At 41.9% G+C, this 72,089-nt stretch overlaps 1 long non-coding RNA gene across 1 annotated transcript; it reads right to left on the reverse strand.

Moving 5' to 3' along the window:
• Positions 1-19,568: 19,568 nt before the first annotated feature.
• On the reverse strand, positions 19,569-57,359 carry LOC119854930. The gene is made up of 3 exons (XR_005292687.2): positions 57,243-57,359; positions 23,025-23,109; positions 19,569-21,735 (listed from the first exon to the last, which is right to left on the reverse strand). It is a non-coding gene; the product is annotated as an uncharacterized LOC119854930 (long non-coding RNA).
• Between the last annotated feature and the right edge of the window lie 14,730 nt (positions 57,360-72,089).

Here is a 72,089-nt window from a genome sequence, read left to right on the forward strand (position 1 = left end):
GCTTAGTGTCCTTTTTCTTTTGTAGAGAATCAAAGTGTGTTTTGTAAATGGCTTGTCTAGTTTTTGTAAAGTCCAGCCACGAGGAAGTTTGTGTGGAAGGTTGGTTCTTTATGAGAGTATCCAGTTTTGAGAGCTCATTCTTAATCTTTCCCTGTTTGCTGTAGAGGATGTTGATCAGGTGGTTCCGCAGTTTCCTTGAGAGTGTGTGGCACAAGCTGTCAGCATAGTCTGTGTGGTATGTAGATTGTAATGGATTTTTTACCTTCAGTCCTTTCGGTATGATGTCCATCTGTTTGCATTTGGAGAGGAAGATGATGTCTGTCTGTATCTGTGCGAGTTTTTTCATGAAGTTGACAGATTTCCACTCTATACGGCTAAATTCAGTGCCTTGCATAATCACAGGTTTCAGAGTAGCAGCCGTGTTAGTCTGTATTCGCAAAAAGAAAAGGAGTACTTGTGGCACCTTAGAGACTAACAAATTTATTAGAGCATAAGCTTTCGTAAGCTATCTAAACTACTATATGCCACAAGGGGCCACAACAATGGTTCCCGTAACCCACCCAGCAATATTGTTAATCTATCCAACTATACTCTTAGCCCAGCGGAAGAATCTGTCCTATCTCGGGGCCTCTCCTTTTGCCCCTCCACCCCCACGAACATGATACAGTTCTGTGCTGACCTAGAATCCTATTTTCGACGTCTCAGACTCAAGGAATATTTCCAACACACCTCTGACCAACATATTAACCCACAGAGACCTTCCTGCCAACACTACAAAAAGAAGGATTCTAGGTGGACTCCTCCTGAAGGTCGAAACAGCAGCCTGGATTTCTACATAGACTGCTTCCGCCGACGTGCACGAGCTGAAATTGTGGAAAAGCAGCATCGCTTACCCCATAACCTCAGCCATGCAGAACACAGTGCCATCCACAGCCTCAGAAACAACTCTGACATCATAATCAAAAAGGCTGACAAAGGAGGTGCTGTCGTCATCATGAATAGGTCGGAGTATGAACAAGAGGCTACTAGGCAGCTCTCCAACACCACTTTCTACAAGCCATTACCCTCTGATCCCACTGAGAGTTACCAAAAGAAACTACAGCATTTGCTCAAGAAACTCCCTGAAAAAGCACAAGAACAAATCCGCACAGACACACCCCTGGAGCCAGGACCTGGGGTATTCTATCTGCTACCCAAGATCCATAAACCTGGAAATCCTGGACGCCCCATCATCTCAGGCATTGGCACCCTGACAGCAGGATTGTCTGGCTATGTAGATTCCCTCCTCAGGCCCTTCGTTACCAGCACTCCCAGCTATCTTCGAGACACCACCGATTTCCTGAGGAAACTACAGTCCATTGGTGATCTTCCTAAAAACACCATCCTAGCCACTATGGATGTAGAAGCCCTCTACACCAACATTCCACACAAAGATGGACTACAAGCCGTCAGGAACAGTATCCCCGATACTGTCACGGCTAACCTGGTGGCAGAACTTTGTGACTTTGTCCTGACCCATAACTATTTCACATTTGGTGACAATGTATACCTTCAAATCAGCGGCACTGCGATGGGTACCCGCATGGCCCCACAGTATGCCAACATTTTTATGGCTGACTTAGAACAACGCTTCCTCAGCTCTCGTTCCCTAATGCCCCTACTCTACTTGCGCTACATTGATGACATCTTCATCATCTGGACCCATGGAAAAGAAGCTCTTGAGGAATTCCACCATGATTTCAACAATTTCCATCCCACCATCAACCTCAGCCTGGACCAGTCCACACAAGAGATCCACTTCCTGGACACTACGGTGCTAATAAGCGATGGTCACATAAACACCACCCTATATCGGAAACCTACTGACCGCTATTCCTACCTACATGCCTCTAGCTTTCATCCAGATCATACCACTCGATCCATTGTCTACAGCCAAGCGCTACGATATAACCGCATTTGCTCCAACCCCTCAGACAGAGACAAACACCTACAAGATCTCTATCATGCATTCCTACAACTACAGTACCCACCTGCTGAAGTGAAGAAACAGATTGACAGAGCCAGAAGAGTACCCAGAAGTCACCTACTACAGGACAGGCCCAACAAAGAAAACAACAGAACGCCACTAGCCATCACCTTCAGCCCCCAACTAAAACCCCTCCAACGCATCATCAAGGATCTACAACCTATCCTGAAGGACGAGCCATCGCTCTCTCAGATCTTGGGAGACAGACCAGTCCTTGCTTACAGACAGCCCCCCAATCTGAAGCAAATACTCACCAGCAACCACACACCACACAACAGAACCACTAACCCAGGAACCTATCCTTGCAACAAAGCCCGTTGCCAACTCTGTCCACATATCTATTCAGGGGATACCATCATAGGGCCTAATCACATCAGCCACACTATCAGAGGCTCGTTCACCTGTGCATCTTCCAATGTGATATATGCCATCATGTGCCAGCAATGCCCCTCTGCCATGTACATTGGCCAAACTGGACAGTCTCTACGTAAAAGAATGAATGGACACAAATCAGACGTCAAGAATTATAACATTCAAAAACCAGTTGGAGAACACTTCAATCTCTCTGGTCACTCGATCACAGACCTAAGAGTGGCTATACTTCAACAAAAAAGCTTCAAAAACAGACTCCAACGAGAGACTGCTGAATTGGAATTAATTTGCAAACTGGATACAATTAACTTAGGCTTGAATAGAGACTGGGAATGGATGAGTCATTACACAAAGTAAAACTATTTCCCCATGGTATTTCTCCCTCCCACCCCACCCCCCACTGTTCCTCTGATATTCTTGTTAACTGCTGGAATTAGCCTACCTGCTTGTCACCATGAAAGGTTTTCCTCCTTCCCCCCCCTGCTGTTGGTGATGGCTTATCTTAAGTGATCACTCTCCTTACAGTGTGTATGATAAACCCATTGTTTCATGTTCTCTGTGTGTGTATATATAAATCTCTCCTCTGTTTTTTCCACCAAATGCATCCGATGAAGTGAGCTGTAGCTCACGAAAGCTTATGCTCTAATAAATTTGTTAGTCTCTAAGGTGCCACAAGTACTCCTTTTCTTTTTACTTTGTATTTGATAGTCAAAGTTTAGGAATGGGGCTTTGTTTTAATCTGTAAACTGCAAACTGCTCCCTTCTAAGGTGGGAGATAGTTGCATCTTTTCAAGTTTAGTGGTTTAAAAGAAGTCTAAATGGAATTAAGTTTGAACACTCTGCCTGTGTGTTCATTATAGCTCAGGGGAATGCAGTGGGAGTCTTGTCAGCTCATTAGGGGCGATTATAAAACCAGAGTAATTCAAAGAGGAAGTAACAGCTGTTTGAAAATGCTAGTTGAGAAATTAGAGCAGAAATGCACATAAAATATGGGCACTCTGAAAATAATAGTAGCTACATAAAATAGATGCAGTTTAAACATTATTTAAAAATATCCCGTAAACCACTTAAAACCCCTGAACACTTAATTCACTAATGAGTGATGCAAAATATGTACCATGCTAAAGAAATTATTCATAAAAACAGCTTTCCTATACATTCAGATGGAAGCTCCTCACCCTCATCCTAGTTATTGGGATCCACATCCTGAATGAAATCTTTCCTGAACCTCCTCTTCCAACCTTTTCCACCCCCCAAACTCTCCTAGCTCATCAGAAGCAAACTCCCCACAGACCAGCACACACCAACTGAAACTGGAACCAAATGCTGCCAGAAGAAGAGATGCAAAACCTTGCAGACATACCACCACAGCTACAATAATCAACACCCCCCAAAATACTTCTTTCAAGATCCCTGGGTCCTACACATTCCAACAGGACATCATGTCACATACCTCATCCAGTGCATTAACTACCCCTACCACTAACTGCCTTCTGCTGCCAGGGAGCTTGCTGGTGCCTTGAGGAGGAAGGAAGAGACCTCTGTTGCTAGGAGAGCATGCGGGAACCCTGCAGGACACCATGCAGAAGGCCTCCTGAAGGACTGAGCAACTTTCCAACTTTGCTCTTGTGGAGGGAGTGTTGACTGTTGCTGTGGGGAGACAGGGGGTGTGGCAGGGAGCCTGCCCCCTAGTCCATCTGTCTTCTCTACCCCCCCATGACTGCCCCCTCCACCGCCCCCACTTACCATCTGACTCTACTCTTTACTCTAGGACTCAGCTGCTTGCCTCAGCCCTCTTTCCACCACTTGTGCCTGTAGCCGCAGCCCGCAGAGACCTGCGTTTGCAAGCACACATGGGCGCATGTGCCTCCTCCCTCCCCGTGGACTAGCCCTTACCTCTCCTGCTGCTTTCGGCTGGTGGACTTTCCCATCTGCCTTGCCCACCAGTCTCCCTGCAGCAGCTTCCCCTTCCCACCTGCCCCGCCCACCTCTTGCTGCCCATTCCCCCCACCCCCTTTTGCCGTGGCCCCTGGTGGCTTCAGTTTGTTTGTCTGCTCTGCCCCTTGCCCTTCGGAGTTTTGCTTGTTTGCCTGCCCCACCCCAGCCCCTGGAGCTAGTCCTTTTCCTCTGCTTGCCCTGCCTCCAGCCTATTTGCTTCCCCCCTTTCCCGCCAGAGTACCCCTGCCCCGGCTAGCCCCCTTGCTCCTTGAGCCCATATCCCCCTCCTACATGCTTGTACCCCCCATTTTATGTTGAACTGGAAGCTCACCAGCTGCAAGTTGTGCAGCCAGCTCATGATGAATGGGTGGAACAGCTGGGGGGCCTCACAGGGCAGGGGCCCAATGAAAAGGTCTGGAGGGCCCGGGTGCAGGGTAGGTGGGGAGAACCCTCTCGCAGGACCCGGCCAAGGTAAACCCGAGAAGTGGGTAGTAAGGCAGCCCTCACCTCCTGAAGTACATGCCGGGGAATACAAAGGATAGAGAGCCCCATGCGCTGAGCGAGCATAAGGGGATCCATCCAGTCTCCCCTGTCATAATCCAGGTGATCTCCTATTCTGGTGATTTCTGCCAGGACCAACCTCTGGTGCACCAGGGGAGACTCTGCCACCTGCACACAAAATTGGGAACCGCAGAGCCCCTGCTACACAAGGAAGTCTGCCCCCTCGGTGGCCACCATGAAACCAACCGCCAGGTCCAGAGGAGGTCCTGTTAGGAGACCGGCAGGCCAGAGAGGTCTCATGGAAGACCTCTTGGATGGAGATAAAGGTGCTGCCAGTCATATCAGAGCCCTCGGAAGTGGCACAGGAAGGCGTGCGCCACCATGCTCCACGCTGGACTACCTGCACCGAAAAGAAGTCTCTGCAGGGGCTGGAGGCGAAGACATGGACCTGACTTCCCTTATCTTAAAAATCAGTTATTTTCTCAAACTAGGAAATCCTATCAGTCTGGCACTGTCTGTCTTTAGTAAACCCATGTTTATAGCTTTACATGGGGAGATTCACCTGTGGGTGGGTGAGATGGCAGCATGGCTTGATGGGTGATTGAGGGAAAAGTGAAGAACTAAGGCTGACATTAGTGGAAGAACACTGGTGAGTTGTTGACAATTTGATAAGTGAGTAAAGTACTTTTGGCGAGTAAAAACAGCAGTTCAGGCTCTAATCCACTGAAAATGAGAGCTGAATGGTAAAATTAAGACATTTCTAAAAATAATAATAAAAAAAATTTAAAAAATATGGCTTTGATGGTGCAAATGCCTCCTATTAAGTTATGTTAATAGCCCTGTATGCACCATAAAACAGATGGAAAAATGTTTTTAAAAGAACCCAGATGAAAGAAGTTAAAACAGTTTTTAATATTTTATACATGGTCATAGGCTTTATTAGAAAAGATAAATATTCTGAAAACGAGTTACTGGCTGTGGGATTATTGTGTTGCTCCATATAAGTGTACTGTTCAATATTTCACTCCTTAATTGCATGCATATTTTATGGAGGGTTCATTTCTGAATAATAGTTTTCTTTCTATTATGCATAGGTTTCCTGTTAAGGGAGATTATTCACTTTCAGCAAATATGTCCAGGCCTAAATTGGGGACATGTTGCATTAAAAAAATAAGGGCTTCCTGACATTCTGCAAGACAGCTTGCAATAGCCTAAGGATCTGCCTGCATATGCTATGCCAAATCTTTCTCATCTATCATGTCAGCCTGTGGGACAAGGCATAGAGCCTAGAATGGGAAGATCCTCAGGCTATTGCGGAGTTGCTCATACAGTGTCAGGAGAGTAAAGTTTTCATGGCTAAGCACTTGCCTTCGATCACAGAATGCTTATGATGTTTTTGTCCCAAAGGTCAAACACAGGCTGCTGCTTGTGGGGTGAAATGCTAAGTAACAATGATCCAGGATTCGTGACCTTGCTGCTCAAACTCTTCATACGCAAGTTCCTGCACTGGCAGTGTACTGACTGACAGCATAAGCAATGTCAATGTTTTGTTCTTCTAGGTCCTGATTCCAAGCCCATTGACTCTTCCCATTGATTTCAGTGGACTTTGGAGCACGTGCCACATTTTTGTTTTAATCCCAGGGCTTGCTTTCTTTTTTTAAAAGAATGTATTTTACAAGCATTTTTATTATGTTTTAAATGCTGTTCATTGAAACAGTTAACGTTAGCCTGGTTAATGGTAGCATAGGTCTTGTGCTAATTGTTAACAGCACAATCACTTCACAAACAAATATACATATTTACCATCAAGGGTTAACTTGAGTTCGCCTACAAAATCTGCTACAATTGAAGATGAAAGAACCAAGTGGTGTTTTGTTTTCATGAAGGTCTTGATCTGACACCCCCTGAATCTTCCAATTTTGTGGCCACTGGATCAAATGTAGCAGGTTTAGAACTATGTGTGTTACATTTTGGCCTTGCAAGTTACTCTCCAGTAGGTTTTCTGGGGGGAAGAGGGATGGGGGCAGGGGAGATTGGCAGAAATTGCACCAGCATGCTTTAGTGGGAGGTTTTGCAGTTTGTGTGCGCGGTCCCAGAAACATAATTTGTCCTTCCTCTGGGTACACTTTTTGCTGCCTGCACAGCCCACTTTGAGATTTTTCTCACTAGTTTGGGGCTTGAATCATAGGGTTAACAATGACCAGCTGACAGTGTAAAATACAACAGTCCTTGTTGACCCTGAGGGACAGATATGTAGATGTCTAAAGATGCAGATAGCTCTCTGGTAGTACTTTCAAAAGCACCTAATTAGGTAAGCACTTAAGCCCCATCTAATTCATTGGTTTCATAGTAGCAGCCATGTTAGTCTGTATTCGCAAAAAGAAAAGGAGTACTTGTGGCACCTTAGAGACTAACAAATTTATTAGAGCATAAGCTTTTGTGAGCTACAGCTCACTTCATCGATGACGTGTAGCTCACGAAAGCTTATGCTCAAATACATTTGTTAGTCTCTAAGGTGCCACAAGTACTCCTTTTCTTTTTGTAAAATCATGTAATTTGCTAGGGGAGACAACTTTTGACAACTCCCATTCCTTTCCACCTTTTGCACATACTTCTTCTGAAGCTAAAATAGAAGAGTCTGCAGCACCATGTGAGCTCAGTTAGTTCTATTATCGATGCATTTATTGAAGTGAGGAAGGCACATACTTGCCCTAAAAACAAAACACACTGTGGAAAAATCAACAAACATAACTCGGGGGTAACACAGTGCTGCTTTTCTCATTTAAAAATGTGAAATTAAGTAAAATGTGAAAGTAATCTGCTCTCATCAGGGATGCAAACTATTGTTCTGTACCTGGATTAAATACATCTTTATTGAGATTGCAAGTGTATGTTCCCATTTATTTTTTCCCTCCCGAGAGGCATACTGTAATATTTTCACAAATGGCAACAAATTAAAAGAGGGAAGAACTACAGTCCCAGCAAGCAAAGCACCATGAAGCTCTTATCTCACATTTCTAGGAACCAAACAAAACAATTGTATGGAACACAAGCAGGCTTTTCCTTCACTGTTTACAGACCAGATAATTCTGAAAGGTTTGGAATAGTTATCTTGAGCAGTTCAGTTTCTCTTGTAATAAAATTCTAAAACCAAACACTACACACATTATTCAATTTAATATCCTCAATACAAAAGCTTCCCTCCCCACGCTTCTTTATTTCTAAATCATATTATTGCGTTAAATTGACAGAACGCACACCCTTTGAAAAACTTATCAGATTTTGTTTGAATGGCTTTGGGTCTGCAATGAGATGCTTAGAAAATGCATCTGTTTTCTTGGACACCTACATACTTTGACTGAATGACCATTTGCAAAAGAGCAGAGTGGCTTTTGTGGAGCCCTAAGTCACTTAAAATATTTTTGGCTGAATGTTTGAGGGCAAATTTCCTAACTGGAGATACACTGTATTTCGTATTATTTCATTGAAACCTATCTGGGGAAGAAAGAGATGTGACTACTAATGGTAACTGACTTTTTTTCTTTTTACAAGAAAAAAGTTCCAGTCTTTGACCCCAAGTGGAACCTAGCCTAGGATATAATGTAGCTAAAATGGGATGGCTCACAGATAAAATGAAACATAACTTTGATTCCTTTTATTTCCAAGGCCAGGCACTGTGATCCAGTGTATTAAGCATTGGTCTGGGATTCACAATATGTTCTATTTGTAGCTCTGCCACTGATCTGCTCCATAACCTCAGGCAAAGTCATTTCACCTTTCTGTGCCTCAGTTTCTCCAACTGCAAAATGAGGATGATGATACTTAACTCTTTGTAAAGTGATTTGAGCTCTATGGAGGAAAGACTAGCATCTTCATCTCAGGGACAGAATCATGCCAAGCAGAGTGCAAAAGATTTGAGATTATCCAGTCTACCCCTCTTCTAGTTAGAGTTTTATTCCCTCCATGCAGAATATGTATCATATCTTAAATCATTACTACACATGGGCTAAGATTAGTAGCCACTGCATATAAAATCTGCTATAGTTATACATTGCATCTCTATGGGCTTGTCTTTACTACCAAGAAGATCAATGCTGCAATCAATGCAGTGGGTGTTGATTTAGCGGGTCCAGTGAATGCTAAATTGACAGAAGAGCATTCTCTGGTTGAATCTGGTACTCCAGCTCCCCAAGAGGAGTAAGGTAAGTTGATAGGAGAGAGAGCGTCTCCGTCGATGCAGCGCAGTGAAGACACAGGGATAAGTTGACATAAGCTACATTATTCACATAGCTGGAATAACGGAACTTAGGTCCACTTACCCTGGTAGTGAAGATAAGCCTTGTGTGTGCTAATGGTTAGAGCATGAAAGAATTCTGGACTCCTGGGCTCCATTCTTAGTTCTACTGTTGACCCATAATGGGATAACTTATCTAAGCTTCCCTCTACCCTTCTGCTAAAAGGGGTACAGTGATCTGTAGCTAGGTAACTCACAGGCATATTGTTATTTGGTGTATTTTTATAAAGTGCTTTGAAGACTTTGAATGAAAGGAGAAGTCTGAGGGCAAAAGCATTATATGTTGAAAAACGAGGCTTACCTCACACTATGTAAAATGTAATTTTCAATGTGGTTGAACTGCTAATTTAAGTTTAAAAGATTTTTTAAATAAATGAATAAATGCACCCAAACTTAATCACAATCTTAAACCGTTGAACCATTATAGAGTTATTACCTTCCCCTAAGACAAAATCATTAATTGTAGGTTTTGGAGTGGAAGAGCTGGGAAAGCCGGTACAGTCCTGTCCAGCATGGCATACCATACCATACCAGATTACTTTCACCTCTGGTTAAACCCCCGACACTTTGACCAAGATGGCAGCTGACATACTGTCACATTATGATGCCTGGTCAAGAGTTAATTTTCACAACATATAGTCTTAATTTGAATTGATTTCTTTATGTGGTACAGTGAGTGCACTTATTTCTCTCATGGAAGAGCACACAATCAGGGCTCCATTATGCCTGGTGCTGGACACAGCTATAATGAAAACACAGTTTGTGCCCCAAGGAGTAAATAAAGTATATCTGAGATGAGAAACAGGTGGATTCAACACATACCCAGGACCAGTAGAAAATTGTGTTTGCTCCCATACTTCCAAGCTTCAGTCTTGTGCTGGAAAGTGCTGTTACTCTTTATGAATGTAGGTAATGTGGGAAGGTTATGGTCCTTCACTATAGATATATCTAACCAAGTGCTCCAGTCCCCCAGTCTCTGTAAAAGGTTCTTTTTAAAAATAGTCTCTCTCTCTCTCTCTCGCTTTCTGTGACCAGAACTCATACCCTGAGAACAATTTTCTAATATGGTCTACAGAATGGGACATCAAAACACCATCACATTTGGTTGCTCATGTAACCCAATGTCAATCTGGACATCAATTTAAGGCCTGGTTGACACTTAAAACTTAGGTTGACATAGCTATGGCATTCAGGAGTATGAAAAATCCACACCCCATAGTGACAGTTATGCCAGCCTAACCCTTGATGGAGATGCAGCTAAATTGAAGGAAGAACCTGGCGACCACTGATTGATATGCATACCATGTAATACTGAGGCCATGTCTATATGATGCTGCTACAGTGCCAGAGCTATGCCGCCATACCACTGTATTATAGAGACAGACTACAATGATGGAAGGTTTTTTTCCCCTATTGCTGTAGGAACTCCATTTTCCCAATTAATGGTCACCAGGTTGACAGAAGCATTCTTCCTTCAACTTATCTGCATCTTCACATCCCTTAGCATGAATCCATTCCTGTAGCTTTGGCTCTGGTCTGATCCAGGGACCTGTTTCTAGTTCTGGTTCAAAAGTGGCCAACATAAGAACAGACGTTCCTGAAAGATTTCTACTCATGATGATCGATGTATTCCAGGCATGGCTGATTTGTGAAACTTGCTGCCGTCAAATTTGAACCTAAACCCTAGCCCTGATTCAGCCTTGAACTCAAAGCCACCTGACCAGCATCAGAAAACAGCTCCCCACACCCATCTCCGATAAAACCATAAATAAATTAAAAATATGTAATAGGTGCGCACCTTTGGGTTTGCTCTCTTCCCTTGATGAATGTTTGTTGGAAGCTCAGATCAGGTACTTTTTTTCCAGAATCATTTCCCCATACATAAAATAAAAGCCAGTAGTAAGTTGAGTTGCTCCCCTGGCATTTCCCTCTTCATTAACACTCTTCCCTGTGCTCCACTGGATTTTCAAGTTCTCCTTGGGGGTGGGGGAGGGAAGGGGCAAACAAACAAAACACATAGCCCTACTTTGTTTTTGCCCATAGTAGTTTAATTTTAAAATGAGCCTGAAACATGCTATGAAACTTTACAAGCTTTCATATTACAGTTAGTTTAAATCCAAGCCACTCTTCCCTGCAAAGATGGTTGGAAGGAGCCTGTTTCAGATTAGCAGCTACTCAGTTAAGCAGCTTTTCTTGGGAATGAAGCCTTAATCAGAATGAAGAAGTCTCACAAGGAAATTATTAGGCGAGTAGGAACAAGTCAGTTGTGTTATGATGTTCCTAGAGCATGTCCACTAGAGTTCCCATTCATCTCTTCCTCTCCAGTGACCGTATAACGAAGGTATTTATATTGCACTACTGCCTAGAGGCCTCAGCCAGAATAGGGCCCCCATATGCTAGGCACAGGACAACTACATAAGACCAGTCAGTCCCTGCCCCAAAGAGCTCACCATTCAAAAGGGAAAAAACAAGTGGTTGGGAGGAGTAGGGTATATTAGGGTAACAAAATAATAGGTTGTTTTAGCAGAACTTTTATGTGATATAAAATGACCACCCCTATCATTTTCCATTCTATTGGCACATACAGTCTAGCTTCAGTTTTTCTTATATTGTTGGAGGATGGCTTTCAGTGATCGAGAAAAGGTGTTTAATGTAATTTAAATTGCATTTTTGCAAATGAAATGTAAATTTACCTTTAATTCAGTTTCAATGAATTTAACAGACGCCAGGCAACATAATACTGCTTTGGATAACAAGGAGTTTGGGATCGTAATGCAAATGTGTCTGGCTTCTCTTTCTGCACAAGCCATGCACCTAGACCTCGATAAGACCTCTACCTCTGGCTCAGCTGAACTATATTTTGAAATGTATGGATTAATGTTTTAAATGCTCAGTTGTTTCTCTATTTTCCCACTGCCAACTGATATTATTTTCTGGCTATTACCTTAAGGATTGGTATCCATAGCTAGGTCTGCAATTAATTTTACTGAAGAGTTCATGTATGATCCCTCCAGATCTCTGCAGATCCATTTTGCATTGTAGAGTGGCCATTTTAGCTATTGCTTTTTATTAGGACCCAGCATGAACTCCCACTCCAGTCTAGATAAGTTTCACTAGAGAAAGGAAAATAGCTAAAAATGACAAATATAAACTCAGCATAAGAAAGAAAGCCAGTGAGACGGCCACCATCTTGGCGGATGCACTGGGAATTGAATTGGCGATCTCCAGAGCTAAAAGCATGAGCTGCTACAGCTTGAAATCAATGGGGAAGAAGTCTGACACAACCACACAGAGAGCCTATCTTCTGCGGGTGGGCGGGGAGAAGCATGCAACACCCATCTTCCAGTGGGTTATATGGACATTCTGTCACATTCTGCATCTCAGCAAACACAAAATGGCAGCTGCTTCTGCAGATTCCTAGACATTTAAAAGGTACTGTACACAGATGAGAAACATTACCTAGCTACTTCCAACACACTTCCACCCCCGCCCCTAAGATTAGCAATTAATCAGTGTGTCTTCAATAGTGTTAACTTACGTAAAGCTTTTCAAAGTTCCTAGCCCAAATTAACACAACACATTGGGAAGCAGTGTGGGCTAGTAGATGGAGCACTGGCCTGAGACTAAAACCATCTGGGTTCTGTTGCCAGCTCTGCCAGTGATCTTGGGCAAGTCACCTCACTTCTCTGTGCCACTGTTTCCCCCATCTATAAAACAGGGGTGACAATACTAACCTCCTTGCTAAGGTCTTTGAGATGCACTGCTGAAGAGAAAAAAGAAAAGGAGTACTTGTGGCACCTTAGAGACTAACATTTATTTGAGCATAAGCTTTCGTGAGCTACAGCTCACTTCATTGGATGCATGCACTGGAAAATACAGTGGGGAGATTTATATATACAGAGAGCATGAAACAATGGGTGTTACCATACACACTGTAACAAGAGTGATCAGGTAAGGTGAGCTATTATCAGCAGGAGAGTGGGAGGGAAAAAACCTTTTGTAGCGATAATCAAGGTGGGCCATTTCCAGCAGTTGACAAGAACGGGTGAGGAACAGTGGTGGGGGGGATTAAATCTCCCCACTGTATTTTCCATTGCATGCATCTGATGAAGTGAGCTGTAGCTCACGAAAGCTTATGCTCAAATAAATTTGTTAGTTTAAGGTGCCACAATTCCTCCTTTTCTTTTTGTGGATATAGACTAACACGGCTGCTACTCTGATGACTGCTGAAGAGGGCAGTCTTTAACCCTCATACTAATGCAAGTGGTAAGCCTCCGAGCATGCTCACTATGACATGGATACATCCAGAAACCTGAGCAAGCTCAGATTGAGCTGGGTACTCTCACAGGTGGTACAGTAGAACCCTGGAATTACAAACACCAGAGTTACAAACTGACCAGTCAACCACACACCTCGTTTGGAACTGGAAGTACCCAATCAGGCAAAAAGAAAAACAAGTACAGAACGATCCTTTGTTAAACGTAAATTACTAAAAAAATTAAGGGAAAGCAGCATTTTTGTTCTGCATAGTATAGTTTCAAAGCTGTATTAAGTCAATGTCCAGTAGTAAATTTTGAAGCAACCAGCATGATGTTTTAGTCAGAGTTATGAACAGCTTCTATTCCTGAGGCGTTCATAATCCCGAGATTCTACTGTAAAAGTAAAATGCCTCCTCTGTGACCAACTTGGATCCTGGGAGCTTATTAGACATTACAGGATGCATGTCTACGGAACTGAAAAAGTAAAAGAGCGGAGGGGAGAGCCTCTTAATATTTTAATTTTAGAGCGTGTGCGCGTGTAGAGGTAACCAGGGCCAGCTCCAGGCACCAGCGAACCAAGCAGGTGACTGGAGCTGCAAATGTAAAGGGGTGGCAGGACATTGGGTTCTGGGGCGGCAAACCACCCTTGATGGTGGTGGGAATTTGGCAGCTGCTCCGTCACAGTGCGTTTCACGCTCGGCGGGAATTTGGCGGCTGCACCAGCACTCCACCTCCATGTTCGGCGGGCAGGATTCCCCGTCTCTGTTTGGCAGATTTTTTTTTTTTTTGGCCGCTTGGGGCAGCAAAAGGTCTGGAGCCGGCCCTGGAGGTAACAAAGTACAGCAGATGCACTTTAAAAGTTCATTCTATTTCTAGGGATATTACCAGTTCTAGAGGTATTCCCTACTTTAAGTATAGGAACATTGCTGGAGCACAGGATTGCCAACCCCAAGCATCCAAAAAATCCATGAGTCAGGCCACAAAATCATAAGATTATGAGGGTAATAAATGTTGGGATCCTTTTAGTGGCCTCCTGTTTTTCGAGGTTTCATGATTATAAGCTTTACCATGCAGTCACAAGGGCTAGAAGCTTACTTTAAAAAAAAAAAATTAAAGATGAGATTGTCACAAAATAACATGACTCCAGGATGAGGCTTTCAGAAACAAGTTCAAATATCAGGAGGCTCATTATAAAGGGGGTAACGCTGGGAACAGGTAATATCCCTAATATTGGAACCAACTTTCAAAATTAATTTTCCCATCTCTGTCTCTCAGTCTATTCAGAATGACGATGAATTAGTTTCTTGACTTCCTCCTTGGCTGAACCACTCCCCTCCTTAGCATCCCACCTTGGATCCTCATTTTTCACTATGTCATTCATAAACTATTTCACTCTAAGGTTCTTCACGACCTAGCCCCATTCTGTCTCTCATCTCTTAGATGCTATCAAGATATTGACAGCTGCCTTCTCTCCACCAATGATGCCGACCTCTCTTACCTACTTTTCAAACATCTTTGCACTTTCTTTTATGCCACGCCTTATACATGGCAGAAACTGACTGTAATAATCTGCAAGGCCACTATATTACCTTCTTTCCAGTCTCTCCTTAAAACTCAGTTCTTCTGTGATGCCTACAAACTTATTGACAATGGCTAAGCAGCTGGTGTGCTATGACCAAAGCTGGTTACACTCAGCATGGGATTTACTTCTGCAAGAGATCTGAATGACTGAATATCATCCCCTTTAGAATGAGTGGCAAAATTCACCTTTTCCCATGCAGGGACAAGCTCAGAATGCAGTGAGGTACAGATATTACAGTTACAACTAGAATCTTTAAGGCCTTTGGATAACATGATGATGAGTGAGTGCAATATAAAATATACAAACAGATGTGACTACACAGACAGATCAACAATGGGAATTGAAAACATTGAGCTGCTTTACAGGAGTGAAGAGACAAAAGCCATTGGGCAAAGATTCTTTTATATGAGAATAGTATTAGTAGTTAAACTGAGCTAGAGCTGTATAAGTGTCTTCTCCCTACTCAGTTTACCCTGAACTAGAAGATAATCCACAGAGCATAAGGCTTGCAATATGCATTACATAGATGCATAGATAATTATAAGCCTAGCAAGAAAATAGAGGATCCTAGTTGTGTACCACATGTCCTGAATTCTTCACAAAAGCAAGAGAGTTCATGAACCAGTTCTGGTTCTACTGAATAGGTCTAAAATTGTGTGTGAAATTCATACTGATGATTTAAGACTTTGATGTTAAAAACTTTCTAGAGATTTAATAGGAAATAGGTATACCAATCCCTTAGCTGGCTTTGCCAACACCTGAGCCCTTAGTGTAAACACGTAGCTATGGCATGTGTGATAGCCACCATGTTAGCCAATACACCAGGGATTAAATCAGGGACCTCCAGAGCTAAAAATGCACAAGCTGCTATAACTTGAGAGAGAATCAAATTTGTGTAGGTGGGACTGTTATCAGTTCATAACCTCTGTGGATTGGGTTACACACTAGTAAGTTACACATGCAGACATCAACCTGCCAAAAAATGGACAATCTGATAACTTTGCATAAATTATGGCATATTTAGGAACTTTAGGAAAGAAGGAAAAATTGCAAGACTAATTATACTTCCTCCTTGTTACAAGAAAGTAGGGACTATACGAGTGATTTAATACATTTCATTCTGAGTAGGGGAACTGAAAGGACATATTAAGACACAGAGTTCCAGGTCTTCCTTCTTTCACCTCATATGTTGGAAGTGACATTTCCTTTGCTCCCTAGGGAGTCCATTCTTCCAACTGCTGAGGCTATAAGCTCAAACAGTACCTGTTCAGAGTCTCCTCTGATATTTCTCTGTCCATTACCACAGCTCAGGAGGCATTTCACTTTTCTCTGCTAACCTGGTCTTCAAATTTAGCATGCAGTACAGGCACACAGAGAACTGTAATCTAATTCTAGCCCTATATTGAAGATCTTAGTACTAAATTATTGAACAGTGTTTGTTCAGTCTCCAGCTAATTTTTTTTTTCCTCATGTCAAGTTTGAGTGAATCAAACAGATCATGGGCTAGCTTCTAAAATACGTCATTTCAATGTGCATTTGCACAAGGGTTGAGACGTGTTTATTATTATTCTCTTCTAATAGGCAAAATTTCAGAAGCTTCTCCATTCTCATCTTTATAAAGTCTTCTCAACTAGAAAACAAAATTCTTCTACTGCATTTGCTACTGAGGGATAATGGACCCAGTTTGGATTTAGTTGGAACAGCCTGGTAGGCTCAACAGTTGTATGTTTAAATTATGCTCAGTGCCCTCTTATTGGCCTATATTCTCAAAAGCAGCTGTTGCCTGTGGGGGTGGGGAGTGTACAAAGGTTTGGTTCCTGCTTCTACTATGGTTCCAACCCATATTACAGAAGACCTAGAGCTGTTCAAAAATATGCTGGCTGCTATGGCACCAGAGAACCCCCTATGTCAGCAGAGAGTAGGCAGAATGTAATAATAATCTAGGTCAGTGGTCCCCAAACTTGTCAGGGTCATACCCCCTTTACCCCCATCTACCAACCCCTTCCCCCCAGGGCTGGGAATGGGGCCACAGCTCGGGGTGGAGGGTCAGCAACCGGGGCCAGGAGCAGAGCTGGGTGGCGCTCCTTTCCTGCCCCCATGGGGGTTGTCCTGGGCTCCAGTCATGTTCACCCCCAAACATTCTTCCATGCCCCCCAGTGGGCGTGCCCCACAGTTTGGGGATCTCTGACCTAGCTACACTTCCGTCTGCCCTGACACTAATGCTCAGCCAGAGTCTGACAGAAATTAATAGCATGATTATTTGGATTACTGTTGCATCTAGAAGCCTTAGTCATTTACCAGGACCCCCATTACGTAAAGGCACTGTAGAAATGCCAGAGCTATCTATGCTTTCTCAGTGACAGCTGTGGACTTCCCCACACTGGAGAAAGTCCCCAGCTTTGGACATCTGGAAATGTTGCATCTCCTGTTCTGGAGTGGCACAAGAGGGCCAGGTCACAGACATAAATTTGGTTCAATATCAGTAGGAGTCCCTTTCTCTCTTGTACAGGAGCTGGAGGCCTTTCTGGTTCCTACATACTAATAGCTGCAGAAAAAAAAAAAAGATTTTTCCTCCATGAGCAGTAAAAGAAATTTTAAGAAGGTGCCACAAGAAAACCACCAAATAGACACACTAAAATGTTAGGGCTGAATTTTTTTAAAGGTACTTTAGGTATTTCCCCAGCCTAAATATTTATGGATTTTAAGATGAGAAGGGACCACTGTGACCATCTAACCCGACCTGCTGCATAACATTGGCCATAGAACCTCACCCAGTGTTTTCTGCATCCTGCTCACTGACCCCCCCACTTGGTAAGGCAACTCCCATCTTTTCATGTGCTGTAGTTATATTTTGTGTATATATATATATAAAAATACACACACACACACAAAGACAAACACACACAGAGCCTACTGTTTTTTTCACTCCATGCATCTGATGAAGTTGGTTTTAGTCCACAAAGGCTTATGCCCAAATAAATTTGTTAGTCTCCAAGGAGCCACAAGGACTCCTCGTTGTTTTTGCTGATACTGACTAACACAGCTACCACTCTGAAACCTGCCCATAGCTTGTGGTTGAACTAGAGCAGATCATTTAAAACAAATTGGACAACTTTCTAAAGAATTCAAGTGATGCAGAACAGAAAGTCACAATAAAGCACTAAAAGAAAACAGAGAAATGGAGGAGGAGGAGGAAGAGACTAAAGAGCTAGAGGAGGATATGAGAGAACTCATGCTTGTATCTATACAGCGTAAAAGATTTTACTTTAGGGCGATCATTGTCAATGGACTCCTATGTCTATTATTGTCAGCTCTTGAACCAAGAGCGTGCTGTTATCGCTGAATTTTTATACGAGAATGAAATTTCTATACCCTACGGTTCACTTTTAACCAGCATGTCCTCACTACCTTCAGACAGGGAAGGTGCTCTAATACCATCCGGCAGAGTGGTTGTTAGAGTCCAAGATTCTGTAAGCATGGACTGGACTTTTATTCATGTCTTAGAGTCATAAAATTTTAGGCCAGAAGGGACCACAAGATCATCAAGTCTGTCCTCCGGTATATCATTGGCCACCAACAGCATCCACACAAAAACCCCAACAACTAAGATTAGACTAAGGTATGCAACTCTTGCAAAAAGCAAAGGCTGATTACAGGATATCAAAATCAAATTAACATAAAAAGAATTTCTTAGGCACTAAAGATTTCTAAAAGTGACTAGCAAGGTTGGGTGTCTCCAACTTTTGGGTGCCCAACTTGAGACACATTGGGCCCAATTTTCAGAAAGTTCTGAGAATTCACCTTCTGTAAATCAGGTCCCTAGAAGAGTTCTCCTATTGGGTCCTCAAGAACGGAGGCTCTCAACAATCTCTAGTCACAGGTGACAGTGCCATGAAGATGCTACAGTGATGGTAAGATTATTGATGGGATTTGAGCTCTTAAGACACTCAGACTTTCAAAAGTGTCTTACTCATGATGGATTGTTATCCGAAGACTGGCCTTCATCTATTTAAAGACGGCTTTTTCCCTTTTAGTAAAGGGAACATTTGCATACATCTCCTAGGATATTTTTTCTATTTAAAAAACAAAAGGAAAATCAATCATTCATTATGTGCCACTTGTATACATCTCAATAAAGATTCAGTTAATAATGCAAATCCATCCATTCATTCTCTGGATATGCTTGCCCATTCTGAGATCTCGTGTATAAATGCAAAACAAAAGACCTTTAACAATGAGTCTAATTCAAAGCCCATTGAAGTGAATGGGAGTATTTCCATTGGTTTCAATGGACTTTGTGTAAAGTCCTATTTGAGGTATTATTTCTTCTGCTCATGTATACGTGGGGTGGGGGGAGGGGAAGAAAAAGACATTTTTACCTTTACTCTAATCTGGAGATTTTCTTTCTTGGTCAGTGTGATGCAGAGAGAGACAGATAGAGATCAGTTACAGCATAATTTGGGGGTAGAGAACCAAATCTATACAATAATCTAGATGAGTATGTTTTGACTACTTATCTTGTTTCCCTTTTGTAAACTCAGTAAATGGGATTTGCAATCTCTTTGGTAATATACAATATTTTGGGGGCAGGAAATAAGCAACAATAGAAGACTGAGACATTGATCACAAAATTGTGTGAGCTATCAAGAGGTATTTGACTTGAACCAGATTTACTGTATGACACCACCCCCAATTAATTGTCCTCTCCCAGCCTATTTTTGGTCCAAATCCAGTGCTGTTTGTAATGGCCTTGCTTGCTTTAGCATTTCCCATTTGGGTATATGATAGACAAGTGTTGGCATGTTTTCAAAACCACTTAGTTTTGATCTGTTTCCAATGAATTGAAGGGTAAAACTCCCATTGACTTCAATCGGAGCAGAGTTAGGCTTATGCTAAGTTATTTTTTTAAAAAATAATCCAGTCCTAGAAATGTATAACTAAAGAGAGAGGTTGGAAGAAAACACTCTTCTGTGCTAATTTATGGTGCTTGCCTTTAGTTAATGGTAAAGAGAAGTGGACAGGTCACATTTAAAACAAGCAAATATGCAAACATAAGTAGCACTGATAAGGCTTATTAGCTGAACAGCAATTCTAATGATTAGCATGTGGGGTATTTATCAGTTTGTCAGTATTAAGTGTTGTTTTAATAGTCTGCTTTTCCCATTTAGTTGCTTCTGTTCAACACTAGCAAAAGGATGAGGCATAATTTAAAAATATGGTATCACTTTAAAATGAGCCAGTAATATATAATTAAGCTTAAATGAGAAGGTGGTTACAAGAACCCTAGGAAGCAAGGTCTGTTTAAATTTCATAAGGAATCATACATCATCTTGAGATTTGGTACATATGAGGAGTACACACTGAGGCCTGGTCTATATTACAAAGTTAGATGGACATAAATGGCCTGTGTGTCGATCTGGTGGTGCATCTGTCTACACTTAAGATGTCTCTCCCACTGATTTAAGTGGCACATTACAGTAATGCAGTACCACCACCTTCCCAAGCGGCATTGAGCCATGGTCAATGTACAGAGGTTAACACAGTGCAAATGAAGATGCTGCATTATTTATGTCGATTGTAATAGTCCTCCAGCAGCTGTCCCACTATGCCAGACCCTGACCGCTCTGGTAACAATTGTAAACTCCACTGCCCAAGGGTCCCAGAGACCAAAAGGCCCCTTCCTCTTTGAAGCTCCCCCCAAATTTTTGGAGTGCCTTTCCCTGATAGTCCAGCTTGGTGAACACAGCTAGCAGTTCTCCATTGTTGTATGTAACTGCCCTTACTGGCTAAATGCTCCGGTTTGGAGTAATCAGGAGATATTGGATCTCCTGGGCCTGTGAGGAGTACAGACTGTTCAAGCACAGCTATGGAGCAGCCATAGAAATGCGGACATCTACAAGCAGATTACACAGGGGATACAGGAGAAGGAGTAAGATAGGGACTAGCAACAATGTGCACGCAAAAGTGAAGGAACTGCATTTGGCATACCAAGAGGCCAGGGAGGCCAACAGTCAATCCAGTGCCAAGCCACAGACCTGCATGCCATACTTAGGAGAGACCCAACTACTACCCCCCACACCACCATGGATACTTATGAGAAGCCTGAGACACAGAACAGTGTGAGTGTGTGAGAACAGTGAGGTTGAGGAGAATATAGAGGAGGAGAAGGAGAAAGTGGGACACGCAACTGGTTGGGGGGCAGCTATTCCACAAGCCAGGACCTGTTTGAGACCCCACCACAGTCCAGTCAGTCCTAGCAGTCAAGCACAGGGGAGCCCAAAGCAGGGGAAGGAATCTCAGGTACTTTTGTGAATGTATTTTCCATTAAAATGATGTACTGTCCCCAGCTTAGCAGGTCACAGCTATTGACTTTTAATTAATTTACTCATACTGGAAGAGGTAGCAGTATAAGAAAGAGAAATAGCATTATCTGCTTTTCATTCTCCGGTGGAATTAGGGGGCATGTGGAACAATTTATGAACACAGGGATGTCCCTTGAATCCTCTGGAGAGATCTCGGTGAAACATTCATGGAGGTACTCTGAAATCCTTTCCCGAAGGTTTCTAGGATGGCAGCCTTCTTTCTTCCTCCCCAGTAGATCACTTCCCCACAGTCAGCCAGCAGTAACTACAGCAATAAACATTGCAGTAAACAGGCTAGCAGCATACAGAGCTGGATGGCTTTGGGACACTAGTAGCAGCTGTGCTTTCAGTGCCTTTGTTATCTTCAGGAATGAGATACGAGCAAAAAAAATCACCATCTCCTGTGGAAAATGAAAATAATGCCGGTGTTCAGTACCATTGTCCTTTACTCATAGTTTCAGGCAACTGACCAATACCTTTTCTCATTTCCCTAACCCCTGGTGAGCCATACTCACCATGGCTGCTGCTGAGAGGCACTATGTACAAGTGCTCTGAAGCAGAAGAGTCAACAAGCATGTCTCATTTATAACATTTTTGGGGATAGGGTAGGACAAAGGAAGGGAAGAGAAGAATGAGGGGGGATTTGATAGCTACTTTCAACTACCTGAAAGGGGGTTCCAAAGAGGATGGATCTAGACTGTTCTCAGTAGTAGCAGATGACAGAACGAGGAGTAATGGTCTCAAGTTGCAGTGGGGGAGGTTTAGGTTGGATATTAGGAAAAACTTTTTCACTAGGAGGGTAGTGAAACACTGGAATGTGTTACCTAGGGAGGTGGTGGAACCTCCTTCCATAAAAGTTTAAAGGTCAGGCTTGACAAAGCCCTGGCTGGGATGATTTAGTTGGGGATTGGTCCTGCTTTGAGCAGGGGGTTGGACTAGATGACCTCCTGAGGTTCCTTCCAACCCTGATATTCTATGATTTTAAGTGCAGATGATTACACATCGTGCAAAGCATTGTGGAATTACACCAACTCTTGCATAGACAACAAATTCTTAGCAGTCTGGGTTGGTGGTTGGACCAGAATATAGAATTTGTGGACCAAATTTAAGCAGGCAAATTTTCTGCCAAAGCAAATGGTAGTTGCACCAATTTATGCCCAGGATTTGTCCTGGCCTTTAGGCTGTGCCAAAAATAAGCAATCTGTAATTAAGTTAAAGGAATTGGATGCTTTCTCCCCAGCCCTACCCAACTCCTTCTCCTACTAGGTTTAAGATAGCAAAGACCAAGGTAACAGAAGGACTATTAAACATGATCATAAAGTGTGGCAGATGTTCTCTTCTAAGATGAGTATATCCTATAACTTATATGACTGAAAACAGCTATAACTATTTATGTAAAAACGTAACAGTGAAATAATATGCACTCTAGCTAATAAAATTCTGAAGGAAGTTGAGACTATTTACTACCAACAGAAGTGGTAGTAACATTAATATGATTGTTATTGCAACAGACAAGTGAGGTGCACACCTCATAGGATTTGCCTGTTCAGTTTTAGATCACTTCAAAAAGTTGAGTTATTGAAGCATCTCCAAACTGTTACAAAAACATTTTACAGTGCAAAATTTTGAGAGCAGGCCTTCTCTCAATACAGTAAAACTCTGTTTATCTACCCTCCATTATCCAGCTCACCTCACAGGACAAACAACCAGCACCCACACAGGAATATGGGAAATTGATGTCACTTCCGCTCCTGAAATAGTCTAATCTTTTCATCCTTGTAAAATAAATGAACAAGACATTGTTTGCAAGAATTAGCATTTGGTATATTCTGTTAAGTATATAAGAAGGGGAGTATGTTTTTTTGCTTTTCCGGAATGGGATCAGCTAGTTTAAAAGCAACTCTGTCTGTTATTTTAAGATGCAAAGCCCTTCACACATTCGCTTGACTATTCAAATTTTTGATTATCTGATCTGGCCCCGGTTCCAATTAGATTTGATAAATGGGGTTCTACTGCATGTAAGGTTACCCAAAACTACTTGAAAATAGTAAGGTTGCAAAATCAAGGACTCAATTTAAAAAAAAAAAAATCCAGTATTTAGGTTGTCTGGGTAACCTTAATTCCCTCCCCTCCACCCCCCAGCATATGAATTATGATCGTATTTTTTCTACAGTTCCCCCTGCCTCATTCAGTACACAGAATGGACAGTGATCACTGAATGAGCAGCTATTCTATGTTGTTTTCTCTTCATTGTTCAAAGTGTTTCCTAAACCTTATTTCCTGCACACTATTCAAACCTGCTCTGGAGACAAAATTATTAATTTCCTCACAGATCTTTCTGTGGTGCTCATAGTATCTTAGGGCTTTTCAAATATTAAAGCATTTATCTTCACAAACACCCCTTTGAAATGAGGGAGTATTATTATCCCCATTTTACAGGTGGGGAGCTCAGACACAGATTAAGCTCAAACATATCTATTAATTTTGGGTGCCCAATTTTATATGACTAGGACCCGATTTTTTAGACCCCTTAGCATTCTATAGCAGTTTACATATTCAAAGCACAGCTCCCATTGACTTCACTTACACTGATGAATACTCAGCTCTTCTGCAAATAAGCCCCAAGGGAAAAAAATCAGGCACCCAGAAACTATGGGACAAACAATCAGTGGCCAGTTTGATTTAAGTCACTTGCCCAGCACCACAGGAGAACTCTGTGGCAGAGGCATAGATAGGATCCAACAGTGAAGTTCTTGTTAAAAGCAGCACACACACCTCTTTGTTGCAGGCTCATTGAATCATAAAGCTTTTAGTTGTTCTTGGGGCTGTACAGACAGACAATTCTGATTTTGTCGTGTTTCACACCCATTTTGCACAGGTGCAAGTGACTGCACAAGGTGCAAGATACTGGAGGGTGATGCCCTATTTGACTATCTTGAAAAACTTAAGTGAAATTATTAAAAAAGTACAATAAACAAAAAACCACATTCACATTGGGGCCAGTGTAACCCTCTTGGGAGTGAGACAATACTACTGAAAGTGGTCTTAATAGTTATTTGTCTAGATACATAAGAGTCAGATCTTGGAGCAGCATTTGTCAATTGTAATACAGCTTGTTTTAGATGTTGTACATATCACAAGTAAGTCTGCCCGATCTGAATTATTTTATCATTATAAATCCTTTTCTTATATGAACTTGTTTGTGGCAGTTAATATCCCCCTGCCCCTCCACACCAATAGCATTTCAGTCATAGTGTTTGGGGAAGGAGAGGACTGAGATAAATCATGGGGAAAGGGAATAAAATTAAGAGGTTCTGTGTGCAGGTTCATAGATACGGCAAAAGGGATCACTGATCATTTAGTCTGACCTCCTGAGAAATTAGCACTCTTATGTTTAAAGGACGCAATGAAATCTGAACTGGCAACTTGTGGTTATAAGACCAGTATGAACAACGAGGAGTCCTTGTGGCACCTTAGAGACTAACAAATTTGGGCATAAACTTTCATGCTAACTCTTGAGCAACAGAGCCAATCACCTTTAAGTCATATGACTTAAATTGACCAAGTTCCTGTATTTTTCATGCTATGACTCATCTTTCATCACACAAGGACACACAAGAAAGGCCGAGTATTGCAAAGTTAAGCAGAAGTAATAAGTTTGGAGAAGATCTGAAGGAGGTTGCTTGATGCACAGGAAAAAGGAAAGCTCTTTATGCATAAGGAGTGGTGCAGCATCTGAGTAGGAGAAGGAGACAAAGCAAGGTGGAAGATGAGAGGAGATAGCAGAGAACAAACAATAAGAGGGAAAGTAGGGAGAAACTAGAGAAGAGATGTAGGCAGGGAAAAACTGTTAGATGGAGGGGGAACATGGAGAGCATCTGAGTAGAGTCCAGTGCAGAGAGAAATCAGCATGGTGTGTAAGCACAGGGGTCAGAAGTGTTTGGCTAAGGAAATGGGGCAAGTTGCAGGATGAGAGTTAGGGCAGGTATTCTGCATGGTCCCTGGATCTCCTTCACAGTGTTCTGGAGCTTGGGAGCAGGAGTACAAGAAACAAATGGAAAGGGCTCTGACAAGGTAAAGCTGCCGCCTGGAACAGGCTAAAAGAGCCCTAAGGATTATAAAGCTGGGTAGTGTGTATATAAGGAAGAGGAAGCAGAGGATGATAGAGTACACAGCTTCCCCTTTCTCCTCACTGGTGGAAGCAGGGAAAAGCTGCTGGGGATTGTGGACAGTATTTTTCAGTTGGGGTGTTTTATTTTGGGTTGTTTGAGTCCTTTATTATAAACGTGGCTCGGGCCTTACAAAGATGTAGAGGTGGGGTACCCTTCCTTACCCCAGCCTATAGGGTAAAAGCAGATTTGGAAAGGAAGGATGGACCCAGCTCTCAGCCCCTTGTCTCTACTTGTAGTCCATTGCTGTACCTACTAGGCTTCATTGCCTCTCTGTTAGTAATTGGTGGATATAACTGATCCTCCCTCAAAGCCATTTAGATGCATCTTTACCATGTAGGGTGTTCACCTGCAAAGCTTGGAGACCCACTGTATAAAATGGAAGCCTCTTCTGTATTCTGCAGCTCTCCCCTCCCCCACACCACAAATGCTGTAATATCACTATTATCCTTGGCTGTGTTTGGATGATTGCTGATTAATAGTGATACCCCTTTTTGACCTGAGCAGTTAATCAATGGGGCCATATTAATGATGGAGTCAGGTATCCTTCAAGGATATGGACATTTCTTACTGTTTGTTTACAAATAATGATCAAAATCCTATTTCCCTGAACACAGGAGAAAAAACAGCTCCTAGCTGTTTTGTCTGTTTCAGCCAGCATTGGGCCCAAAAAGCTTCCTCTAGGCTTTTACTAAGGGTCATGCTACCAGTGATTCTGTTGCTGTGTCTTGACTGGTGCTTTTTTGTCTTTCTGGTTGTTTTGCTTTGTGAATTTGTGAAAGGGAAGCAATCACCAGTGAAATTCATCTGCCCACGTGTGACTGTTTGGGATGGGGCCATTATTGTTTCAGTTCACTGATTACATAAAAGGAGCTTACTGGCTATTTTAAATGTAAGATGGTGGTTACACCCCTCCAGTATCAAAGATATTTAACCCAACCCACAGCAGCAACATCAGGCTTCCTCCTCCCCCCATAAAATAAGACCCTATATATGTTTCTTATTGCTGTGTTAACTACAACAAACAGCTACCCTAATCGTCTATAAGAAATGCACATTTTCCTGGTGCGTTCAACCTTGAATAATCCATTAATTCCAGAGATTATCTAGTAAGAAAGAATAATGGCATATGAGTGAATTAAACGCTGAATAGGGAGGACTGAATTTGTATAACTGTACATATGCAAAATGAATATATCAGTAATTCTGTAATTTTAATCTCATTTTTTGTAGAAAGTGTAAAAGTTTATGGAAAGATTAATTTTTACCCAGAAGTACAAGTCAATTAAATGCACAGATACAGGAAACAGACATTGGAATTACCTTATTTTGCAATACTTTAATTTCTTAACTTCAAGGCCAGTGCAGAGGATGCAGTTTAACAGCAATTAAATAAATTGTCAGTTATAAACTTTTAATGTGGTTTTATAAATCACAATCCTAATGTAATTGAATTATCAAGGGCTGTGTTTAATTAGGAGTTGTAGAGAAAGAAAGGCAGGATTGAAGTGTCCAAGATCTACAGCTATGGCAACATGACCTAGTGGATAGGGCAGGGGTGGGCAAACTTTTTGGCCTGAGGACCACACCAGTGTGCAAAACTGTATGGAGGGCCGGGTAGGGAAAGCTGTGCCTCTCCAAACAGCCTGCCCCCCACCCTCTATCTGCCCCCTCCCACTTCCCGCCCCCTGACTGCACCTCTCAGAACCCCCCAGCCATCCAACTTCCCCTGGTCCTTGTCCCCTGAACTCCCCCTCCCAGAATCCCCACCCCTAACTGCCCCCCCGGGTCCCCACCCCCTATCCAACCCCCAAGTCTAAAAGGCATGGTGATGCAACTATCAGTGGCCAGCAGCAGTCTGTGTAGACTAGGGCTCCCCAGGGTGGAGCTGCACATGTGGCAGCAGTTATCTGAAGCTACAGGAAAAAACAGTAATGGGGATATGCACTTACTGATGAACTAGCAGTTCAAATTAGCTGGGAAGCTTGCACTAACTTCCCCCTTCTGAAAACAGGAGAGGCTGTAGGCAAGTCATTCTTGATGAGGGGACTTCTGCTCTAGAGCTTACTTGCCCTGCCAGAGGCCAGATTTGAGGACTATCAAAGTATACATGAAGCACTAATCACTTTACAAGGCAAATTTATTTCTCAGGCTTTGAGCAAGGATGTGGAAACTTTTGGGTGGATGGAAGGGGAGCTGTTGATTTTGGTAGGTGAGGTGGTGTTTTGGAACTGACGTACTGAAAGTTTTCTATAGGGACCAGAGATCTGGATAGGTAGCTTTATAAATTAAAATAATCTTTGTGCTCACTTGATTCTTATACCCATAGCTACCCAAATGTGTAATGATACACCTGCATAGGTCACCTCTAGAAATGGATTGAGATCTCCTGGTTAAAGAAAAAAACTTGAGCTAAAGGCAGTTAGCTCAAGGCACTGGCTGATTTATAAGTCTGTTTATGAGATTCCAGCCACTAGAGGGGGACAGAGTTATCCTGGCAACATGTTACATTTGCACGTGCATCTAGCTGGCCATGTGCACAAACTGTCCTGATTTGTGTGAGCACACAGACTCTCCTGTTAACACAATGGCAGTCCTGTGGCTGATCATGAGGAGAGCTGTTGCTTCTTTCCCCACTTAAGAGCTAGTCCTCTTGCTTAAGTGACAAAGGTCTGTATCTGGAAGCCAAGTTCCATGCCTACAGTTGACAGCAGGGGCCTCATACATGCATAAGTTAGGCCTGGTTGAGAACCTCTGTCCTCAGGGCCCCCTGGGGGGCCATGAGCAGGTTTCAGGGGGTCTGCCAAAATAAACCAGAGAGCAGGGCCAGCGTTAGACTCACTGGGGCCCAGGGCAGAAAGCCAAAGCCCGAGCCCTTCTGCCAGGGGCCGAAGCCTGACCAACTTGGATTTGCAGGGACCCCGATGGCATGAGGCCCTGGGCAATTGCACTGCTTGCTACCCCTGAGTTTTGATCTGCTGAAAAACAGTTTTGGCACAGGTGGATCATGGGATTTTTATAGCGGGGGGAACCTGGGCTCAGAAAGAGAAAAGGTTGGGAACCCCTGACTTAGGCCACCCTATTAATATTTTGGCATTGATATGTGCTCCACTATGGAAACTTTAGCATTAAAAAGATCCCATTTCCTAAAATTTGTTGCAGTTCTTTTCTTTGTTCAGTCACTTCATCCATCACCCCGCCAATTAACTCACTTAAATCAAAGTGCTATTGAAGTATAAAGAAAAGGGGTACTTGTGGCACCTTAGAGACTAACAAATTTATTAGAGCATAAGCTTTCGTGAGCTACAGCTCACTTCATCGGATGCTCACGAAAGCTTATGCTCTAATAAATTTGTTAGTCTCTAAGGTGCCACAAGTACCCCTTTTCTTTTTGCGAATACAAACTAACACGGCTGCTACTCTGAAACCTATTGAAGTATAGTGCTCTTGTAAATTTATATATTTGTTTTTTCAGACAATTGGATACTTATGAATAATCATTTAGATGTACCACGTAGAAAGGCCTGCAGAGGTAAACTAGTCAATATTTCTGTGAACATGGAAGCCATTAATTGTCTCAAGGAAAAAAAAAAAAAAAAAAAAAAAGAAGAAGCTATCAGATTCTTCCATCATTTTAATATCTATGAAAATGCCCTTTTCTCAGGATTTTTCAGCGGAGAGACAGGAAATGAATTAGAAAATCTCCGTAAACACTAATAAAACCTGAAAAAGACAACAGCTGCATGGGTGTAATGATGTGGCTGTTTCCACTACCCAGTCTGCTAGGAGCATTAGAGGTATAAAGTATTCTGGGGAGAACAAGCACAAAGCCTGAGCCCTCCTCCTGGCTCTGCCATCGACACTGCTGGGTGGCTGTAGGCACCTGATGTCACAAAAGAGCAAAGTTTGAGCTGCAGCTCTCCCTTCCCACAACAGAAAGAGGGCATGACAAGTCAGAGATTCCGAATCTGTGACTTGCCGTGCCTAGGCCAGTGAAGCTTTTACAGCTCACTATGCTCGTGTGTTTATCTGTGTATATGAGAGAGAACTGTACTAGGCTAATGTGCCAGGAAGCCACTATCATGCAGTAGCTGAATCAAATATGAACAGCAGTAAAAAGGGGAAATGATTGGAAATGATGTATGGTTGGTACTGTAGTCCAGGTAATCATGCCGGATAAATTGTTACTGTAAGAATGCTCCTTCATTCTCATCACCTTTCTGTCCATTTCCCCCTGTAAATTGGGGATAATAGTATGGAAACGATTATTTGGTTTGTATCCAAACAACACTTTTGAACATGAAAAACTATCAATGCTGAGTTTTGTTATTACAGATACAGGTAGAGGAGGAAGAAAAGGAGTACTTGTGGCACCTTAGAGACTAAAATTTATTAGAGCATAAGCTTTCGTGAGCTACAGCTCACTTCATCGGATGCATTTGGTGGAAAAAACAGGAGAGATTTATATACACACACACACACAGAGATCATACACACTGTAAGGAGAGTGATCACTTTAGATAAGCCATCACCAGCAGCAGGGGGGGGAAAAGGAGGAAAACCTGTCATGGTGACAAGCAAGGTAGGCTAATTCCAGCAGTTAACAAGAATATCAGAGGAACAGTGGGGGGTGGGGTGGGAGGGAGAAATACCATGGGGAAATAGTTTTACTTTGTGTAATGACTCATCCATTCCCAGTCTCTATTCAAGCCTAAGTTAATTGTATCCAGTTTGCAAATCAATTCCAAGTCTGTTTTTGAAGCTTTTTTGTTGAAGTATAGCCATTCTTAGGTCTGTGATCGAGTGACCAGAGAGATTGAAGTGTTCTCCAACTGGTTTTTGAATGTTATAATTCTTGATGTCTGATTTGTGTCCATTCATTCTTTTACGTAGAGACTGTCCAGTTTGGCCAATGTACATGGCAGAGGGGCATTGCTGGCACATGATGGCATATATCACATTGGTAGATGCGCAGGTGAACGAGCCTCTGATAGTGTGGCTGATGTGATTAGGCCCTATGATGGTATCCCCTGAATAGATATGTGGACAGAGTTGGCAACGGGCTTTGTTGCAAGGATAGGTTCCTGGGTTAGTGGTTCTGTTGTGTGGTGTGTGGTTGCTGGTGAGTATTTGCTTCAGGTTGGAGGGGCTGTCTGTAAGCAAGGACTGGTCTGTCTCCCAAGATCTGTGAGAGTGATGGCTCGTCCTTCAGGATAGGTTGTAGATTCTTGATGATGCGTTGGAGAGGTTTTAGTTGGGGGCTGAAGGTGATGGCTAGTGGCGTTCTGTTGTTTTCTTTGTTGGGCCTGTCCTGTAGTAGGTGACTTCTGAGTACTCTTCTGGCTCTGTCAATCTGTTTCTTCACTTCAGCAGGTGGGTATTGTAGTTGTAGGAACGCATGATAGAGATCTTGTAGGTATTTGTCTCTGTCTGATGGGTTGGAGCAAATGCGGTTATATCGTAGCGCTTGGCTGTAGACAATGGATCGAGTGGTATGATCTGGATGAAAGCTAGAGGCATGTAGGTAGGAATAGCGGTCAGTAGGTTTCCGATATAGGGTGGTGTTTATGTGACCATCGCTTATTAGCACCGTAGTGTCCTGGAAGTGGATCTCTTGTGTGGACTGGTCCAGGCTGAGGTTGATGGTGGGATGGAAATTGTTGAAATCATGGTGGAATTCCTCAAGAGCTTCTTTTCCATGGGTCCAGATGATGAAGATGTCATCAATGTAGCGCAAGTAGAGTAGGGGCATTAGGGGACGAGAGCTGAGGAAGCGTTGTTCTAAGTCAGCCATAAAAGTGTTGGCATACTGTGGGGCCATGTGGGTACCCATCGCAGTGCCACTGATTTGAAGGTATACATTGTCCCCAAATATGGAATAGTTATGGGTCAGGACAAAGTCACAAAGTTCAGCCACCAGATTAGCCGTGACATTATCAGGGATACTGTTCCTGACAGCTTGTAGTCCATCTTTGTGTGGAATGTTGGTCTAGAGGGCTTCTATATCCATAGTGGCTAGGATGGTGTTTTTAGGAAGACCACCAATGGACTGTAGTTTCCTCAGGAAGTCAGTGGTGTCTCGAAGATAGCTGGGAGTGCTGGTAACGAAGGGCCTGAGGAGGGAGTCTACATAGCCAGACAATCCTGCTGTCAGAGTGCCAATGCCTGAGATGATGGGGCGTCCAGGATTTCCAGGTTTATGGATCTTGGGTAGCAGATAGAATACCCCAGGTTGGGGCTCCAGGGGTGTGTGTGCGGATTTGTTCTTGTGCTTTTTCAGGGAGTTTCTTGAGCAAATGCTGTAGTTTCTTTTGGTAACTCTCAGTGGGATCAGAGGGTAACGGCTTGTAGAAAGTGGTGTTGGAGAGCTGCCTAGTAGCCTCTTGTTCATACTGCGACCTATTCATGGAGGGTGGAGGGGAAGAACACTTCTGGGAGATGGAATCACAGTGAGTTCAGAACCAGACATTTGATATTTAGTGGGTTACTTCTCATCAGGTGTTCTTCACCATTGCTCTCCCCCTTCTCCAAAAAGTTTTGGGAAACAAGGCTAAAACAGTTAAGAGGAACTGAGCCTTCACTCCAAAACCAATCCAAGCCCAAATGAGAACACATCTGAAGCTTAGATGGAGTTAGATAAAAAACTTTCCTGCCTGCCCCTTTGACCTTTGTGTCTGTGCTTCAGGCTCCAGACTCCCATGAAGCAGGACATACCATACTTATGAGAGAAAGTCTGATTGTAAGATTGCCTTGCTGATTTTGAAGAGCCCAGAGATGTAGATGGGATACGTATCCCATCATAAAATTGGTATTTATCCAAATTTAGTCTCCCAGTCTTTCAAGACTCACCTCAAATGAACCATGACAGTACACAGATGCCACCCACAGTAAACAGCAAGAATCAAACTCGGGAACATCAGGACCAAAAGTACAGCCCTCGTCCTCATGAGCTAAAGGACTTGTTTGTTTTTTGTATTACCATATAGTGTCTAGGTGCCCCAGTCATGGAGCAGGACCCCATTGTGCTAAGCACTATCTGTACAGACAACAGTCAACAAAAAAGACAGTCTCTATCCAAAAGAACTAACAATCCAAGTAACTTTCAGAGCTCGACCAGTGAACAAGGTATTGTGGCAGCTGAGATGATCCACTAGAGGGAGACATGATCACATGCACTAGGCCAATGTACTACTTAAAAACCATGTCACTCTGTAGCATATAGTTTTGAAAGTCCTAAGTGCTCAATGCCATAAGATATACTCTGTCAGTAACAACCATACCATGTAGCCTATATAGCACTTTCCACCAGTAAATCTCAGAGTGAAGGAGGACAGAATACTTCTCCCACTTTGATAGGTGGTAGAGAGAAGTGACTTGCCCGAGGTTACCCAAGAGCAGACCTGGGAATAGAACGCAGGCCTCCCAGATACTCACCTAGTGCTCTTCCCACAACACCAAACTATAAATCAGCAGCAAGTCCCTAAAAGTGGTTTCTCCAGCACTGATCTGTGTCTCAACCCTAATCTAAGAGGATAATCTCTTAGGTCTGCATCCTTATTCAATTCTTCATCTCTCTGCCTAGACAGCTTCTATTTGCCACTTGGTTGGTGCTTTCTTGACACCCCTATGTACTGGGAGCTAGACTGAAATCAACCCCAAACTTACATAAAATGACAGTATAGCTATCAAAACTGTAGCAAGCTTCAGTCACTACCAAACATATTGAATTTGAACCAGCAAACTAGATCTGGAGAGCACTATAGTCTATTACCAACCCTCAGAGACAGCAAGCACCCAGATACCTGGTTATTTGTGAAACAGATACCCGTTCAGACACTCCAGATCAACTGTTTGGCACCTGGTATAGCTTGGAGGTGGATAAGTGGGAAAAATGTCTATAAGCCACTTTTAAACACACAGATCAAGTACAATCTGCCAAACCCCATCCTATGAAGGGATAGAGAGCAAACTCAACGTTTCTGAAAAATTGCATGAGCTATTAATAGCCTCTGGGGGCTATTTTGGAAGCTGGCACTCTCCCCAAAACAAAGGCTCTTTGGCCATACCCAATAGTAGGAGACTGATGTAGAAACAACTAACTGGCCCTCCCTAACTGTTGGATCGTTATACACCACATGAATCTGCAACTGACAGATTACACTGGCTATAAGGATTCCTTGCACTGTTGCAGCTATAATTGGAGCCAAGAATCCAGTCCAAGATTCAGTCTGATGTCTAGGACCAGTCTACCTTCTGTTATGGACAGGCATGTTTATAAACCAAAACAAGAATCCTTCTGTGGTCAATGTTCTTGAAAGCAACAAGAGTGCTATCTTTAAGATACAAAACATTCTGCTGCCAGAATACAACTCAAGTGTGAACCTGGGTGATACTTGGTGACCTTGATTTGAACAGCATTTGCAGTTATGAAAAAATGATTGCAACTACCAAGGCAATTAAGTAGCAGCATTATGCACATGGCTAAATCACTGCGCTGGATTTCAGAGTCATACTCCCTTCCTTTTCTTCAGGCTTTGAGGAAGGATGTGGAGGCTATCCAGAGAGTTGTTTGCGTGGATGGAAGTGGAGCTGTTTATTCTGGTAGGTGAGGAGGTGTTTTGGAACTGATGGTGGCACTGTATCTCATCAACTTTTCCCATACTGAGAGTAGCCACCCACAGTGGTGATTTTTATTCTAATACAGAATGGTCAGGGTCCATACATGAAAGGTTACCGACATTTGGTGAGGATTGCTACTATTATAAGTAGCAGAGCCAACAGCTACATAAAGAGAACCGATATAGTGACACAATGATGTATTAGAGCAAATAAGAATTATTGTCATGGGTTATTGGAACCTATCTTATCAAACACAGATTTTCCTTTCTGTGTAAGAACTATCAGACCTGGAAAAAGGCAGTATAAAGTTGGGCAAATGATATGGTACTTTGGGGGTGAAAAGGCATCTTTCAAAATGTCAAGTCCTCGATAATTTAAAATGTAAAAGCTAGCAAAAAAAATTAAGTTTACAAAATTGAAAACTGTGAGCACCATCTATTAGATAGCATTATTAGCCAATTGTTTCTAATAGGATCAGGACAAACAAGATGGGATTATAATTAATCGTTATTTGGGAGACTAATTATGGCGGGGGTGTAATATCACATTGAATAGCCATGAGCTCATCTCAGGCATATGGGAAACCAACCCAAAATTAAGAGAGACTTTCTTTGAAATGAAGAAGTTGTTTAATAAAGTGGTGGAAAAAAAAAAAAAACTTAAAACTAATCAATAAAATATGCAAATGACAATATAAAGGTAAATAAGTCATATAGTGTAGTAATACTCAAAGACTAACTGTAATGCTGGCAGACCAGGTGCCAGCTCATGCCAAGGCCCCTAAGCCTTAGTTGATCCAGCTACGCATGTAAGCCAGTTAGTATTGGTACAATAGGTATTGATTTATAAAAGTGCTTAGAGGTTATGGAATGGTTATAAGTTGCTGCATGTGTTAATTTCACTTTTAACCTGGGATACAGATATTCTAAGGTAAGTGGTTGTTCTTTAACTGTAAGCCAGCAGCCAGAGAAGCATTACCAAGTGTGATATACTAAGTTGCCCAAGGTGGCATTATCTCCTGCCCAGCAAAAGAAAGTGCATAGACACCAGCCAAACCATAAGACAAGAGACTTTATTGATTACTCTACCCCACACACATGAAAGGGAGACTCATCCCATCACCTTGAACTCTGGGGGAAGAGAATAAAAAAACTCCTTATGAGAGTAAAATGTACCTTTATGCTGCTTGGACTCTGGGGGTAGGGAGCGGGCAAAGATTACTAAGCATAAGCAAGAGAGCCCCAGTGCTTGGGCTTTGTTAGCCCTAAAGGACATATAAAGCTTGCTTATTTTAAAAGCTTCTACCACCTTTTGGAACCTAGAAGTAAATCACTCCTGTGTGTATGTTTACCTTTTCTAACCTTGTAGATAAACTAAGGATTTATTTGCTATAAAAATAAGTTACTATAGGATTTGCTACAAGCATTGTCTTTGAGAGATCTAATGTGCAATTGATCTAGGGTAAGTGACCGATCTTTTGGGACTGAGAGTATCCTGAATATTGTGATTTTTGGTGTAAGGGACCATGTATTACAAAGGCAAGATAGTCCAGGTGGCAAGATAGACTGAAGTACCCAGGGGAACTGACTGACTCCATGTTAAGGCAATTATAGCACTTGATGCTTGATTGGTAAACTCTAACAATAGAGCTCAACCAATTTGGGGTTTGTGCAATGGTTTGTAATAGTCTGCTCTGAGGTTGGTATTCCTGCACTTGAGCTACTCTGGACAGCTTGACTGCAACATTCTAATCAATAGAAGATAAAATTAAGAAGAGAGTTTGGTTAGCTATGTGTAAAGGGCACGTATATGTGGCGTACAAGTTTCAATAAGCAATAGAATTCAGTTACTTAGAACACTAAAAGTAAAAAAGGACATTAACTGTGGTAGACTAATAAATCAAACATCTTCAGTGGTATTCTACCTGTCCCCAGAGCAGGAGAGTGAAGATAAGACAAGTTGAAGATCAATGGATGTCTCAGGCAATGGTGATATGAAGAGGGCTTTCAACCACTGGGAGGAATTCATGGAGAGAGGACTGTTCTCAGGGGGTGGATTTCCATTTGAGTAGGGAGGGAGGATGGCACAACTGATTACAAGACCTTTAAACTAGGAATTTGGGGGAGATTGATAGGAGATACTCAAGTGATCTCCACACCTGATTTCCATATGGAGATAAGGGAGTGGGGGTGGACTAAAATAGGGAGGATACAGCCATGGAGAAAGGAACAACAGAAGGTAGGAGAATGGACAAGAGGAACAAATACGGTCAGTGGTATTGGCACTAACAGCCAGGTAAGTGATAATGGCAGTAAAATGACTGTGCCTAGGTAAAACCAAGCAGATACAACTAAGATGTCTGTACACCAATGCAAAGAGGCTAGGTAACAAAATGGCAGAACTAGAACTACTGGTGTAGGAAATTAAACCAGATAGGTTAGGGATGATAAACATCGTGGAATACTAGTCATGACTGGAACACATTGATTTGTACGTGCTGTTCAGGAATGACAAATAAATGTAAAGATGGTGGAGTAGCATTGTATATTAATGATGGGGTAGAAGTAATGGAATGGATAAAACAATCTCGGTGAAAAATCACTCTGGGAAAGAAAGCTAACAAAGACTCCATTGGGATAGTGCTTGTCATGTGCTAGATCACCAGGATCTGATTTGGATATGGATAGAGACCTCCAACATTTTAATGAAATAAATATGAGTGAGAATATTATCGGAGACTGATCTTCCAGGTATAGATTGGAGGACAAGTACTACAAATCATGATAGACCCCAGGTATTCCTGAATGTGAAAAAACCTATTGGCTATCACCAAACAGTCACTGATCCAACAGGTGATGCCATTTTAAATTTAGTATTATTAAGTAATAAAGGCCTCATAGAAGAACTGGTTGTAGAGGACAATCTTGGTTTGTGTGATCATGAGTTAATTCAATATAGACTAAAAGGGAAGGATAAACCAAAATAGGTCTGCAGCTAGGGTCCTTGATTTCAAAAGGGCAAACAAGTTAGGGAAGCAGACTGGACTGAAGAACTCAAGGCTCTAAATGTGGAACAGGCTTGGAACTACTTAAGGTCAAAGTTGCAGAAACTATCTGAAGCCTGCCGTGTGTGTGTGTGTGTGTGTGTGTGTGTGTGTGTGTGTGTGTGTGTGAGAGAGTAAGGGTTGCGGAACAAACTGGATGAACAAGCATCTCAAACAGGTTATTAAAAGAAAGCAGAAAGTCTACAAAGAATGGAAGAAGGGATAGTCAGCAAGTGTAAGGAAAAAGCGAGAACTGCCAAAAGCCAAGCAGAGTTAGACCAGGCAAAGGAAATTAAAACAAGTAGTAGAAAAGGTTCCATGCCATATGAATAAGAAAACAAGGAAAGAAGTGGGACTGCTAAACTGAGGATGGGTTGTAGGTTAAGATGGCCCATACCTAAATGCACACCTAAACAAATACTTTGTCTCAGCTTTTAAATAAGGGAAGGGTGGCTAATAGGAAAAAGTGGAAATTACCACATCCACAGTGGGAAGCCAAACTCAAGCAGCTAAAATGGGACTGAATTGGAAGGGCCTGGATAATCGCCATCCAAAAATATTTAAGGGCCTGTCCCCTGACATTGGAAGCCCAATAGCAAGGATTTGTAATGAATCCATAAACTTGGGGATCATACTATATTCTCCATTTATAGGGTATATTTAAGAAAGGAAAAAAAGTTATCTGGGAAACTACAGACTGGTTACTTTGACCTCAGTTGTATGCAAGGTCTTAGAATACATTCTGAAATAGAGACTAGTTAAGCACATAGAGGTAAATGGTAATTCTGATAAAATACTACTTTGTTTTAGAAGAGGTAGATCATGCCAGACCTATTGATCTTTCTTTGAGAAGATAACTGATTTTCTAGCCAAAAGAAATACAGTAGATCTTATCTACCAGGATTTCAGTGAAACATTTGGTACAGTTCCACATGACAATTAAATTGGAGAAGATCATAATTAATATGAGAATCAGAAGTTGGATAAGGAAGTGGTTAAGGGGAGACTACAATGAGTCATGATAAAAAGGTGACCTGTCAGACCAGTGGGAGGATACTAGTGGAGTTCAAGGATTGGTTTTGGGACTGATCTTATTTAAGATTTTCATTACTACAAAGTGGGACTGTGCTAATATAAATTTGTGGAGGACAAAGTTGTGAGACATTCAATATGGAAGACTGGAATATCATACAAGAAGATTTGGATGACCTTGAAAACTCGAGTAATAGAAATGGGATGAAATTTAATATTGCAGAGTGCAAGGTCATGCATTTGGGTCTAAATGAGACTTCACTATAAGCTGGGGATGTTTCAGTTGTAAGCAATAGGAAGAGGAGAATGACCAACATACCCAGGTCTATCACAGGCGACTGAGTCACCAAAATAATGCAGCCATAAAAAAGGCTAATGCAATCCTAGCATGCATCAGGCAAGGTATTTCCAGTAGAGATATGGAAATGGTATTGCAATTATACAATGCATTGGTGAGACCTCATCTCAAATACTACGTGCAATTCTTCTTTGAGGTTTAAGAAAGATTAATTCAAAACGGGAATTGATACAGAGAAGGGCTCCTAGGATGATCAGAGGAATGGGGAATGTACCATACAAGAGGAGACACAAGGAGGTGTGTGTGTGTGTTTTTTTTTTTTTTTTTTTTTTTTAAGATTGGTGTATTCATAGAGAACCATCATGAGGAATAAATACCAGGGAGACCAAAGAGTTATTTAAGTCAAGGGCCAACGTTGACATAAGAACAAATAGATAGAAACTGATCATCAGTAAGTTTAAGTTTGAATTTAGACAAAGGTTTAGAGGAGTGAATTTCTGGAACAACCTTTCGAGGGGAGTAGTGGGAACAAAAAAAACAACAACCTTGTTTCAAGACTGAGATTGATAAATTTATGGAGTGGATGATATGGTGAGATTGCCTACAATGGCATATGGCCCTGTATGCAACCGCTATTAAGAAAATATCTCCAATGGCTAGAGATAGGGCACTAGATGTGGAGGGCTCTGAGTTACTGCAGAGAATTCTTTCCCAAGTGTCTGGTGTTTCCCATATGCTCAGGGTCTGACTGATGGCCATATTTGGAGTTGGAAAGGAAATTTTCCCCAATGTCCCCTAGGGTTTTTTTTTTTTTGGGTTGCTTTTCTCTGCTGCACAAGGCATGGGTCACTTGCTAGCCTAGTGGCGGGTTCTCTATAACTTGAAGTTTTTAAATCAAGATTTGAGGACTACAGTAACAGTCAAAAATTATGGGCTTACTACTGGAGTGGATGGATGAAATTCTGTGGCCTGCAACGTGCAGAAGATCAGACCGATCCCATCTAGATTTAGAATCTGAGTCTATTAATATAATTCAGCATAGCAGACTGGACTTTGGGTAGTCAGGCTTATTGGTTGAAACAAGAGTTCAGCCTGTATAAATCAACTTAAGATACAAAACTGGTTAGCTAAATTAGATACTTAAAGTGTCAGCCTAAACAATTGCTAGTAAAGCATTCCTTCTAGTACTGTTAAGAAAAATTCTAGGTGAAGATTGTTAAAACAGTATGAGAAGTTTGTTACAACAACAATATACAAATCACATTTACAATGAGTGAATGGGATAACTAGTTTGTGTGGCATTAAGAGTGTTTACAATTATGAAAAATAGAGCAGTTCAGTCCAGTAATGTGTAGAGGAAAGTAAAATGAGAAGTATATAGAAAAGCTTGAGCTGGATGCAGTGGGGGTTATGCCAGTCAAGTGAATTTGCACAGAGGAGAGAGGGACTCTGAAAAGATTGTTCGTGTTTTGTCTTTGGCAATACTGCGTAAGCACTGGCAAAGCTGATATACAGAACAATCTATCAGTGTAGAAGGGTATTTTGGTGTTTCCAGCCTACACATATAAAGAAAGTTAGGCATTATAAGGTATTCTTTGTCAGTCAAACACCATGCCGCTGTTGCGAATGGGAAGACCTGAAGTTTCTACCCTCACACTGGCATATACTACCTAGGTGCTGAAACAGGTAGACTGATAGCATTACAAAATGCCACTGTCTTGCAAATAAATTTTAGTAGTATTTAAATATAGGGATAAGTTTTAGCAGGACAATAGAACAAGAGGTAACAAACAAACAACTCCACAAAGGTATGATGATACAAATAAGCACAGTTTAAAGATTCTTGTACATGAATCTCCTCTGTTTAAATTTAGCCTTTATATGTCCCAAGTTTGCACTTCATCTCTTGATCTTTGGAAAATCCAGTTTGAACCAGTATAATATGCAAACTATCCCAGGGGTGTTCTCTCTCTGGAGCCATTTACAGTCTTAGTGGCTCACCTTAATCACCCCCCTTATCCCCAGTATCAGGGTGTTTTTTTTTTTTAATTTCTGGAGGAGTTGTGGTAATCCTCCCTCATGGATTAGAGCAAAGTCATAGATAAGACATTAATAAATTTAATACAATGGTCCCCAAAGATATTATGTGGGGTTGCAACCTGTCACATTTATGTCCTACAAGCACAATATATGAATTCCAATTTGTTCAATACTCGAGGAGAACAATATTTTCAGTCTTCTTTTGAAGCACAGAATTTCCCTATGGAGTTGTTTAGCTGTAAGTGTTGATTTTTCCCAATTCTTCTACATTTTAAACAGAGTGGAACAATCTCACCCCTAACTCAGCTGTTTTTGGAGTCTCTTCATGGATTGATGGTTTCTACTTTGCATCTTTGATCTTCAGAAAAGCATCTCTTTCTCAAGGTGGGTTTATGTTTGGTTGCTGGACCTAAAATCCCAAACCCCAATGGTTGTTGTCCATAAAGGATCCTTAAAGAAAAATCACTCCTCCTCTCTGGAGAGGAGAATTAAATGACTGATCATGCCTTGTTGGAAGAGAATAGGCCCTCTTTGGATTGGCTTAAGATGACTCTGCACTCAGGATCTTTTGATCTTTAAGAAATGCCGCTACTATACGGCCAAGAATATATGGCCAAGAATCTTTTTATGCATCTTTCTTTCCTTAAGCTACATTCATAATTTGGCCTATTCCCCAGAAGCGTCTTTTTTAAAAAAATGGCACCTTATCATTGGACATCACAAATTGTGGGAGGATGACCCATCTTCAGTGACAGGTGACAAATCCATCATTTAGGTAGGTCAGGTGTTATTGCATTCTTATTACCCATGAAGTAGGTGGCATGCAAGCTTCAGAATTTTTTTCACATGGTTTCAGTTCTTCCTGGAATTCTTATGATACGTTTTAATGGATAATGCCAAATAATAGCATCATTTGAGACCTTTAGTTCTATTTTCTGTTAAAATATTTAAGGGTGGTAAGAAGAATGAACAGTCTTATGTAGTAAATTGGGTGTTATTTTTTTGAAGTTTCTTCATGCTTCTTACTAATACTTTTAATGTGAGGAGAGTTTATCCCATCCTGCCTTCAACCCTGGAAAGGTTTTATATCCCAGTTTGATTCTCATTTCAAACAGCTTTCAGGGCCCATTGTAAAATCAATATCCAACTTCCAAATATTCAGAGTGCTCTGGATATTCTAGGCAACTTCATAAACATTACTGATACAAACAAAAGTTAATGTCTTCTAATATATTTTGTATTCACTATTCTTAGTTTCTGTATAATTCCTATATTGAATAGTATGTGAACATGCTTTAACACTAATAGTCACTTATACTAGTATCTTAATGAAACTCACATGTAAGAATACTTTCTTACAAATAAGACATGTACTAAATGAGTTACGTATTTATGCATGTACTACACTTAGTTCAAAATTTCAGGCCTTGTTACAAGAAAGGAATTTGTATTTGTCACCAACTCTTAAAGAGGACGACCATACGATCACATTCTGTTGATTATTGTATAGAACGGCAATAGACATGTGTTATGTATTTCTAATCCTAAAATCTGGGAACCTTCAAAGGAAAACCCTTATGTAAATGTACTTTCTAGCAAATGTCTCTAATGATTGTCTAGATTTTAGGAATGGCACCAGGTTGTTTGGATGTTTACAAACAAGGAAGTTTTCCCCAAAATAAATCTAAATGTGCATATCGTTTTAGAAATGTTGTTTGTAGCCTCATCATTTTATTGATTAACACAATTTGTGATCCAATAAAATTAGCCTTAGTAATCAGTTATAGGATATTTTGTTTACATTTGTAAAAGGCTTAAATTATAGCACTCAAGTGAGTTCCTATACAACCCTTTAAAAGACAAATTCAAATATAGGTTTTGGAATTAAACAACATATTTAGACCCTTGGTGGGTTTTATCTTATTTCCCAATTTTACCTATGTATTGATTCAGTGTATCTATTTAAACACAGAAGTAGAAATTCAAGCAAAAAAAAAAAAAGTATGGGCTGCGTTTCTGAAAAGATATAAAGAGTATCTTTACTTCCTTCTCTTTGAAGGATTTGGAACATTTTAAGGGCATTGAGGAGACTATTCTCCCTCACATTATATTTCTTTCCTTGGGAAAAGACATTAATTATGCAAACCCTATCATTCAGGAAATAAAATGAGATGAGAGTTCAACTGATGGCAACTCACCACTGCTGAAGTCATTCTCTGCGGTGGGGGAAGACTCTCTCTGTAGGTAGGCAGCAGGATACTATGCAGTTAAAACAGCAATGTAAACAGGAAGGCACAATTTGGGTGAGTAGAGAACTATGTAGGGTATGTGCTTAGAGTACGGACACACCTGAAAGGCATGGGTATGTATCCACTAGCCTAGGTCATGCCTCACTATCTACATTGCAACTTAAAGCTCTGATAGGGAGGCCAGTTGAATACATATTCTACACGACTCCAAAAGAAGAATGCAGTATAGATTTACACTCAGATTATGTCTAACAGCCTTCCATAGTGCTCCTGTGTTCCCCAGCTCTTTCCATCCCATCAGAAGTTCTCCAGACCTTGCAAAAAGTTTTGACTTTTCATAATTCAACAAAAAGCCAAAAACTGAACATTGTTACAATTATATATTACAAGTTGGAGGAAAGCAGATACTTTGTGAAAATTTTTATGTAATTGAAAACTTAGCCCCTATCTAATGTAGCCAAAGGTCCAGTGTGCTTCAACAGCAGCCCAGGAAATGACAAGTTGTGGACCACAAACTGCGACATATTGGGAGAACTTCCTGGTTCCTTCCAGGATGCCCTCTGCTCTCCCAGGAGGAGGTCTCAGCACGGACTGAGCTGGGAGCATGTAGCAGGCATGCAGAGAGGAGGCTGCAGGACTGCAATCCTGTTCTATGTTCTTTAAGGAATAAAGCCTTGTTCCTGGTGGATTGTCTGAGTGGGTCTGGTCTGAGGGGAATGCACACGGGCACACAACAGGGAGCACACAAAGAAGCCTCATGCACAGTTTCCAAAAGTTGTGTAAAAAGTCACAAGACAGGCTTCCCCTATCTTGAACAATCTCATACTGGGCCAGTGAATAAAAAGGGGGGGCTACACTAAGATTAAATAAAGTTCTATTATTATCCTCTATCCTTTTATGTAACATACCATTTAAAAAAATCTGATGCCTATAAATTTAAGGTTTCAGAGTAGCAGCCGTGTTAGTCTGTATTCACAAAAAGAAAAGGAGTACTTGTGGCACCTTAGAGACTAACAAATTTATTAGAGCATAAGCTTTCGTGAGCATCCGATGAAGTGAGCTGTAGCTCACGAAAGCTTATGCTCTAATAAATTTGTTAGTCTTTAAGATGCCACAAGTACTCCTTTTCTTTCTATAAATTTAAAGGATTGCAGCCCTGATTATCAGTGTCAAGACTCACATACATCTCTATTGTTCTCTTCCTTGTCACCAGTGAGACCATCACAGAACCAAGTTCTCAGCCAGTATCTCACTTAATTGGTTAGTCCCTGTTCCTGCAATGTACAATGCATGGACAGATTCTGGTGCCCACTGCACACCATGATTTCAGTGGATCTCTGTGCAGGAGGAGCAGTCTCTTTTTCATGTTGTACCTGGCAAGAGCGGAGTCTTAATGTGGAGCTGGAGGTGAACATGCAGATGATCAGAGAGACCAAGGGGAAGACTCAACGAGAATTACAGTGGCTGGGTATGTTGAGAGACAAGAGCTGAAGTGGTGTCAGCTCAGATCAAAATAAACTATATTGTGGAGTATGCTTACTTACACCTTAGACAGACACTTTAAAAACTGAAGTCTCCGAGCCTCTGTGATCTTCTCTCTACAAATGCACTGGATTTCCCCAGTTTAGCTGTTCCAATTACTCATCCCACCTTGTCTCCTTAGTTCACTTTCACTGGCCACTTTGACAAAACGAGGAGCTTATTTCAGCACTTTATCTTTAACCTCTTGGCCGTAGTACTCCCCAACTCTCCAACCAATCCCATGAACTAAACATGCACTCATCCTTCACAAAATTGGCCAGCTATAGCTGATGTGAAGTCAGATCAGACAACCTAGTTAGAACATCAAGGTCCTTTGCACAGTTTTCTGATTTAAGTTCAGTTTGGTTTATTTACTGCTTGCTGTTGCTTTGCAACCCAACATTCACCACTTTACATTTGTCAGCATTAAGAGTTAATTGACTATATGTCAAGGTATTTACACTAAAATTCCCAATCCTCCTTAGTGTTGCCTACTGTTGTGATTTCAGTCTTCTAATCACTTGCTATTCTTGCATAATTAGCATAAAAGTTAAGTCATGCAACAAATGTGAGTTTGCTTGGCCTACATAGCAATAAAAGACCCACGGCATGACTGCAGCTGCCCCAGATCAGCTGAATTTTGCTTGTGGGGCTAAACATTGCAGTGTAGACATTTGGGATTGGGGTGGAGCCTAGACTCTGAGACCCTTCCCCACTTACAGGATTTCAGAGTCGAGGCTCCAGCCAGAGCCCACACATCTACACTAATTTTTAGCCCCACAACCTGAGCCCCGTGAGCCCGAGTCAACTCTGAGACTTAGTGCCACAGGTTTTTTATTGGAGTGTAGACAAACCTGAGGGACGTCTCAACACTGCCCCACAGTTAAGACTTCAGGGGTGTAAATAGCAAAGTACATGTAAGTGCTGCACTGTAACTTCCCCATGTGGATGCTATGGGTGTGAACTTAAAGGTCCCGAGTTAAAAAAAAAAAAAGTCTGGCTAAATCCTATGCATTTAATATTATAACATGGGTTAGATTTAGGTACATTTGATCATGGAGAACTGGTAGGGAAGTCAAATCTTCTCTTATCTATAAGCAGTAGCAGTAAACCGTGTGCCATGGGGTTGGTACAATTGTACAATCCTTTCTCTGAATGCTGCTGATGAAATGAGATTTTTGGAGATCAGTTTTCTGTGTGTTACATAGAGAGGGTGCATGAACCCTGCAGGCCGTGCATATATCATCATTTGAATTCCAGTGATATCTAGCCATTTTCTTATCAAATTCTCCAAGGTACAGCCATCCAGAACTCTGCATTTTTCCCCTCACAGGAGGTGGGATAGAGACATTTGGCTGTGTATTCCTGGGAGTGTCAGGTTCAAAGTAACACCAAATGCAAAGCAAATCTTGATTTGAAACCTGTGACTTTTCACTCGGCTTCACATCAGTTCCACATGAAACTGCACATTAGGCATCAGTCAGCCGAGGATGAGCTAGGCTGGGGTGAAAAACCGCAATGCTTTTTAAATGATCTTCAGCCAGCAGGTTGCGCACCTGGCTAACTTATGCCATTCTGTGAATTCACGGCTTTTATCCTCATCCTGCCTCTTGTTTAACACAGCCATTTTGTTCTTGCCTTGCCTTAAAATTAAGGTTTAATCTCTTCAGGGAAAACACTGCGGCAGCATCTCACCCGTGCTTCAGCCTCTATACTAGGCTGGAGCAGCACAATGGGACTATAAAGGCCCCAGATGTAACCCTGGTAGAATCCCCCTCTGAGGACCTCCTTGAAAGCCTGAGCAGAGAAGTCATGCTGGGGATGGGGGAAGGATGGTCAGGGGAATGGGTATGCTGGGGTGTGGCCACAGTGCTGTGGATATTCTAGGCAACGTTGCTACACGAAGGCCAAACTAGGGAAAACTCCTGTAACTTAACTTAGACAGCTGTTAAATGCGCTTTATGCCGGGGATGGCTTCAGCCCTTGACGCAGCCCAGAATCAGGAAGGCACAATAGTGGCTTAACACCACATTAGCGTCATCCCCTTCCCTCTCCCCTTTTGAATTGCTAGGTCCCTACTGCAGTTCTTAAAGGCACAGCATAGAATTTCCCCTGGTGTTTTCTCTGCCAGGTCAGCCCTTTGCAAAATGAGGCCCTGATTCTGATGGGGCCTGTGGGAACTATGAATGAATGATTGTACATTTCACCTAGGTCTGAACCAAACCAATGGATCAAACCACCCTCACCTGAGAAAGTTCTGAAATGCAAATTTCACATTTTGACCAGGTTCTTCCATTCTAAATTGAAACGGACACCTTTACTAGGAGCTTGATTGGCTAATCACTTAGACTGGAAGCTCTTGGGGGCAGGGATCATCTTTCTGTTCCACAGTTGTACTCCATCTATCACAGTGCAGTTCTGGTCAGTGATTTGGGTTCCTAGAGTCTGCCATACCACACCCAAGAATAATCATGTCAAAGTAAAAGTCAGATATTGTAAAATATCGCAACTGAAAAATAAAGTGCGAGTTAGAGCTCCGTGAAAATCTTTTGTCAAAACTGGTTTCAAAATGAAGATGCTTAGTATTCAAACACAACGGTTTTCCCATTTGTTTCCCAATGAAAAGTGTTGGTAAAATAAGAATGTCAGGGAGAAAATCCATCAGATATACACACAGTACTATAGCTAAAAACATCATCATGCATCCTATTGCATAAACCCCCCCCCCCCGATCCTGAATGTCAAAACAACTAAAAGGCATTAGGAAGATTTAAAATCATTTTGCTTAAGTGGTTTGCCACTGTAATTTTTTAATTCAATCTCAAAGCCACTTTCTTAGCTTGCTAACTGCAGTGATACATTAATTCCCTAGAGGACTGGCACTTGTTCTAACCCTTTCTAGAATGTTTGAGCTAATCAGTGTATTAAAGAGGACACTTTTTCCTTCTTCCAGAAAGGATTTTTTCCCCCTTGCTGAATTCTTCTCTTTCCTTTTGCTTGGTTCCTAAGAGGTGCAAACAGTTTTGCTTCCCAGATCACCTTATTGCGATTTCATTGCAAAAAGCTTTGTCAAATGAAATTGGTCATTCTAGGTACTTGCAGTACTTCACTCAGTTTGTGCTAAAAATGGTATAATGGTAAAAATACACACAGCTACCACAGGTGTTGCTTTCTTTTCAAAAGTACAATGTGCCATATCTAACAGTCTTAAAAATATTTAAGAGACAAGGTGGATGGGGTAATATCCTTTATAGGATCAACTTCTGTTGGTGACAGACAAGCTTTTGAGCCACACACAGCTCTTCTTCTGGTCTGGGAAAGGTACTTCAAGTGTCACAGCTAAAGGCAAGGTGGAACAGATTGTTTAGCATACAGAGTTAACATGTTCTAAGGTGTATTTAAGGAGAAGTGAGTAGTTAGCACCTCTGCAATCATAGGACAAAAGGAGGGGTAGCAGGTTATATAGACTGTTGTAATGAGCCATAGATACAAGGATTTTATTATGTACATGATTTTTAGTTTTCAGAGTAGCAGCCGTGTTAGTCTGTATTCGCAAAAAGAAAAGGAGTACTTGTGGCACCTTAGAGACTAACAAATTTATTAGAGCATAAGCTTTCGTGAGCTACAGCTCACTTCATCGGATGCATTTGGTGGAAAAAACAGAGGAGAGATTTATATACACACACACAGAGAACATGAAACAATGGGTTTATCATACACACTGTAAGGAGAGTGATCACTTAAGATAAGCCATCACCAACAGCAGGGGGGGGAAGGAGGAAAACCTTTCATGGTGACAAGCAGGTAGGCTAATTCCAGCAGTTAACAAGAATATCAGAGGAACAGTGGGGGGTGGGGTGGGAGGGAGAAATACCATGGGGAAATAGTTTTACTTTGTGTAATGACTCATCCATTCCCAGTCTCTATTCAAGCCTAAGTTAATTGTATCCAGTTTGCAAATTAATTCCAATTCAGCAGTCTCTCGTTGGAGTCTGTTTTTGAAGCTTTTTTGTTGAAGTATAGCCACTCTTAGGTCTGTGATCGAGTGACCAGAGAGATTGAAGTGTTCTCCAACTGGTTTTTGAATGTTATAATTCTTGACGTCTGATTTGTGTCCATTCATTCTTTTACGTAGAGACTGTCCAGTTTGGCCAATGTACATGGCAGAGGGGCATTGCTGGCACATGATGGCATATATCACATTGGTAGATGCGCAGGTGAACGAGCCTCTCTGATAGTGTGGCTGATGTGATTAGGCCCTATGATGGTATCCCCTGAATAGATATGTGGACAGAGTTGGCAACGGGCTTTGTTGCAAGGATAGGTTCCTGGGTTAGTGGTTCTGTTGTGTGGTGTGTGGTTGCTGGTGAGTATTTGCTTCAGATTGGGGGGCTGTCTGTAAGCAAGGACTGGTCTGTCTCCCAAGATCTGAGAGAGCGATGGCTCGTCCTTCAGGATAGGTTGTAGATCCTTGATGATGCGTTGGAGGGGTTTTAGTTGGGGGCTGAAGGTGATGGCTAGTGGCGTTCTGTTGTTTTCTTTGTTGGGCCTGTCCTGTAGTAGGTGACTTCTGGGTACTCTTCTGGCTCTGACTCCCTCCTCAGGCCCTTCGTTACCAGCACTCCCAGCTATCTTCGAGACACCACTGATTTCCTGAGGAAACTACAGTCCATTGGTGATCTTCCTAAAAACACCATCCTAGCCACTATGGATGTAGAAGCCCTCTACACCAACATTCCACACAAAGATGGACTACAAGCCGTCAGGAACAGTATCCCCGATACTGTCACGGCTAACCTGGTGGCAGAACTTTGTGACTTTGTCCTGACCCATAACTATTTCACATTTGGTGACAATGTATACCTTCAAATCAGCGGCACTGCGATGGGTACCCGCCTGGCCCCACAGTATGCCAACATTTTTATGGCTGACTTAGAACAACGCTTCCTCAGCTCTCGTTCCCTAATGCCCCTACTCTACTTGCGCTACATTGATGACATCTTCATCATCTGGACCCATGGAAAAGAAGCTCTTGAGGAATTCCACCATGATTTCAACAATTTCCATCCCACCATCAACCTCAGCCTGGACCAGTCCACACAAGAGATCCACTTCCTGGACACTACGGTGCTAATAAGCGATGGTCACATAAACACCACCCTATATCGGAAACCTACTGACCGCTATTCCTACCTACATGCCTCTAGCTTTCATCCAGATCATACCACTCGATCCATTGTCTACAGCCAAGCGCTACGATATAACCGCATTTGCTCCAACCCCTCAGACAGAGACAAACACCTACAAGATCTCTATCATGCATTCCTACAACTACAGTACCCACCTGCTGAAGTGAAGAAACAGATTGACAGAGCCAGAAGAGTACCCAGAAGTCACCTACTACAGGACAGGCCCAACAAAGAAAACAACAGAACGCCACTAGCCATCACCTTCAGCCCCCAACTAAAACCCCTCCAACGCATCATCAAGGATCTACAACCTATCCTGAAGGACGAGCCATCGCTCTCTCAGATCTTGGGAGACAGACCAGTCCTTGCTTACAGACAGCCCCCCAATCTGAAGCAAATACTCACCAGCAACCACACACCACACAACAGAACCACTAACCCAGGAACCTATCCTTGCAACAAAGCCCGTTGCCAACTCTGTCCACATATCTATTCAGGGGATACCATCATAGGGCCTAATCACATCAGCCACACTATCAGAGGCTCGTTCACCTGCGCATCTACCAATGTGATATATGCCATCATGTGCCAGCAATGCCCCTCTGCCATGTACATTGGCCAAACTGGACAGTCTCTACGTAAAAGAATGAATGGACACAAATCAGACGTCAAGAATTATAACATTCAAAAACCAGTTGGAGAACACTTCAATCTCTCTGGTCACTCGATCACAGACCTAAGAGTGGCTATACTTCAACAAAAAAGCTTCAAAAACAGACTCCAACGAGAGACTGCTGAATTGGAATTAATTTGCAAACTGGATACAATTAACTTAGGCTTGAATAGAGACTGGGAATGGATGAGTCATTACACAAAGTAAAACTATTTCCCCATGGTATTTCTCCCTCCCACCCCACCCCCCACTGTTCCTCTGATATTCTTGTTAACTGCTGGAATTAGCCTACCTGCTTGTCACCATGAAAGGTTTTCCTCCTTCCCCCCCCTGCTGTTGGTGATGGCTTATCTTAAGTGATCACTCTCCTTACAGTGTGTATGATAAACCCATTGTTTCATGTTCTCTGTGTGTGTGTATATAAATCTCTCCTCTGTTTTTTCCACCAAATGCATCCGATGAAGTGAGCTGTAGCTCACGAAAGCTTATGCTCTAATAAATTTGTTAGTCTCTAAGGTGCCACAAGTACTCCTTTTCTTTTTATGATTTTTAGTGTCTAACAAAGTTATGAATTTAAACTTCTAGGCTAACCTTTTGAAGTGGTTGTATAGATTTCCTTTGAGGACGAGGATGACTTTGTGAAGAGTGTTTGCCTACAGGTGATATGGTGTTTTTGTGAGTGGTATTATAGATATTATTTTTGATAACTTTAACAAAATTTTGATATAGTCACTCTAAGGGATAATCTCAGAATTCTAACTCCTGCAAACTGTCTTGGAAAGAAGAAACAGTGAATTGTTTATCTTATAAACCATATGAAAGATTGGTAGCTATAATTAGAGGTCAGACTAGAGGTCACAGTAGTCCCTTCTGGCCTTACAAGCTCTGAATCAGTGGGCCAGACCCTCAGCTGGTGTAAATAATCATGGCACCAACTGAAATCAGTGTGGCTGTGCTGATTTATAACATCTGAAGATCTGAGTTGATGTTTATAACCTTTTATATTATGAGAACAGATTGAAATTGACAGATAAGGACAGCTACTGGCAGAAATGAAATGGGGGAGCCCTTCTTTAATAACCTGAAATAAATATTTAACTGAATCCCACATTAAGAGAGTTAAATCTCTGGTGAAATTGTGCACATTGAATACACAAAACCAGTTGTAATCAAACCCCTGCACCATCCCTCCAGAGATTTAAGACCACAGGGATTTTCTAGACTTGTGCAATGCATATTTTCCTCAACATAATTTCTCCCTTCAGGTTTTCTCCTCTTCAGTTGTATGTTATATTTGCCTCTTTCTTGAATACTCTTTCTTCAGTTGCCAGTGCTGTCATGCCCTTGTGATTCCAAGCTAATTGTACAAAAAGCATCACTGTCTAGCTGGTAAGCCCGAGACACATGAATGCACACAGAACAGGGACAGAGGAACAAAAACAAAAAAAAAAAAAACAAAAAAAAAAAATCAAGACCAGCCTAAGACACAACAGTGGCAAAGGCTCAGAGAGCCGTACGTCATGGCTGCTGTGGATAATGGTTCAAAAAGGTTTCCTTTATATTGAACTCCATAATTATTTTCACATTTTCCATCACAGTACAAAACTTCTACCACCAGATGGAGCAGAGCTGTAGATCATTTTAGTCTAAACATCAGGGATGTACCAAATAATGAGGGAGAGCTCTGAGATACTGAATCTTTCCATGGCTTTGAAAAAGAGCATCTTATGCTACTCCATCTTTGCAGATATCTGCTATGCATAAGGGAAATGTTTTCATGTATAGTTCCACCACACATCAATGCAAGGACACTTTATGGGCTTAAAAAACTCCCACACCCTAAAATAGCATCCTTTGGGGATGGATCCAAAGCACCATCATAAGTAGTTTTGCCTTATCCACCCATGTTCAAGGCACTAGCACTCAGTTGAGGGGAGGAGTTCATCACTCAGATGGGACAACAAACAAGTTGGTTCTGGTGGGAGCCCCCTCACTCAGGATGATTGACAGGAGGGAAGTTTCCCCCTGCTCTGGTCAAAAGAAAATGGGGCTGGCATTGGTAGGTCAAGCCACAATCTTCCTTGGGGCATAAAGTAAGTTATTCCACAGAGTCCACAATTCTTCAGAGAAGGATAAAGAGAAGAATATAGCACTGTGATGTCAGCACATATGCTTTCATTTGAGTCTCACACTCTGTGGGCCATTGTGTATTTGGCACATCTTGTTATACCAATAAAATAAAAATCAGCAGGATCTTATTAAAGGGGAAAAGGCAAAACACCACATTTATTGTGAATATAGAAAGAATCATAGTAAGCAGTTATAGTTATAACATTCCATTCAATCTCATTTATTCACACATTCATTCACACACACACACACACACACGTTCTGCAAGGTTGTTATCTTAGTTACCAGCCGTAGAGTTGCTCATGCCAAGCCACTGGCCAGGTGGCCTGGATATGACAAGGGAGCAGGGCCTTGTCAAATGCACATCTGATGCTCCTGGAAGTTGGTTTGCAGAATCAGACCGCAAAGTTCTCACTTTCTAGAGTCCATTTTTATAGGAATTTCTTCCTATGCCAGTCTATGGGAATTGCTTCATCATGCTGTTGCTGAATCAATCCTGATGGCTCCGTGATGCCAGATGTTCTCTTGTTCTTTGGTTCTCCCATTCTTGAGGCTGTTGGGTGGATCCCAGTCTGCCCTCTGGGGGTCCTCTGGTTATTTCCACTTGACGTCTTCTTCAGCTGATGGACACTGGATTCTTAGGCTGGCACCTCCCTGATCATTCAGTTATTATCCACACCAAACATCCATCCACATACATCCTCTATCTCTATTTTAATCACAATTGCTAAAGCGAGATGAATACAACCAAAGGGCGGGGAGTCTCTGGGTGCCATTTCTATTGTTAGAGAGTATTGCTTTCAGTCTCTCTCTCTGAGTAGTTGTTGTTGTTACAAAGAATTGCTTTGAGAACAGACTGTCTTAGAATGTACTAACACAATTAGCAGCTTGCAAGTTTCACACAGAGGGAGAGAAACAGTACCAAAAACCAAGATACCTCTAAATTCCAGGGTATTACTAATTAAAACTATGGGGAATCAAACTCATTTGTGATTTTAATACAGAACTTCTTTAATATGATCCAACAATCTCAGGACACATTGCAACAGATCTCAAAATGGAAGCACCCTGAGCCTGTGGCTCCCAGACAAAGGATCCTCAGGTAACTAAATAGTGTTAGGCAGCATTGCCAATCTCAGCCTTCCCAAAATCATGAGTCAGGCCCTCAAAGAGCTCAAATGGAGTTGTTTTTATTTGCTTTCTGGCTTCTGAGCCTTTAGCAGGCACTTGGAACACATTTTCAAGCGTCTCTCTGCCACCATGAAGGTTAGAAACTTTTTCATTATTTTAAATGGAAGCATGAAGCCACAGGACTCCAGGCTATGAGAAAACAAGTAAATCATGCAAGTCAGCAACACCAGATTGGGATGGGACATGGGAAGAGTCTTGATGATTAACACAGTCTGGTCTTCTCCACAGCAGATACCAGTTGTTTGGTTTATTGGAACTTGGGAGAGTAGGGGAAAGGATATCTTTTTTCCTGTCAGTCATTAAGGGAGAAGGGGAGTTCTGGCCAATTTTGTCCTGGAAGTGATGGGACAGGTGTTAATGGGGCAGAGAGAGGAATAAAGTTGGGATAAAAACAGAGGACTACATGAATTGGCTTAGCTCCATTGAACTATGCCAATATTCACCAGCTGGGGATTTTGCTCAGAGGCTGAGGAGGGAAAGCAGAGGAGAGACACACTAGGGGCAGGGCTCAGTACCCGTTTGACTTGGTGCTTATTGAAGCGTAGTTGTGCAATCTGGTTCCCTAGGTTTCACTCCCATTCAGTTATGGGCCAGTTCCCTTACACTGCAATCTAGTGACTTAATTCATCTGCTTAAAATGCATGGAGATGACACACAGATATTGTTAAGATTAATGAGTGGCAGTTTAGTACCACATTTGGAAACAAACTGTCTGAAATAATTGCAGCAGGAAACCCATAAATTTTAAGTGGCATGCAACTTTCTTAAGTGATTTTGCTTTTGCACTCTCAACATTATTTTCTCCTGTGTCCACCGAATGATTTCTAGATATTATGTGACTCCAGCAAAATCTGAGAGATGCATAAAGCAAGTCAATAGAGCAAATGCTGATGTTGTTTACTCAGCTGCCATCAAAAGAAATATTAGGCCTCAAATTCAGGAAAGCACTTAAGCATGTGGTGAACATTAAGCATAGGCTTACATGACTTTCTGAACATTATTTGTATCAATAGCACCTAGGAGCCCCAGTCTTGGGCCAGGACCCTGCTGTGTTAGGCACTGCAGATACAAAGAACAAAAATAATGGTTCCACAATCATAGTGTCCTGAACTGCAGTGTAAAGGAGCCAGACTCACCCAGCGGTGCCTCCTGCTGGTCTTGCAGATAATTAGCTCTTTTCCAGCCTGGAGCACCCTCTGCAGGTCAGCGATCCACACAGCTCTAGCCCCTGTGTCCCTCACAGACCCCAGTGCCCCTTTCTCTAGAGTTCTGCCCCCTGGCAGTACCCCCACACTCTGCCTCTGGGTCTCCCCTTCCTGGAGAACCCGCATCCCACTGTCCCTGCCTTGCCTCAGTCTGGGCTACTGCCAGTCATCACCAAGCCCCTGCTCCCTGGGGCAGACTGCAGTGTAAAGGCCACTCATCATAGGCAAGGGGGTTCAGACCTGCTGCCTTCATCTGCCTCCCAGTACCTCTATGGGCCTTGGACCAGGCCCTACAGCCTGGGGAGTTGCCAGCCTGGTGCACCCCTGCTCAGCCTGCTCCTTCCCCAGCACTGCACCACCCTCAGTACCCTGTCTGTCTGTCCCTGCTCTCACCCAGCCTAGAGAGAGACTCCTAGGGCCTCTGACTCACAGTCTTTTTATACAGGCCAGCTGGGGCCTGATTGGGGCATAGCCCAGCTGCAGCTGCTTCCCCATTCAGCCATCACCAGCCACAGTCCTCTCCAGGGTTGCTTTTAACCCCTTCTATTTTAGGAGCAGGGTAGCCACCCTGCTACATGCAGTAAATACAATAGCTATGAGATGAGGAAGAATCCAAATGACCCACTTATTTCTGAAGCCACCCCAAAAATACTCACTTCACGAAGCTGACCTGACTTTAGACACTTTTGAGATAACTCCACACACATTCATGTTAGCTGGGTTAAAAAATAAATAAGTTGTACTCTAAAATAACCACAGATCTGACCCTGTCCTCCTTTCTTCTGCTTAGGAGCACCTTATTTTTGCAAGTTGTCACATTTATTTCAATGTGACTATTCATGGAGTGAGGGAGACCGAATCTAACCCCCTGGTTGAATTAGGTTTTGGAGAGGCATGACTGATATCTTCTGCTGATGATTGTTAAGACCTTTCTGAAAAGCCTGCTCTGAAAAGCTGGTAAATATTGTCTTAGCCATTTTGAATTGTCCATTCTTCCTAAATTCCCCAGTGTGTGTGGTCACTGCTCACCTGCAGCATAATTTGATATAGAAATATATTCAGTCAGGGAATCAGGCCTTCTCAGAGCAGGAGAATTAACAAATAGTTTGCTGAAAACCTGTGATAAGGTTTTTTTCCCCTTTATTCCCATTCCCTTAGACCTCACTGCAGCATTTTATACCACATTCCATTTCACTCAACAGCTTGAGCCTTGGGATGAAATTATTTCCATTGCACATAACTGGGTCCCACATTTATGTACCAAAGCATAAACAGTGTTCACATAAATAGTTTCACAGCTTTATGCAGAATCATACTCCTGAAGCCCCACAGGGCTCAGTTTGGGGATGTTTTTAATTCATTCTGATTTGTTTATTACTGCTGAATAATGTATTTTGCCAGTGCAGTGTTAACTTTCATATATGAGGTGATGGACATGCAGTTTTATAAAATATTTTGATAAATCCTGAATTTACTAAAACTGTTCTATCATTGCTGGAATCAGCCAAAACAGCCACAACTCACTTCAGCTGAATGGATGGAAAGCCCATCATGATAGCTACTCAAACCTAATTGACTTCAGACCTTAAGACACTGGTGCCAATCTGAAGTGACTTCATTGGAGCAAGTAGAATTACCCTGAGTAAAAGCGATGTGAGCTCCCACCCAGGCTCAAGTGCTTAACATTAGTGGGCCCAATTCTCCACTACTTTGCCCCGTGTAGTCATTGACACCTGTGACTTCTTGCTATGGTTCAACAGTCCAAGAGACAGCATGGTCAGACAAAGCAGAGGATAGAGAACAAATAATTAATCCTGGATTTATCACAGTCTCTCTCAGTAGCCTTTGTCAAGTCTCAGAGGCCCACATTTTCAAACATGGGTACCTACCTTAAAAGAGAACTTGTGATTATTAATCAGTTAATTTTTGTAAACATGTTAACTTATATGGAGGAAAATACACGACTGCTTTCAGACCACAGGAACAGCTACTAGTTGCTAAACTTTTCTAAACATTGGCAATGGCAAACGGAGCCTAGCTAGTTTTCCTAGGCTCCACTTATTCATTCAGAGGCAGGGAGGGAGGATGAAACCTAAAAATTTCCACCACACGTTACCCAGCTCTCTGTTATTAGGGTTATTACTTTATGTTATGGTAGCATTTACAATTTTGTAATCAATATCCAAATATTGAAACCATAGGCCCTCCCTCAAAGAGTTCATGATTTAAATTGAAAAGCAACAAATAAAGTGTGCAGAAAGAGAATTAGACAGACACTGATTCACATTTGTTGTCCTGAAGATGTCAGCTAGTTACAATTTAGTTAGTTTTTCCTGCATGCATCGTGGTAGAAGCAGGTTTTGAGAAGAAATTTGAAAAAAAAAAAATGTTCAGGAAAAGGGGGTGCATTTCCCCATATAGAAGGAGCACAAAATAAACCACAGCATGAACAAAGAAAAATCAAGATTGGTGAATCAGAGAAAATGGAAGTGGGTTATAACAAGAGACTCGGGTGGAAAAACAGAAGCTCTTTCAGAAATTAAACTTACCAGGAAATAGACTCTAGGTAGTTTGTATCTTCCACAGACTAAGGTATAACCTATCTGGTCTTACTCACTAATGGAGTAGGGGAAGGGAGCCCTCCCTATTATTATCCTTTAGTAAAGCATTCTGGGAGTGAGAGGAGTCTGGGACCCAATAAAACAGGCTTTTACATCTCACTGGGTATAAGGAGAGGTAGTATTAGAGTAGGGTGAATTACTGGAGGAATGCTATGGAAAGTAGTACTGGGTCACAGTATGTCAGCAGAGTGAGGAGAGGCAGTCCTTAGGAAAGAATGTAATGACTTTGGGACACAACATTTATTTATGTAAAGGGGTTGTCTAGGTAAAGGAGCTGTGGGTTCCTCAGAATAGAGAAGACTTTAGGTAAACTTGGGACTGATAGAATAGATCTTAAAGACAGTACATAGGTATTTAATTCACTAGTTATTACTCAGTCCTCTTTTCTCATAAGCTTTCTATCTGTTTTTCTTTTTCTTATGCTATGTGACTGGTAGGTCTTCCTAGTTCATAAGTAAGTACTTCTTGTCAGAGACCAATGAGACAAAGTAGTTAAGAGCCAGTTAATCTTCAGGTATGTCAAAAAGAATAAAGAACCTTCCCCCAAGTCTTCCAGGCAACCCTATGTAGAGTAATCGGAGTGGACAGATGTCCTTTAGGGTTGAAAGGTGGCAGAAACAGTTCACAAATCTATCTAAAATGCTAAACTTGGCTCTGCATTGTGGCATTTAGCAGCCTGAGCTGTATAAGCTAGAAGAAGTAAATATAATACAGCTGCTTTGAGGGAGAAATAGCCATAACATATTACACTAGCCATTAAAGCTGTCCTGAGGACAATTGACAGGCGGGTGGCAATTCTGTTGTGTAGTAATCCTGGAGGTTTTCATATCTGTTGGGGTGAAAACAAAACTTCTCTAGTGTTTTTTAATGGAATTGTCAAAATGTCGAGTTCATGAATGAAACCTGATCTGTTTAGGTTGGGAAGAGGAATAGGATATGTGTAGCCTGGTACTTAGAGGAATGGCCTGGGATGTAGGAGACCTAAATTTGAGGTTTCTGCTCAACTCAAGGATTTTCATCTCAGATTACTCAGATCACTCAGGTAGAGCAGTGACTTGAACCTAGGTCTTGCACATTGTAGGTAGGCCCCTAACCACCTGGCTATGCAGGGGAGAGACCAGCTAGTGCTCTCTTTTCAAAAACTTAATAGAACTCAATATCTCCAGTAAACATTTTCTTTGATTATTTTTTTTAAAATGTTCTTACTTCTACACCTGAGATGATAAAATATCACAGTTGCTGTTATGTCTCCCCAATGTTCAATTTTCAGTTTGCTGTTTACTGGAAGTAGTTTAACACAGCTCCTATGAGAATTATTTAAGCTGCAGTGACCACTTCAGAGTTGAAATTATGCTACAGCAGAACACATCACTAATCAATTTACTCCTTCAGTGAATTGGCTGCTAGCTTTCCAAGTAATAGTAAAGGATTGCTTGAATATTTCTGAAATTATTTATTCACAAATGTACATCCAGGTGAGGTCCATAGGGTAAATTACAAAGCCAAGCCATCTGATAAATAACACAGCTGTTTCTACAGCTGATCAAAGAATGGAATCAAATTTCATGTGGAACTTAGAAATTTCATTCCTAAATAAAATATTAAAACTTCACACAAAGTGAAAAGTTCTGACAGGTTTGAATTAAAAACTGTTCAAAGGAAAAAGGTTTGACATTTTTTCTTCAGAACAAATTAAAGTTCAACTCAATTTGGTATGTTGATATTTCAACCCAGAAGAGGTAGGGTCAGTCTGGTTATCTGGAGCTTGTTTTTTAATTAGGTGTGTTTGTGGGTTGGGGAAGAGAAGAGACGGTTGTCCTTAAGATACCCACACTCCCACCAAAATCATACTTTCAATAAATGGATCTTTACTAAGGTGGTCCTGTTCTTCAGGTGAAAATATATAAAGAATGATCCTAGGAATACTTTTTGATAAAATCTTGTAAAAACATTTACTATTATGGAGACAGTTGAAACAAAATTAGAGACTTTATCCATTTAAGTTTTTATACCAGACCCCTCACTGTGGGAGGTGGACAACTTCAATCTACACCTGGACATGATGAGCCAAATTAATTTCTAATTTAACACCATTGAAACCAAGAGCATTATCTGCCCTAAAGATGCACACCTTGTCCAGCAGATGGGGCACTAGAATAAGAGTCAGAAAACACAGGCTCTATTCCTAGCTCTGCCAGTGACTTTCTATCATACCTTATGTAAATCATTGAATTGTTTTGTTCTCCTGTTCTCTCTTTCCCTACCCCGTCTTCTGTCTGCCTAGTCTATTTGGACTGTAAAATCTTCTGGGCAAGGTTTTTTATTAAATCTCCAGCTGTGGTACAGATTTGTTAAACATCAATAAGTTCCCATGGGTGTGACCATTACATTAGTTTCTCTTCATGTTGTGTGCCCCATCCTCTCAGTCAGCTACAGTGTGTGGAATTCTCTCTCTCTCTCTCTCTCTGTGACCTGGAACTGCAAATTTTGACCATTCATGTGGCAAAGTTGTCATCTGAAAGTCAATCCCATCTCTGAATCAGATTTTTCCATCAGTATCATCTGGGCACCTGAAAATAACAGTGGCTGATATCTCTCCTGGCTGTAGCACAAGTTCAGCAGGTGGCTGGGAATCTGTCCATAGATAAGGTCCTTTTTAGATTCACTTTTATTCTCTTAACCTCAGGTTAAAAGAATTTGTTCCAGTTATACGTAAATAAAGGCGGCATAGCAATTCTCATGTATCTGCCACGTGTCAATTTCTTCCACTCTTCCAAATCTGCCATTCTGATATTTGTGTTTTTTCACATATGTAAAGAAAGAAGTTTGAAAAAGGAAGCACAGATTTGGCTTATAAGGGGGACAGCAAAAACGGATTCTGTCTCTCACTTCCATGCTTGTATCTTCCCAAACTATCACTTCAACCTCTTTGGGAGACTAGTTACAATAGTGTTGCCCACATAACAAGGTACAATCTGGTTCCATTATGGAACATAGATGGGAATTTAACAATCTTTTAACCCCTTCAGATTTCCCAAGAGCACATTTCACTATTGCCCAGCTGTCAAGTGCATCAGGACAAAGTAAGCACAATATGCTTGTTTGAATGACTTGACAAGGTGCAGTGAATTGAACACTAAAGATTTAGTAGGTTTCAGATTCACTACATATTTAATCTTTAATCCTCACTCCAGTAGTGGAACTGCATTTGAACCATGTAATAGGAGCTGCATTGTCACTGGTCCCTTCTGACGTGGTTGAAGCTGTAGTGTTCATGAGTTGTTACACAAGATATCACTTGGTTAAATTCATGAATGACCTTATTAAGATAACTGAGAATAAACTAAAGGAAAATAGATCACTGGGAACAAGCAAACTGATATTTTCTACTGGAGGAGGCCATAGATTCCAAAGCTAGAAGATGATTGTGATCATCTAGTCTAACCTCCTGTGAAACATAGGACATATAATTTCCACAAAATAATTCTTAGAGCAGATCTTCTAGGGGAAAACATCCAATTTTGATTTAAAAATTGCTAATGTTGGAGAATTCAGCATGACCCTTGGTAAATTGTTCCCATGGTTAATTTCTCTCACCATTATAAATATATGCTTTATTTCTGGTCTGAAAAAGTCTATCTTCAACTTCCAACCACTGGATTGTGTTGTACCTTTCTCTCTCTGCTAGATTGTAGAACCCAGTATTATGGCTGCATTCTAAAAGGGACTGAAAAATCTCATGATCATGCAACAGCTATAATTAGGAATGGTAAAGTGGGAGTGAGACTATTATGGGTAGAGCTGGTAGCACAATCTAGAGCTGTTTGACTGACACTTTCCCATTATAAAACCCTTTTTTAGTTGTTTGTAGTTCCACAGCGATCTTAATTCTGGCACTTCCTAATTTTGAGTGATTGGCTTTGCAACCTTAATGTTATTCTATACATAAAGAAAAGGAGTACTTGTGGCTTAAAGACTAACAAATTTATTAGAGCATAAGCTTTCGTGAGCTACAGCTCACTTCATCGGAAAAAAGTTTTTCTACCAAATGCATCCGATGAAGTGAGCTGTAGCTCATGAAAGCTTATGCTCTAATAAATTTGTTAGTCTCTAAGGTGCCACAAGTACTCCTTTTCTTTTTGCGAATACAGACTAACACGGCTGCTACTCTGAAACCATTCTTTACATAGAGTGTTTTTAATGTAGTTACCTATATGTTACCAAGAGAGGGCTAGGTGCTCTACAGACACATATGTTGATTGTTGCATCTGTGAACCACAGTAATACAAATAGGGCCAAATCATAGCTTTGCTTTCTCACCCATGACAACTCTTCACTTGCCTGTGTGCAACCCATACTGTGAATTCCTGAAGCCAGGAGAGAGCAGACTAAGGATGACTGTGTCATTCTCCCTCCTGCCCTGGAATGTGCATGTGGGTGGGAAGGAACAAGAAACTTCGGGAATCTTGGCACTGCCCCACTTCAAATGAGCTGGACAAACTAACTGTGCTATTATTCTGGGGTTGTCTGTTGCACTAGAGATAGACGTGATGTAAGATACTCCTCAAGCCTCCCTGACACTTGAACAAGTGGAGCAATACATCTGTACATATGGTCTGCTGGTTGGGACTCCCAGAAAAAATGTGATTTACCCAATAATAAACAATCAGACTAAGAAAACCGCCTGAAATCATCCCCACTATCTTTTACTTAATTAAATCTAAAATAATTTAGGTCATCCAATTCCACTCGGAGAAAAAGAAAATAAATATGTAGATTGATAAATTGCAAGGTGAGTGTCAGCAGGATGTGATCTGATGAGCTATAAACCCCTGAAATATCAAAGTTTATGAACACAGCAACTGACCTTTAATTATATCATCATAAATGTTATACAGTAAGGATGTGTGGATGGGGGCAGGAATCAATGTATGTACACATCAAATATAGCATCAGGAAGGCTAGGGCAATAGCTTATATAAAGTAAAAACTACTCAAAACTTCACCTCCCAGAAAAAAAAAACCCTGAAAGCTCTGCATTTTTATTTTAAATTACCACGTGTTTGGTCCTTTTTCACCAAGCAGTTTCAGATGGGTAGAGAATAATGGGTATGAGCTTGATGGGCCTGCTCCTTCTCCAGGGAGGTCAGTAGGAATTGGAACACACTTAATTTCCCTGTCTCATAGAGGTGATGAGTCTGAAGTGCTTAGAGATCCTCAGATGAAGAGCACGGTAGAAGTGCAACATCCTGTCAGTGTATTTTAATAACCGGATTTGTATGCTGTTTTCACTCATGTACAGATACACACAAGTAAGGGTCAGGCACCCTTTCTTATGCTGAGTAGTACTTTACTCAGCAAGGAGATCCCTAATAGTACAGCGGGGGAAAAGACGGATGTTGTAGTTAAGGGCCTTGTGACAGAGTGCTGGGACCTAACAGGTGGGTTGGCACTCTGATCACTGTAGCCTCAATTAGTTCCCTCACAAATAGCTGATTGAATAATTAACTAATCAGAAAGAGAGGCTGAGGAGGTAAGGAACTAATTAGTCCTCAGCTGAACAAACTGATCAAAGCCAGGAAGGAAGCCTCACCGAGGAAGACGGGCCTAGCTGAGTCTGGAAAAAAGGTGCTCCCTAGAGAGTCAGATTTCAGAGTAGCAGCCGTGTTAGTCTGTATTCGCAAAAAGAAAAGGAGTACTTGTGGCACCTTAGAGACTAACAAATTTATTAGAGCATAAGCTTTTGTGAGCTACAGCTCACTTCATTGGATGCATTTACATCCTAGAGAGACAGAGATCGCCTTTTCTCCCAAGGATCTAGCAAAGAAGGGCTGAAAGAAGTAGAGGTTCAAACTGTGATGTACTCGTATTGGTGGATGGGTTTATAAAATGCAGCCTGCCCACAACATGAAAGTGGCTCTGAGCAGTTTCTGGGGCATCAGAGGAACTGATTGCTGTATTACTATTTGTATTACTGTAGTTCACAGATGCAACAATCCCCCTCTAAGGGGATGCAGGAAAGCTAGGTTTTGCTACAAGCTACCTCATGACTTTGGGCAATCACATCTGCCTTGAAATCAATGGAAGATAGGAGCATCAATACTGTAGAGGATCTGGGCCTTAATCTCTGTGCCTCAGTGTCCCCATCTGTAACGTGAGGATGACAGAATTTCATTATCAATTTCAATTGTAAGCTTGTTGGGGTGGGGACTGTCTCTTGCCACATGTATCTTCAGTGCCCAGCCCAATGGGGTACTAACTACTGTAATATAAATAATTTGATAAAATCAGACCCTTTGTAAGGAGGGTACCGAAGGAGTAAGGTGCTATGGAATATAGAGATGGCTCAATCAATGGCATAGATGTAAAATGAGCAATATGTTTCAATGTATCTCTACAAGCACCTAGCTTGTAATTGGATGCAATTGGATACTGACATAAAAACGGCAATTACACATAACTATATCAATAACTGTATTTCTGGGATGATTCAGGTGCTGTTAATTAGGTGTTCACACTCTGGCAACCATAAGAGGTGCCAGTGTGAAACTTGCATGCCAGCATCAAATCTCAGTCTCTTTAAAAAAAACAGTAAAATATGTAGGGTTGGCAGAAGTTAGGTTTTTTTTTTCATTTAATAATTTTGACAGGTAATATCAATGTTCATTTAAAAAAAATCTAATTTTTATCGAGTTAAGTTTTCAGAGTTGCAATATGAGGGGGAGGTGTCAGTCAATAACTATTTAATGACAGTGGATGTTGAGATTCAAAAAGTTAGTGCTTTTATAACAGCGGTTGTCGAACTGTGGGTTGGGACCACAAAGTGGGTCGCAACCCTGTTATAATGGGGTTGCCAGGGCTGGCTTAGACTTGCTGAGGCCCGGGGCCAAAGTCCAAGCTGGAGGGTTTCAGCCCTGGGTGCAGGGCTCAGGTTACAGGCTCCCTGCCTGGGGTGGAAGCCCTTGGAGAGCAAAGCAAAACCTCACCTCCCCCCGCGCCCCCCCCCCGGCCTGGGGAGGTGAGGTTTTGCTTTGCTCTCCTCCCCCTCTCCCTCCCCCGGCCTCAGGCTTCGGTCCCCCCTCCTGCCGTCATGTAGCAATTTTTGTTGTCAGAAGGGGGATGGGGTGCAATGAAGTTTGAGAACACCTCCTTTATAATGATTAAAACGCAAATTGTCACCAACACGTGTAGAAATATATCTATCCTAAAATCAAACTCTGATAAGATCTCAAGCATCATTTTTCTTCTTCTGGTTATCTTTTCATTTTGATGATTATTAAGGGAAGTATTTTTGTTGGTTTGTGTGTATGTTGAAATCAACATTTACCAATTAAAAACAAACAAACCTCTGAAGCTTAGAAATAGGATCACTTAGCCATTTCATTTGTAAAAGGCAGACAAACTGGTACAGTTGTCTTAATGTCTGGGTCACCTTTGTATTATAAAATGACCAGGAGCAAATATTTCCAGTCAAGATATGGAAAGCAAAATATCTGAATGCTTTGCCATTAAAAATCAGTCAAACAAGCTGCCGACTTCAGTGTATTACCTTCACCCCACCCTACCCCACCCAATATCACTCCTTTAAGTTGTAAGTTTTTAAGATAGAAGTAAGTGAAGTTTCCAGTCCATTAATGCAACTTTTCCTTCTCTCATTTCTACACTGGAAATACTTTTGAGACCATCTGCTATAGCTAAATAGGACTAGATGGTTCTTAATGCACTATATAGAGGAATAAGCATGCCCTGAGAACACCAGCTTTAAACCAAAACTAAGCTTAACCACTGCTTCCCCATCAGTCAGAGATTCCCTCGTATTTCTCCCAGTAGGTAAGTCATTACTCTATTGGTTCCCTTCCCTCCCCTTTGAGAGCAATCCTGGGTGGCCATTGGAAGGATGGTCTAGTGGTGAGGATGCTAGCTTGGAAGTTGGGATAGAGGAATTCAATTCCCTACTCTCTCATAGACTTCCTCTGTGTCCTCAAGTAAGTCTCTCTAGGCATAGGTTCTCCAACTGTAAAATCAGAACAAAAGCACTTCATTGCCTCACATGGGTGGTTTGAATATAAATATGTTAAATATTATGAGGTGCTGAGATACTACAATAATGGGGGCCATGTGAATGCCTAAAATAGACAGCTCCCCTGCCCTGATTGGTTCAGTAACAGGCATGGGTGGTTGGATCCTTCCTCAAAGGAGTAACACAGTAAAAAGCTGTGAGGCCCAGGGAAACCTACATCAGGAGTCTCAAAGGGTGTAGTCTTAGGCATTGCAATGCTGAGCATCACAGCATCTATCTTCTAGGTGCTTAGAAAATCCCAGGAACAACGCTGCAATCCACAACGCTGAGTTAGGCGCCTAGGATCCCTGTACAATGAATGGGGAGAGATTCGTGTAGCAGACATGGCCATTTCCTGTAAGAGCCTTGAAAAACCTTATTTTATTCTGGTTGTTGTTGTTGTGGGTGGGATTGTTTGTAACCTCTCTAGGGGAAAGGAGTGATAGATATTGCAATCCCAGGCAGTAACTTTGGAGTCCATTGTTTCAAGTGGATGGTTTATGTGTGATTATGTCCTGTGCCATGGGGGGAGGGCTACCACAGCTCATCCAAGACCTACAAATAGTGACTGGTGATTAAGTCAAATCATTCAGGTTGTAACCACCTCCTGGGAAAATTCACATATGCTAGGTCAAACTGGGTTCAAGAGACAAAGAAAGGACTTTTGGATAAATCACCTGCATTTAAACTGACTCAGGGTCTTCTATCTGATCCCGCAAATTGATAATATCTTCTGCCCAAAAGATGGGAGGGTGGGGGCAATTCTTGTAAAAGGGTTGGAAGAACTTGACCTACAGAGGCCCCATAAGACTGATGGTTAACTTCTGGGAAGCTTTTTAGCATGAGTGTAGGTTCTTGTATTGTTTTTAATATGTTTGCTCTGTAATGCTTTCACTTTACAAATTAATGTGCTTGCTTATAAAGAGCTGTGTGGTGACTTATAACTGCGAGCAATACACTGGTCGTACACTGTCTCTGGAGAACACTGGTGGAGGCAGTCTGACTTGCTGGGAATATCACACGGTTGACAGGTAATTGTGCAGCCAGTAGAACCCCTGTCAGGAGGGAGAGAGACGCAGGACTCTGCACAAGTGAGGTGATGGCTGAAGAGCTGGGGATCTAGAGCGGGTGTTCATGATGGACCACAAGGCAGGAATACAAATGCAGTGGCTCTGAACTGTGACAATAGGCATCTGAGAATATGTTGCACAAAAGCCAGCACACTAGGTGGGGAGACGCCTAAGTTAGCCAATGGGAGACACTAATGATTGGTGTGTGCTAAGTCCCACTACATCTTGGAGTTAGGCACCTAGCTTTGCTTGATGATCCACAAAGGAGAACCTGCTCCCTGGAGTCAGGCATCTTAGGCCTCTAAAGGCATTACTTGAGGGAATTGGTGAGGTGCCTGCCTTGTTCCATGAAAAATGGCTGATGGGACTATGCTGCCAACATTGTAACTTTTAGACCAGGGGCTAGAGAATTCATATGGAATGTGGGACATCCAGGTTCAATTCCCCCCTCTCTGCCAGAGGAAGGAGACAGGATTTGAACAGGGGTCTGCTACGTCTCTAGAGAGTGCTCCAATCACTGAGCTCTGGGATCGTCAGATATGGGGGCTCCCTCAACTCTCCTGTTGAACCTGTTCCACTGTGGATAAATAATGAAAGTGTTTGGAGCAGGTGGGAACTTGTCTGAGGGTCTCCCACCTTCCAGATGAGTGCCCTAACCACTGGACTACAGAGTTTCTCTCTTCCTCCCACCCTGGTCCAATGACTATTCCACTGTGGATAAATACTTAAACAGTCATTTGGCCAGAGAGAGAGTGACTTTTTTGAAAACTGTTATGTGAGAGCTAATTATAATTTTTTTTATTGTTATTGTATTATAGGATTGGCAATGAGTTAAACTCAGCCTCTAGATCATCTTCTTACTGAATTTTGCAGCTGTCCTTAGCCAACCTTGCAAGTTGAAAATGTAATTATGCTATGATCATTACTATTTATATTACTAAGTAAAAAAAAAAGGGGGGGGGGGAATAGTGTGAAATGGTATTTCTGAAAAACTATTCAATTTCTTTCTTTGCCCAGTTATTTCCATTGAGATAGCAATTTCTCTTGCAACAGAAAACTCTCTGAGGACCAATGGTCTGTTAAAGAATATTCTGTGCTATTAGCTTGGGTATAGCTCATTAATTCAAATAGAGCTACTTTATTTAAAAACTACATTCACTAGAGGATACTACAGGGAGCTGGACCGGGTGAATGCCATGATCTCTCGGTTTCAGAGCAGCAGCCGTGTTAGTCTGTATTCGCAAAAAGAAAAGGAATACTTGTGGCACCTTAGAGACTAACAAATTTATTTGAGCATAAGCTTTCGTGAGCTACAGCTCACTTCATCGGATGCATTTGGTGGAAAATACAGTGGGGAGATTTATATACACACACAGAGAACATGAAACAATGGGTTTTATCATACACACTGTAAGGAGAGTGATCACTTAAGATGAGCCATCACCAGCAGTGGCGGGGGGGGGGGGGGGGGGGAGAGGAAAACCTTTCATGGTGACAAGCAAGGTGGGCCATTTCCAGCAGTTAACAAGAACATCTGAGGAACGGTGGGGTGGGGGGGAGAAATAACATGGGGAAATAGTTTTACTTTGTGTAATGACTCATCCATTCCCAGTCTCTATTCAAGCCTAAGTTAATTGTATCCAGTTTGCAAATTAATTCCAATTCAGCAGTCTCTCGTTGGAGTCTGTTTTTGAAGTTCTTTTGCGGAAGGATAGCCACTCTCAGGTCTGTAATCGAGTGACTGGAGAGATTGAAGTGTTCTCCGACTGGTTTTTGAATGTTATAATTCTTGATGTCTGATTTGTGTCCATTTATTCTTTTACCTAGAGACTGTCCATTTTGACCAATGTACATGGCAGAGGGGCATTGCTGGCACATGATGGCATATATCACATTGGTAGATGCGCAGGTGAACGAGCCTCTGATAGTGTGGCTGATGTGATTAGGCCCTATGATGGTGTCCCCTGAATAGATATGTGGACAGAGATGGCAACGGGCTTTGTTGCAAGGATAGATTCCTGGGTTAGTGGTTCTGTTGTGTGGTGTGTGGTTGCTGATGAGTATTTGCTTCAGGTTGGGGGGCTGTCTGTAAGCAAGGACTGGCCTGTCTCCCAAGATCTGTGAGAGTGATGGGTCATCCTTCAGGATAGGTTGTAGATCCTTGATGATGCGTTGGAGAGGTTTTAGATGGGGGCTGAAGGTGATGGCTAGTGGCGTTCTGTTATTTTCTTTATTGGGCCTGTCCTGTAGTAGGTGACTTCTGGGTACTCTTCTGGCTCTGTCAATCTGTTTCTTCACTTCAGCAGGTGGGTATTGTAGTTGTAGGAACGCATGATAGAGATCTTGTAGGTGTTTGTCTCTGTCTGAGGGGTTGGAGCAAATGCAGTTATATCGTAGAGCTTGGCTGTAGACAATGGATCGTGTGGTATGATCTGAATGAAAGCTAGAGGCATGCTGGTAGGAATAGTGGTCAGTAGGTTTCCGATATAGGGTGGTGTTTATGTGACCATCGCTTATTAGCACCATAGTGTCCTGGAAGTGGATCTCTTGTGTGGAATGGTCCAGGCTGAGGTTGATGGTGGGATGGAAATTGTTGAAATCAGGGTGGAATTCCTCAAGGGCTTCTTTTCCATGGGTCCAGAAGATGAAGATGTCATCAATGTTATGCAAGTAGAGTAGGGGCATTAGGGGACGAGAGCTGAGGAAGTGTTGTTCTAAGTCAGCCATAAAAATGTTGGTATACTGTGGGGCCATGCGGGTACCCATCGCAGTGCCGCTGATTTGAAGGTATACATTGTCCCCAAATGTGAAATAGTTATGGGTGAGGACAAAGTCACAAAGTTCAGCCACCAGATTAGCCGTGACATTATCAGGGATACTGTTCCTGACGGCTTGTAGTCCATCTTTGTGTGGAATGTTGGTGTAGAGGCTTCTACATCCATAGTGGCTAGGATGGTGTTTTTAGGAAGATCACCAATGGATTGTAGTTTCCTCAGGAAGTCAGTGGTGTCTCGAAGATAGCTGGGAGTGCTGGTAACGTAGGGCCTGAGGAGGGAGTCTACATAGTCAGACAATCCTGCTGTCAGGGTGCCAATGCCTGAGATGATGGGGCGTCCAGGATTTCCAGGTTTATGGATCTTAGGTAGCAGATAGAATACCCCAGGTCGGGATTCTAGGGGTGTGTCTGTGTGGATTTGTTCTTGTGCTTTTTCAGGGAGTTTCTTGAGCAAATGCTGTAGTTTCTTTTGGTAACTCTCAGTGGGATCAGAGTAATGGCTTATAGAAAGTGGTGTTGGAGAGCTGCCTAGTAGCCTCTTGTTCATATTCCGACTTATTCACGGTGACGATAGCACCTCCTTTGTCAGCCTTTTTGATTAAATGGTAGAAAAATACTAATATGCAGGAATTGTTTTTTTATACTTCCTGTAAAAGAATGAAAATACTCTTTAACCAATTCTGGAGGAACTAAGCAGAGGTGGGCCTGATCCAAATCCACATCCGATGAAGTGAGCTGTAGCTCACGAAAGCTTATGCTCTAATAAATTTGTTAGCCTCTAAGGTGCTACAAGTATCTCTGTTCTTTTTGCAGATACAGACTAACATGGCTGCTACTCTGAAACCTGAAGTCAGTGGAGACATTCCCTTTGGCTTTAAGGGGCTTAGATCAGTCCCTTACTAAAAATGACAGGTTTCAGAGTAGCAGCCGTGTTAGTCTGTATTCGCAAAAAGAAAAGGAGTACTTGTGGCACCTTAGAGTGAGCTGTAGCTCACGAAAGCTTATGGTCAAATAAATTTCTTAGTCTCTAAGGTGCCACAAGTACTCCTTTTCTTTTTACTAAAAATGCTTTTCTTTCTAAAAGATCTGCTCTAGCTCAACCAGTAGTTCTGGGCTTGATGCAGGAATCATGGAGTGAAACTCTATATACTGTGTAATGCAGGAGGTCAGAGTGAGTGATCACCATGGTCCTTTCTGGCATGAAAATCTATGATGTGTTAGACATTGGAGAAGGGAAAAAATTGTGATAGCTGAGCCAGTAACAGGCCAAGACCACTGCCCATAGCTGGAATACCCCTTGATATGCTTATTGCTGAAAGCAGCAAAAAGGAGGCCTTTCTAAAACCTGAGCACAATTAACAGACCAGGAGGGGAAGGGGAAGTAAGTGACCACAAGGAGTAAACATGACCTGTGCCCTCCTGACTTGAGCTTTTTGCTGAAGCATGCAGCTGTGCAAGATGGAAAGTCTGGCAATATTTAACTATTGCTATGTGAAATACAGCTGGTTAAGTGATGGAAAAATTACCTGCCTGATGGGCTAGAAAACTCCACACTTAGTTTCTGCTCAGCAGCTGGTTTTTTGGTTGGTTTTTTTTTGGGGGGGGGGGGAGGAAAGGTGGCAGGGGTGTTGGATGAACAAGCTATGTAATACAAGTTGGTTATAAAAAGAGGAAGAAATCTGAGTTTCATGGATGCTTGAATGCTTGGACACCCCTCAGGTTCCCCTGCAGATGGAAGTCTGGCCACTGGGCGTCTACAGTTTTATTAATTGGGGTATTTTACTAACCTGTTGTGGATGTGTGTAAGTACTTGAGTCTAAATAAAGTAAAGTTTTAAGTGAAAGCACTCTGGTATTGTACTGCTTGTGCCAACTGTCTATCGGTCGGATAGCTGGGTCTCCAGTGATTTATTTCCTGCCACTGCCTCATCAAGAATAAAAGTAACCAAGAGCTTTGGGTTCAGAAACCCCAGGTAACAATAATAGTGTCCAAGTGTAGCAGCAGTTTTTTGATAGCCAGAGCCCAGTAACATGGTTAAACCACTGCCAACAGCTGGAATACCAATTGTTATGCTTATTGCTGAAAGCAGCTAAAAGGAGGGCTTTCTGAAACCTTAGCATAACAACAGACCAGGAGGGCCGAGAAGAAGTGAGTGACTTTGAGCAGTAAACACAACCCTCTGCCCTGCTCACTTGAGTTGTTTTTCTGAAGCATGCAGTTTTTGCAAGATGGAAAGTTTGACAATAGTTAATTATTGGTATACAGCTAGTTAACTGATGGAAGATTCCCACCTAACAGGCTGGAAATCTCCACACTTAAATTAGCTTCTGCTCAGCTTTTTGGATGAACAAGCTATGCAATACTTAGAAGTTGGACATAAAAAGAGGAAGAAATCTGAGCTCGTTGGACACTTGGACACCTCTCAAGCTCCCCTGTGAAATCAGGGGCTTGTAGTCAATGATTTTAGTTTATTATCCACTTCTTGTGTGATGTTATGATTAATCAACATGTTATATTACATATATTAATTGTATGTTAATTAGAGTTAATTTGTAGGATTATAAAAGTATAAGATTGATCAGTATTTGGAGGAACCAAGTATTAGACATCAGTAGACAAGCTGAAATGCAAGAATCTGTAGGTTGAGGCCTGCAAGACTTTAGCTTAGCTATTTTAGGCCTTGGAGACAAGAAATGACACAAGCGATTGAAAAATAACCCTGATGTCCTAAGGTTTTGGGAAAAGAGATACCAAGTGGTAATATTGTGTAAAATTACCCAGAAGATTAATATTAGATCATAAAAATACTGTAAAGGCGCATCTGTCTCAGACATGTGTCTTAAGCCATGGGATACAGGTTGTGCATCAAT

The sequence above is a fragment of the Dermochelys coriacea genome, chromosome 4 (genome assembly GCF_009764565.3).
Source record: "Dermochelys coriacea isolate rDerCor1 chromosome 4, rDerCor1.pri.v4, whole genome shotgun sequence".
NCBI classification, from domain to species: Eukaryota; Metazoa; Chordata; order Testudines; family Dermochelyidae; genus Dermochelys; species Dermochelys coriacea.